General features: G+C 53.2%; 4 protein-coding genes across 7 annotated transcripts; 2 read left to right on the top strand and 2 right to left on the bottom strand.

The window, feature by feature from the left end:
• Positions 1-1,390: 1,390 nt before the first annotated feature.
• Positions 1,391-23,897, bottom strand: ODAD1 (outer dynein arm docking complex subunit 1). Its single transcript, XM_059045798.2, has 15 exons — positions 23,683-23,897; positions 23,232-23,324; positions 21,897-22,012; positions 21,541-21,730; positions 11,989-12,111; positions 11,526-11,639; positions 10,049-10,116; positions 6,636-6,823; positions 6,268-6,402; positions 5,379-5,461; positions 5,082-5,250; positions 3,127-3,290; positions 2,935-3,038; positions 2,527-2,605; positions 1,391-2,456 (listed from the first exon to the last, which is right to left on the bottom strand). Exons 1-15 carry the CDS (start codon positions 23,704-23,706, stop codon positions 1,926-1,928), a joined length of 2,181 nt encoding a protein of 726 aa, XP_058901781.2. The 5' UTR covers positions 23,707-23,897; the 3' UTR covers positions 1,391-1,925.
• Positions 23,898-27,242: 3,345 nt separating this feature from the next.
• EMP3 (epithelial membrane protein 3 (MAM blood group)) lies at positions 27,243-31,337 on the top strand. The gene is made up of 5 exons (XM_059045795.2): positions 27,243-27,562; positions 28,533-28,625; positions 28,868-28,970; positions 30,076-30,216; positions 31,062-31,337. Exons 2-5 carry the CDS (start codon positions 28,548-28,550, stop codon positions 31,229-31,231), a joined length of 492 nt encoding a protein of 163 aa, XP_058901778.1. The 5' UTR covers positions 27,243-27,562; positions 28,533-28,547; the 3' UTR covers positions 31,232-31,337.
• A 1,335-nt stretch (positions 31,338-32,672) lies between these two features.
• On the bottom strand, positions 32,673-50,249 carry TMEM143 (transmembrane protein 143). Of its 3 annotated transcripts, XM_059045758.2 has the most exons (8): positions 50,036-50,249; positions 49,429-49,669; positions 47,964-48,068; positions 42,162-42,356; positions 40,847-40,974; positions 39,465-39,744; positions 34,398-34,587; positions 32,673-33,778 (listed from the first exon to the last, which is right to left on the bottom strand). In XM_059045758.2, exons 1-8 carry the CDS (start codon positions 50,056-50,058, stop codon positions 33,567-33,569), a joined length of 1,374 nt encoding a protein of 457 aa, XP_058901741.1. In that variant the 5' UTR covers positions 50,059-50,249; the 3' UTR covers positions 32,673-33,566. The 3 variants fall into 3 exon arrangements, with proteins under 3 accessions (XP_058901741.1, XP_058901742.1, XP_058901740.1); XM_059045759.2 differs by lacking the exon at positions 42,162-42,356 and having other exon boundaries at positions 50,036-50,191; XM_059045757.2 differs by lacking the exon at positions 50,036-50,249 and having other exon boundaries at positions 49,429-49,776.
• Positions 50,250-50,501: 252 nt separating this feature from the next.
• On the top strand, positions 50,502-59,526 carry SYNGR4 (synaptogyrin 4). 2 transcript variants are annotated; one of them, XM_067018600.1, is made up of 5 exons: positions 50,502-50,542; positions 51,462-51,662; positions 57,346-57,583; positions 58,865-59,004; positions 59,247-59,526. In XM_067018600.1, exons 2-5 carry the CDS (start codon positions 51,570-51,572, stop codon positions 59,493-59,495), a joined length of 720 nt encoding a protein of 239 aa, XP_066874701.1. In that variant the 5' UTR covers positions 50,502-50,542; positions 51,462-51,569; the 3' UTR covers positions 59,496-59,526. The 2 variants fall into 2 exon arrangements, with proteins under 2 accessions (XP_066874701.1, XP_066874702.1); XM_067018601.1 differs by having other exon boundaries at positions 57,394-57,583; positions 59,247-59,495.
• Positions 59,527-60,948: the final 1,422 nt, after the last annotated feature.

The raw sequence follows: 60,948 nt of genomic DNA, 5'->3' as shown, positions 1-60,948 counted from the left end.
CCGGTGGCCGTGACTCTGCACCCCGCCAAGATGAGACTTCCCAGGTCCCAAAGGAGAAAGTGAGAATGACGGCCTAACTTCCAGAAGTCACATCCTAGGGAGTTGCCATTTCCATCGCCTTCCTGAAATACCCGTTTTTAAATTTCTTGTTCACTGTTATATCCCCAGAGCCTAGTACCCTGTATGGCACATAGTAAGTACTCAATAAATGTTTGTCAAATCAATGGGAAAAGAGATGGAGAGTCCCCTCTCCTGCAACTGTTAGGGAAGAGATGGGATTCTGCATCATATCATTAATTCAAAGGATCTGATTTGATACGGTGTGAAGGGGAGAACTTTTACAAAATTATTAACTTCGTACTGTGCACTAAAGAGACTGTGAAAATTAACAGTTCATTCCAACATCTCCTGTTCCTTATGAATATTTCTCAGAAGTGATTTCAACAAAAATGTTTTCTAGGATGCCCAAAACTGTACGAGCTGTGGTCAGGTCCAGTGACCGCTCCCTCCAGAAAAAGGCTTTCACCCTGCTGGGTTGTCTTGATCATTTGCTGGCCTGCTTTCAACATCCTGCCTGTAAACTGAATAAATACATGTAAGCTTTCTCATCAGATCACAAGATCGATAGCCCTTTCCCCCACGATGGGAAATTAAATCCCATGACTCTGATGGATTAATTATTTTACAAACAAAACTAGTGAGCCCGGGTTTGCACTAAATTAGCAAACGGTGCCAGGCCCACTGGTGACTGAGCTTCCGGGATGGCCGAGAGTCGAAGGTGACGATCCCGGCTCGCAGCCCCGACACGCACAGGCGAGAGTCACCTCCAATTTTGTCCAATTTTTTCAGTCCAATTTTGAAGGTTGTTTTGTGTTCTTAAAGCATTCTTATAAAGTCCGTGTGTTGAACTGCATTTGTGAGAACAAAATGAGCTCCAGATCCCTTATTTTTCTTTAATACTTCCTTTCTGTTGTCACTATTTATATTCTTTATATGTCTTGATTAAAGCTCATTAATCAACGATGTGGTGGGCAATTTGGGAGTTTTTTTCTTTCCTGTGCAATTTTGAGGTAGCAAGGTTGACATGCTGCTTTCAGCCCCTCTCTTGAGATATGAAGAATTCCAAAATATAAGTTTAAAAATTTTAAAGGTACACGCTGAGATCCTGGGGTTGCTTCTTACTGCAGCATAACCCAGCCTATCCTGACTGATACTGTTCCTGGTTCTCAGTAGAGCCTGAAATGTGCAAGTCTCAAAAAAAAAAAAAAAGTAAATGAATGAATGGCAGGGAATAGGGACAGGAGGGTCATACATTTTCTCCTGGGCCAAAGGTAGAGGAAACAGCCATGTCTTATGCTCACTCACTCACATATACGCTTGTAACCAGGCTGGGGTAAAAATCAGACTCTGACCTTTATTTCCTGGGGTCACAGCTCACGCGGACCCTGATGTCTTTGCCCCCATTCTTCCCCCACTGGTCAGTACTGGGGACTCTTGAGGAGGACAAGGAATGAGGAGCTGCAGAGACAGGGACATGAGATGCGAGGAGGGCCTGGGAGATGGAGGAGAGGAGAGGGACTTAGAGATGGGGAAGCCGAAACAGGAGGTGGGGGGGATAATCAGAGAGGTCAGAGCAGAGATGGGGAGACAAACACGGAGACAGGACAGAGACACACCGAACGGGAAGCCTAGAGGACAGAAGATTAAGGAGCCGAAGGGGAAGGGCAGGTGGGAAACAGGCGACAAATGAGGGGGAGCTGGTGGGAAGAGATGCAGAGACGCAGTGAGGGGGAGATGCAGACAGGCGTGCAGGCGGTTCATCCAGAGCTGGGTGAGAAGGATGGAGAGTCATAGGGGAAACTGAGAGGCAGAGACCCAGAGAAGGCCCTGCAAGGAGCCAGGGGCCGGGTGGGGGCTGGGTGCCCCTAGCAGTTGCTCTGGGAATCTTTGCTGGTGGTGGAGACCCGGCCGGTGCTAGAGGCAGGGCCAGTGCTTGAGACTCGGCCTCCGCTGGACTCGAGGCCTCCACTCGATTCTGACTCAGGGCCTTTGCTCTCCGGGCCCCCAAAGCTCTCGGGGCCTCTGCTGGACCCCAAGTATTCAGTGGACCCCAGGTAGCCGCTAGAGTTGGGGGATCTGACGATCACTTGGGCCACAGTCGAGCCCTGGCTGGACATAAGTCCCCCGGTGACTGCGCCGGTGGAGCCGAAGGTCGGGTGGCCTACGCTGGAGCTGGGGTCCCCAGAGGTGGCGCGGCCTCCGCTGGACGCCGGGCTGCCGCCGGTCCTGGGGCTCACGAGGGAGCCGGGGACAGCGCTGGGGCTCTCGGGCAGCAGGCGCAGGCCGGAGCTGGCCTGGGTGCTGGAGAGGGTCGCGCTCGGGGTGCTGTCCACCTTCTTGACGGGCTCGGCCAGCTCCTTCAGCTGTCTCCCCCTCGCCTGCTCCCGGGCCTCCAGCTGCGGGGGAGGCGAGTTAGGGCCCCGGAGGCGGCGGCGCTGCCCCGCACCCGCGGGCGCCCGTCCTCACCGACTGCACCACGCGGCTCAGCAGCTCCTCCTTGCTCAGCGGATAGTCGCAGCTGGCCTCAGAGCCTGGGGGTTCCTCACTAAAGTGCGCGGCCGACAGGAAGGGACTCTACTGTACCTCGACCTTCAGAAGGCCGACGGCGCCCCATCGCTAGGCCCTGAGACCCTCAGCCGTGCGCCGGGCTCTGAGCGCCCTTTCCCCTTCGCGCCCGCCCAGGGCCCCACCGAAGGTCCCTGGAGCCCTCACTCCTCCTGATTCCCCCCGAAGTGCCCACTTCATCTTCTACTCCGCCGCCCCCGAGCCCCACTCACCCTCCAGGCCCAGGGGCCCGCCCACACCTGAAAACCCGCCCTTCCCGTGTCTCCTCTGCCCCCGTGGAAGCTCCCTGACCCTTGCCCTGTGGCTCACAGATTGTCAGGGGGCTGAGGTGGGGCCACTTTCTTGGGAAGATTCTCGGGGCTCTGGCCCAGCACCAGGAGGGCAGCGTTAGGCGAGCTGGCAGAGAGGTTGTTCTGGAGGGTGGAGAAGCCAGTGGTCCGCTCAGGCCCGTCTCCAAGGCCCCGGCACCCTGTCCCCCCTCCGCACCGTCTGCACCCCGACCTGGGTTTCGAGGAAGGCCTGCACCGTCAGGAGCTCCACCAGCCGCTTCTCGATGAGGCCCAGGAAGAGGCCTATGTCCTGGTCTCTCATGTGGATCTTGACCCCTAGGAGGTCACTGATGGCCGTGCTATCACACTGGGCCCTGGTGAAGAGGCGCTGGATATCTGGGGTCAGAGGAGACAGGCCATCATGGATCCGGTGCCCATGGGGTGCCACCCTCTCCTCTCCTCAAGGTCCTGCTGCCCAAGCGAGGCTCGAGGATGCACAGGGACTTGCCCAAGTTCAGACAGCCAGGCGGGCAGAGGGCATCGCGGTGTGCCCGGCCACGGGGTTCCAGACGACAGAGGGCAAAAAGCGAGCGAAGTCCAAGGAAAACGTGACAAGGGCACCTCCATGCGGCCAGGCCTCTGCTCACGGCTCGGAATCGCCAGCTTCCACCCGACCCAGCGAGTCCGCGGCTTCTCCCACAGAAACACACACACGTGCTCCACGGGAGAAAGCGGAGGAAATTCACAGCAGCACCAAGGCTGTGACCCGCTCTCACAATTGGCCCGCTTGCATTTAGTTAACTGGTTATGGTGAATGAAATAAGATGCACCCATGACCTTGACAGAAATCTGCACCCAGCCTGTGGCATCCCCTACCACCCTCCCCTGCCTCCCCCACCTGAGCTCCAGGCTCATATACAGCTTCCTCCTGGGGTCCGTCTCCAAACAGTCCTCAGTACCACTCACACTGAGGTCAGGCTCATCCCCCAGAGCAGCTCCTCCTCCCAGGTTCCCCACTGCACCCTCACCGGGCCTGAGCCCCGTGTGCCTCAGCCCTCATCCCCCCGTCGCTCAGCCCGACGCCTCTGTGCTCCATCTCTCCCTCTCCATCCTCACCCCCTCCCTCCTATCCACCCCCCTCTCCTGCTCACAACCCTCCCATGGCTCCCCAGCACCCCCAGAAAAAAGCCTCAGCCTGGCGTCCGTTGCGGATCTGCCCCTCTTTAAACCTCACCCACGCCCTCTCTGCACGAAGAACCCGCCTTCCTTGGATGCACCGCGGAGCCTCAGCCCCGCCTGCTGGGAGCATCCCCTCTCTCCAGTTTTCTGGTTAAATACGCATCCTTCAAAGTCAGCCTCAAGCATCATGGCTCCCAGGAGACCTCCCCTGTGACCCCAGCAGAGCCAATGTCATGGGCACAGGGCCCCGTGCTGAGAAGGGCCCCACGTTTGGTCTGATGCTCTGCTATTGCCACTTGAAATTCTTGCCAGTTTTTAAACAAGGGGCCCCGCATTTTCATTCTGCACCGGGCGCCCCAAATCCTGGCCCCGCCCTCCACTCAGTTCAGGCATACTCTTGCTCCTGCAGGGCCCAAAGTGTCCTCCTTCCCAGCCCCCGGGTTGCAAGTACGCAGAGCCCGTGTCAGTCTCCTCCCCGCCCTCCCCCTGCCCGGTCCTCACCACCCAGCACAGGCCTTGTCACCGCAGGCCCCACAGCAGAGGGAAAGAGGGTCTGCCAGTACTTGAGCTCCGACTGCGCAGCACGGGGTGGCCCTCCTGCGCGCTCTCTCCCGCCACCGCCACCTCCCAGTCTCTCTCCATCCGTCATCCCGTCTAATTCTCATGCCGACCCTCCAGACTAGGCTCTGCTATTCCACTTCCGGAGGGGCTCCCACAGAGGAAACCACACAGCAAAGTTCACAAATGGTGGGGCTGGGATTCAAACCCAGGGCTGCCTGACTCTCATAGACTCCACACTGGAAGGATGAACGGATGATGGCTGCAGGATAGACGGCTGGAGGCAGGATGGATGATGGATGAGTGAATGGATGGTTGGATGGATACGGGACAGACGACGAGGGAGTGCACAAAGTGGTCCGCGGAACGTCTCCGCGTGGCGAGCCCGGGCAGGGCTCTCCGCCTGCTCATCGCATCCTTCCAGATGAAGGAGCCGGGGCGGGTGCTCACCGGTCTTGAGTTTCTCCAGCTGCCCGTGAAAGTTCTGGAAGCGGGCCTCCAGGTTCTCGGCCTCCGTGTGCACCTCGTCCACGCGCTGCTGCAACTTGGCTCGCTGCTGCTCCTGCCGCGAGCGGCGGTCCTCCTCGCTGCGGCGCCCGCTCACCAAGGCCTCCTGCATCTACAGGGGCAGGGGCGCGACGCTGGGCCCAGCTCCAGAGGGGGTGCCGATGCGGGTGGAGGAGGGGAGGGGGAGGGGAGGGGAGGGGAGGGGAGGGGAGGGGAGGGGAGGGGGCGGGTCTCACTCACCTCCTTGATCTCCTCCTGCAGATGCTCCAGCTCTGAGTTCTGCTCATTGATGAAATTGAACTCGGCGAAGTTCCGCTCCTCCACTGGGGGAGAGTCGGGAAAGGCAGGGTCCAGAGAGACAGAGACCCGCAAACAGAGAGACACACACAGAAGGGCAGAGAAAGAGATGTTGAGAAAGGCAACAAAGACACAGAGACAAAGAGAGACAGAGACGGAGAGATATAGGCAAAGAAACAGACACAGGGGACACACAGAGAAATACAGGGCAAGGCAGAGCGACAGAAAGAGATAGCGACCGAGAGGAAGTCACAGAAATGCCGAGAGAGACAGAGAAACAGAGAAGTGAGGGAGAGAAAACGGTAAAGGTGGGTAAAGAGAGAACATTAGACCCAGATAGAAAGACAGCAACAGGGACACGGAGACAGGCACACAGAGGTTGAGGGGAAGATTCCCAGGGTGGCCCGCAGGCCCAGGAAAGAGGGAGGCGGAGGAGGAGGGAACGGGGAAGGGGAGACGGATGCGGGAGGCGGGAAGGCCGACACTCCAGGGAAAGTGGACAGAAAGAAAAAGACGGAGATGCGCTCAGTGAGAACACAGAGACGCAGACGGGTGGAGACACACGGAGAAGGAAGGGGTCAGAAGGCGCGAGACAGGGGTGGGAGAGAGGTTGGGGAGAAAGGGCGGAGAGAGAGGGGCGGAGGCAGGGCGGACGGGAAGAGGCGAGTAGGGCGGAGCCTGATTCCTGGTCCCTCCAGCGCAGGTGGAGGAGTCCCCAGGGCCGAAGCGGACGCCCTCGGCGACCGAGACAGATTCCGGGGGGCTGGGCTCCGTGCTCCTGCCCCCCTCACCCCGCCCCTTCCATCCCCACTCCCTACCCCCAGGGACTCACACTCCAGGTATTTCTCCACCAGCAAGTCCGGGTCGCTCTCCCCGGTCAGCTGGGACAGTTTCTTCAGGGCGTCCTCGTAGCGCAGCACCAGCTTCTCCTGGGAGGTCTTCCGGAGACCTTCGGCCACCTCCCGGGCTGGGGGGTGAGGGGGCAGTGAGGTCGGCGTCCGGGGCAGCCACCAGGGCAGACGGAGGGGCCTGGCTGGGGACGCTGGTGGGGAGGGGGCAACAACTGCGCAGCCGCGCAGACCCCGCCCCTCCGGCCCCGCCCTCCGGCCGGCCCCGCCCCGCGGCGAGACCTGGAGCGAGCCGCTCCGCCCCTCCCCTGGCCCGGCCCGCTGCAGGCAGAGGTGGCGGCCCCGGCCTCACCCCGTTGCTCGCGCTTCTCCACGACGGCGGGATCCGTCTGCCGATCGCCGTTCTTGAGTTTGAGGAAGCGGTGCAGCTGCTCCAAGTGCGCGATCTGCCGCTGCAAGATCTGCACCTCCGTGTCGTTCTGGGCCAACTCCTTCTCTGCCCTCTCCCGCAGCATGCCTAACTTGGTCTTCGCCTCCTCCCTGGGAGGGGTGGGGGGTTAGACCCGGATCAGGGAGATTGGAGGTTGGATTTGGGTTCATCCTGGGGCCCAGGGAGGGGCGAGGTCAGCCTGGGGTTGGAGGGTGAATGGGGCAGGGTCAGCCTGGGGTCACAGGGATGGGTGAAGTCAGCCTGGGGTTGGAGGGTGAATGGGGCAGGGTCAGTCTTGAGTCACGGGGATGCGCGGGGTCATCCTGGGGTTGGGGGGTGTGGATGGGGTACAGTCAGCCCGGGGCCTCAGGGACGCGTGAGGTCAGCCTGGAGTCACAGGGAGGGGGCAGAATCAGGTTGCCGTTACCCTGTGGTCACAAAAGGCAGAAAACCGTCTAGGTTCCTAGAGGTGGGTCAGGAGGGGGTTACGGGGCGGAGTCAGGGAGGCCGCTCACTCACTGAAACTGCCCTGGCCTGCTTGGCCGAAGGTGGAGCTTTTAAGCTTTTAAACATAGTACAGCCAACTGTAAACTCAGTGCCCCAAGCCTGCTTCACAGGTCACAGGATCAAAGGTCAGAGGGTCGTTAGGTTGGGAGAACAGCAGGTCAGTCGCCTCAGGTCCCCCTGCCCGTGGACCATTCTAGCTCCGTTTTCCACACCTCTGCCAACCTTGGTTGCCTCGACTCAGGGCACTAGCTTCTTGCTCTGTTCAAGTTCCTCTGAGGCTTACTCAGGTCAAGGCTTACTCCTTGGTGGGAGTCCTCTCCTGGCACCCACCAGCCCTAGCCCCCGGCGACCCCTCTAGCAGCCCCTCAGGGATTAGGACTCACAGTTCTTTCTGTGCCTTGGGTTTCAGGCCAACAGAAGGGCCGGGAAGAGGGAACCCAACTTCCCAAGAGCCTGGCCTTGCAGGAGATGCTCTAAAGGAGCACGCCATAAGCCCCCACAGCAGCCCATGAGGTAGATACCATTATTGTTGCCATGTCACAGTAGAGGAAACTGAGGCTCAGAGAGGGGAAGTGACCTGCCCAGGTCAGCCAGCAAGGAAGCACTGGAGACACTGGCGGGTCTGACAGAAGTGTTGATCCTGACAGCTGCCCCCTGCTTTCTAACGGAAACCACCCTATCTTTGCACCCAGCTAGGCTGCCCACTGCAGTCAACTGGAGGAGTGTCGGCAGAGGCCAGATCCTGGTGATGCAAAGACAGGCCAGCAGGCCAGCACTTGTGGGACGTGGCAGAAAAGAGGAGCCGGGCCAGTCAGATTCTCTCCTCAGAATTTGAATTGGGAAACGCTAAGAAGGGGACAGCGGGAAGCCGAAGCTAAAAGGATGTATAGAGAGAAGCCACCAAAGGTCATGTTATGAAGGCCAAGTTAAGAAGAAGCCAGAGCTATGTGTGAACAGAAGCCATGAGTCAAGGCTCTGAAGAGGTCATGGAGGACCACAGGTAACAAATTACAGAGTCAGCCATAAAAAGGCATGACATACTGCGAGATGCTACAGCGTGGGTGAACCTTGAAAGCATTGCACTGAGTGCAAGCAACCAGCCACAGAAGGACACGTTGTATGATTCCATTTGCATGAAACAGAAAGGTAGATTTCTGGAAAGGCAGATGTATAGGTGAGGAGACTAGTGGTTGCCAGGGCGTTGGGGAAGAGAGAAAGAGAGAATAACTGCTTAAAGGTTACAGGTCTCCTTTGGGGGTGATGAAAACAGAAGTGGTGACCGCACAATATTATCAATGCACTAAATGCCACTGAACGGTACATTGTGAAATGGTGAATTTGGGGACTTCCCTGGTGGCGCAATGGTTAGGAATCCGCCAGCCAATGCAGGGGACACGGGTTCAAGCCCTGGTCCGGGAAGATCCTACACGCCGCGGAGCAACTAAGCCCGTGCGCCACATCTACTGAGCCTGCGCTCTAGAGCCCGCGCGGCACAGCTACGGAAGCCCGCGCGCCTAGAGCCCGTGCTCCGCAAAAAGAGAAGCCACAGCAGTGAGAAGCCCGCGCACCACCACGAAGAGTAGCCCCCCCCCTCGCCGCAACTAGAGAAAGCCCGCGCGCAGCGACAAAGACCCAACGCAGCCAAAAATAAATAAATATTTTAAAGGTGAACTTTAGGTGCATCTTAACTCAAAAGAAGGGAGGAAGAAGGAAAGAAAGACAGAGGAAGGGAAGGAAAAACAGAGAGGAAGAAGGAAGGAAAGAAGGAAGTGAGGGAGGGAGGAAGGGGAAGGGAAGAAAGAGAGAGAGAACGAACGAACGAAAGGAAGGAAGGAAGGAAGGAAGGAAGAAAGAAAGAGGAGGGACGGAAAGAAAGAAAGAAAGAAAAATCATAGAAACCATAAGGTAGATAGATTTGAACTATAACCGATGTCATGAGGGATCATGAACCATGATAAGCGGAAGTCATGTGGTAGAAACAAGACACTGAATAGAAGGTAAGAAGCCACTGGGATAAGAGAGAGAGCATGGGACCCATGAGAGCCCAGAGGCAGAGAGACGCGTCCGTTAGCAGAGCAGCTGGGGCTTCTAGACTCCATACAACATGATCCTTTATCTGAAGGTGGCTTGAGAGAATCTCTGTCCCTTTCAACCAATACTGACAAATATCAATCTAATTACAGCCATTCACTGATGCTTCCTACGTTCCTTGCCCCCTGCTATGTGCACTTACTTAAGTCTCTCTATTTTTAAAAAACTATGTGTTTATTTTTGCCTGCGTTGGGCCTTAGGTGCAGCACACGGGATTCTCTCTAGCTATGGTGCTCTGGGGCTTAGTTGCCCCGAGGCATGTGGGATCTTAGTTCCTCCACCAGAGATCAAAACCGCGTCCTCTGCATTGGGAGGCAGATTCTCAACTACTGGACCACCCGGGAAGTCCCTTAAGTCTCTGTATTTATTTATTTGGCCACGCCCTGTGGCTTGTGGGATCTCAGTGCCCGGACCAGGGATTGAACCTGGGCCATGGCAGTGAAAAGTGCAGAATCCTAACCATTGGACCGCCAGGGAATTCCCCTTAAGCCTTTCTACATCCCTATGTGCTACATGCCATTAACAGACTGGAGCTAAAGAGGTTAATTCATACACCCAAGGAGAGGGACATTGCCCGAGAAGCTGGGAAATCAGTGGAGTGGGGAGAAAGGGGCACCTTATTAAAAAAAAAAAAAAAGGATGTTCTGACGATCTATTTCTTGAGTTTGGAACCTTCCCACCACTTCCTTAAGAAAATGCATGGACTGAGTCATCTAGGATGCCTCCAGGGGCCCTACCTGATGGTGTAGGCAGAGGTGGAGGAGACCATTAGGGTCTTGACCGTGTCCCGCATGAGCTGGATCTCCTGCCAAGAGAACAAAACAGATACCACTTCTAACACCCTCATCTCTGGAGGGCCCTCCTTTAAGCCCCACATTTCCCCAATAAGAAGTGAGGCTCCTGGGCCTTAGAAACTTGGACCTTCCTAATTAGCGGCAATCGGTGAAAGGGATTTTAAACAGGTACCAAGTGAAAGGAAAGCCAGATTGATGAGCGGGAATGCAGTGAAACGTTGGACTTCCCTGGTGGCGCAGTGGTTAAGGATCCGCCTGCCAACGCAGGGAACGCAGGTTCGAGCCCTGGTCCAGGAAGATCTCACATGCTGCGGGGCAACTAAGCCCGTGTGCCACAAATACTGAGCCTGTGCTCTAGAGCCCGCGAGCCACAACTACTGAGACCGTGCGCCACAACTACTGAGCCTGTGCTCTAGAGCCCGCGAGCCACAACTACTGAGACCGTGCGCCACAACTACTGAGCCTGTGCTCTAGAGCCCACGAGCCACAGCTAGTGAGTCCGTGAGCCACAACTACTGAAGCCCGCACGGCCTAGAGCCCGTGCTCCACAACAAGAGAAGCCACCACAATGAGGAGCCTGCACGCTGCAACAAAGACCCAACACAGCCAGAAAAAGAAGGGCCAAGGGACTGTTCCAAATGAGTGATGCCAGGACAACCAAATGCAATGTGGGATCCTGGCCCAGAGCCTGGAGCAGGATAATTAAATTAGCTATAAAGGACATTGTTGGAACATCATAAACTTTAAATACGGACTGCTTAGAATTGTAACAATGTTCAGTGCCCTTGGGTAAGGGCACTTTGTTTATATGAGAAAATGGTCTTGTGCTTAGGAAATATACACTGAAGTTCTTAGGACCGTAATGTCTGCATCGTACTCTCAAATAGTTCGGCAGTTGTGATAATAAATTATTTTCAGTAAAACTAATTACACACACACAGAGACAGACAGAGAGAGAATAAATGTGGCAAATTATCAATCTTGGTGAAGGATATATAGCTCTTTGTATTATTCCTGCACCTTTTCTGCAAATTTGAAATTATTTCAAAGTAAAACTTAAAGAAAGAGAGAGGGAGAGAATAAAGGAAGGAAGGGGGTGGAAGGAGGGAGGGAGGAGTCTTCAAAGGACTTCCAAGGTTATTGAGAAACCCATGGAATTGGTCCTGCCTGCGCCTTGGCTGCCCTGGGTGATAACACTCAAAGTGACATCTCTGCTTTCTGCAAATCTCAATGGGGCTGCTTTCTTTGCTGGGGGCAGCCCGGAACCTTCTCAGGTCTCCATTCCCTCCGGACTATAGAAAACCTATGGCTCCGGGCGATTCTGTACTCGAGGCCGAGTGTTGGAGAAAGTAGGGTGACTCTGGCATCCTCCCCTCCACTCCAGCTGGGCCAAGGGGTCCTGGGCTTCAGGGCCACTGACCTTCTGCAGCTTGCGGTCCACATTCAGAGAGCGGTTCCTCTCGACCTGCAGGAGATCCAGCTCCTTCCTCAAGGCTGCATTCCGAACCAGCTGGATGTCAAAGCGACAGGTGGCCTGGGATGGGGGCGGGGGCGGGGGGGGGGGGAGACGATGCCAAGAGTCTGTCTGCCTCCGTCTTGCACTCTCAGCCGAGAAGCAGGCACTTATCAGGTAGGGGGCCCGTTCCCAATCTGGGGACTCTGAGAGCATGGCCACCCCCCCCCAAGACCCAAGCATCAGTCTCCTTTCCTGGGGTACCCTCCATCCCTCCAGGATCTTGTCTCCTAACCCCACTTAGGGAACCCACTATTTTAGGCCACTCTGCATCCAGGAATCTGGTCCACCATTTCTGAGACTTGACTTCCATGCTCAGTTCTTCCCCCAAGAGTTCAGGTCGGGAGACACCTAAGAGGCTGACCCTCACCCTGTTCAGCTGGTCTTCAAGGATCTTGATCCTTCGCTGGCTCTTGACCTTCTGATCCAGGATGCATCCCGGGGCCTTGACATCCTTACCATGGGCAAAGATCCGGCTCCCCCATTCCTGGATCTGGAAGAAAGAACACGGTGCCTATTTGTTGACTGAATGTGGGAGAGATTGAGGGACTGAGGGAGATGAGTGGGAGGGTAAGTGACTCAGCGTGGTTGACATCTGCGGTCCTTGTGGCCCCAGCCATCTGCTGTACCCCTCTTCTGAGGTCAGTACCCAGCCTTCCATGTGGATCTGACTTCCAACCATAACGAGCCGCCCTGCCGGCCACACGACCCAGGTCCAAACAATCCATTTAGAGATGGACGTGTGACCCAAGCTGAGCCAGCCTGAATCCTTTCCTGGTGTTCTGGGAGAACTGTGTGATCTGGATGGATGGGAAGCCACACACAGTAGACAAAGTGGAGACAAGAGCCTGAGAGTGAGACAGGCTGGGACCTGGGACCCTTTGCTGCAGTGCCTGCACCTGGACAAACGTCTCCTCGGTCAACAAAATACAAAGGAGCTCTAAGGGACTAAAAATAACTGCGGGCATGCGCAGTTAGGGCAAATTCTGGACAAGAATGTACAGAAAGATCAAAAAACCCAGCTGCCACTTCTTAAGAGTCAGGAGCAAAAACAGGGGGTCGGGAGCAAAAGCAAGGTACTATGCGCGCCCCCTGCGGTACACCACCAGAGGGGTGGGCAAACCACCTAAAGCCACTCCTCTGGCCCAACCCGTGGACACACCCCTACCGTCACCCCATCGAAGGAACAAGTTCACCCCACCCTTCGGGGAGCAAGCAAGGGAACCTGTTACTTGTTTTCGCTCCCTCATCCCAGCAAAGCCTTGCCTGAATTCCTGGTCTGGCCTCTTATCAATCTCTATTGATTAAAGGGTCCAGTCTTGGGAATTCCCTGGCGGTCCAGTGGTTAGGACTCGGTACTTTCACTGCCGTGGCCTGGGTTCAATCTTTGGTCGGGGAACTAAGATCCCGCAAGCCGCATGGCACGGCTTAAACAAAAAAGCAAACAGATAATATGCATTTTTAAAAATAAATAAATAAAAAATGAAGATTCCACTATTTGGCCACTGAAAAAGCTTGTTCAGTGTTAGGGGAAAAAAAAAAAAAAAAAAGAGTCCAAGGATCCAAGTCAATAACATAGGTAGTTCAAGAAATTCTTCCCAAGATTAGAAAACACTCTCCTTCAATTTTTAAAAGTATTCAAATTTTGCTCTTTGCATTTAAGTACCTAATCTAACTAGACTTGATGTTTTCAGGTGATGTGAGGTAGGAAATGTTTTTCTCAGCTTTGTTGAGGTATAAATGAGACACGATAAAACTGCACATATTTAAAGCAGACAATTTGGTAAGTTTGACATAATTGAAGGAGTGAATATACCAATCACCCCCAAAGTTTCCTCTTTGTCATTCCCCCTGCCACTTCCTTCCTGCAGCCCCCCACTCCCATGCAGTAACCCAGTGAGGCCAGTTTGCATTTTCTAGAGTTTTAGATTCATGGGATCACATAGTATATACTCTATTTTTGAGGGGAGGGGTTTGGCTTCTTTCACTCATAAAAATTATTTTGAGATTCATCCAAGTCTTTGGGTATATCAGTAGTCCATTCCTTTTTTTCTTTAAATTTATCTTATTTATTTATTTTTGGCCGCGTTGGGTCTTCGTTGCTGCACACGGGCTTTCTCTAGTTGTGGAGGGCAAGGGCTACTCTTCGTTGAGGTGCGCGGGCTTCTTATGGCGGTGGCTTCTCTTGTTGTGGATCAGGGGCTCTAGGCACGCAGGCTTCAGTAGTTGTGGTGCATGGGTTCAGTAGTTGTGGCTCGTGGGCTCTAGAATGCAGGCCCAGTAGTTGTGGTGCACGGGCTTAGTTGCTCCGCAGCATGTGAGATCTTCCTGGACGAGGGCTCAAACCCGTGTCCCCTCCCCTGGCAGGCGGATTCGTAACCACTACACCACCAGGGAAGCCCTAGCCCATTCCTTTTGATTGCTGAGTAGTATTCCACTGTATGGATGTACCACAATTTGTTTATCCATTCCCCTGCTGGTGGATATTTGGGTTGTTTCTGTTTTGAATTTTACAAATAAAACTGTTATGAACATTCACATACAATTTGCTGTAGGAACATGTGCTTTCTTTTTCCTAGGGTAAATACTTAGGAGTGGAAATGGCTGAATCATATGGTAGGTGGACGTTTAGTTCTTTAGAAACTGCCAAACTATTTTCCAAAACGGTTGTCCCACTTACGTTCCCACCAGCAGGGTGTTTCTCCACATCCTTACCAACAGTTGGTAAGGTCGGTCTTTTACATTTTAGCCATTCTAATAAGTGTGTAGAAGTAGCTTGTGATTTTTTTTTTTTGTGTGGTATGCGGGCCCCTCACTGCTGTGGCCTCTCCCGTTGCGGAGCACAGGCTCCGGACGCGCAGGCTCAGCGGCCACGGCTCACGGGCCCAGCCGCTCCGCGGCACGTGGGATCTTCCCGGACCGGGGCACGAACCCGCGTGCCCTGCATCGGCAGGCGGACTCTCAACCACTGTGCCACCAGGGAAGCCCGTAGCTTGTGATTTTAATTTGCATTCCCCTAATGACTAATATTTCTACGTGCTTGCTTCCACCTTATATATATTTGATGAAGTGTGTGTTCAAGTCTTTTCGCCCATTTTTCCTGTTAGGTCGTCTGTTTTCTTAGTGAGTTTAAAACTACTTAATATATTCTGGATATAAGTTCTTTGTCAGGTACAGGCTTTGCAAGTATTTTCTCCCCATGTAGGACTTGTCTTTTCATTCGCTGAACAGAACCTTTTAAGGAGGAGAAGTTTTATAATTTTATGAAATCCAATTTATCAATTTTTCCTTTTATGGATCATGCTTTCGGTGTTGCATCTAAGAAATCTTTGCCTAACCCAAGCTCACAAAGATTTTCTCCTACACTTCTTTCTAGAAGTTTTATAGTTTTAGGTTTTACATTTACGTCTATGATGGGTAACATCTTTTTTTCCTTAAAAAATGTTATTGTGCACAGAAAAGTGCATAGATCACATATGTACAGTTTACTATATATTTTTAAAATGAACATCCTTGAACCACCGCCCAGATCAAGAACTAGAATACTGACAGCACTGCAGTCTAATCATTACCGTCTTCCCCTCGACAGAGGTACCACGCTCCTATCTGTGTTAGTTCCTACTGCTGCTGTAACAAAATACCACAAATTTACTGCCTTAAAACAAAACAAATTTATTATCTTACAGTTCTGGAGATCAGAAGTTGGAAATCAGTCTTATTGGGTTAAAAATCAAGGTGTCAGCTGGGCTGTATTTCTCCTGGAGGCTCCAGGGGAGAATTCACTCCTTGACTTTTCCAGTTTCTAGAGGTTGGATTCCTTGGCTTATGGCCACTCCAACCTCTGCTTCTGTTGTTACATCTCTTCTCTCCATAATCACATTGTCTCCTCTGACTCTGACCTTCCTGTCTCTCTCTTATAAGGACCCTTGTGAGTAAATTGGGCCCATTCAGATAATCCAGGATAACCTACCCAACTCAAAATCTGCAATCACATCTGCAAAGTCTCTTGCCATGTAAACTAACATAGTCACGGGGTCCAGAGATGATGACATGGACATCTTCGGTTGCTTCCTTCAAATGTTTGTGAGATTCATCCACAAACATTTAATTGTAATATTTTATTGTTGTATACTATGTCATTATAAGAATATACTACATGGGACTTCCATGGTGGTCCAGTGGGTAGGACTCCGGGCTCCTAATGCGGGGGCCCAGGTTCGATCCCTGGTGAGGGAACTAGATCCCGCATGCATGCCGCAACTAAGAGTCCACATGCCACGACTAAGAGTCTAAATGCTGCAAGTAAGAAGTCCGCATGCCACAACTAAAAAAAGATCCTGCATGCCGCAACTAAGACCCGGCTCAGCGAAAATAAATAAATAAATAAGTAAATATGTTTTAAAAAGAGAATATACTACAATTTATTTATTCATTCAAATATTGATAAACATTTGGGTTATTTCCAATTTGGAGCTAGATGATATGAATAATGCATCTATTAACATTGTTTTCATGAGTCCTGGTTCCAGGGTATAGACTCAGAAGTGGAATTGTTGGGGGGGAGGAAGGCTTACTGACAAATCTATTGGGAAATGACTTTGGTTTACTTCCTTCTAACACCGTCTCCATGGAAACATACTGGGTTAATGTAAATACGGAATGCCAGCTGTGTTCCCAGGCAACAATGCTGATTACAAAAATGGCCCCTCATTGGTGAACTATATCAGACTGGAAGGATTGTGAGTGGACGCATAGACCCCAAAGGCCTACATGACCACGACTGAATAGAAAACTGGTTTCTCTGTGGGGTGTTTCTTACAATGGAATACGTTCCGGGTGGGGTCTTAGAAGCTGCCCTGATGATCTGTTACAAGAGGTGGCTCACGTTGTATCTAAAACTTCCCCATGCCAGGGCGGGCAACACCCACCCATACAGTATCATCCAACTGAAAATGCTGAGAAGCAGCCCCTGGATGCTCATGGAAGATGTACTGGATGCTGTTGTGCAAAGATGCTGTTGTTTCTTGTCCTCTTTCCTTCTACAGAGTTAAGTGAACCTGGTGCCAAGTGACAGCCTATTGGATCCTGTGAGTGTGACGGTCAGGTAGAGCCCAAGACTGCTTCTGGTGACCATCCATGTGGAGTGGATGCAACCCCAGATCGCAGGGTATGTCTCTCTTCAAATTTAATAGACAATGGAGGAAAAAAACTTTTCAGGATACTCATGACAATTTAGACTCCCACCAACTGGTGGGGTCTTAGCAACCAACACTTCATAAGAGTTCCCACTGTTCCTTCTTTCCCCAGCACTTGGTATTTTTGGACACTAATTTTTGAAAATCTGGTGAGTGTGTAATGATATCTCCTTATAGCTTTCATTTGCCTTTCTCTGAATACTGATGAGTGATAATTCTTACATTCATTGGACATCTGAATTTCTTATTTGGTGATGTGCCCACTCAAGTCCTTCGACTGTTTTTATTTCTTTAATTTTTATTTTTTAAAATTAATTTATTTATTTTTGGCTGCATTGGGTCTTTGTTGCTGCACTTTCTCTAGTTGCGGTGAGCAGGGGTCACTCTTCGTTGCAGAACACAGGCTCTAGGTGGGTGGGCTTCAGTAGCTGTGGCACGCAGGTTTCAGTAGTTGTGGCTCGTGGGCTTAGTTGCTCTGCAGCATGTGGGATCTTCCTGGAGCAGGGCTCAAAGCCGTGTCCCCTGCATTGGTAGGAGGATTCTTAACCACTGTGCCACCAGGGAAGCCCTCCTTTGACAGTTTTTCAATTGAGCTGACTCTTTAATAATTTGTAAGAGATCCTTATATGTCCTTGACGCTAGGTTCTTTGTCAGCTATGTCTTACAAAACCTTCAATTCTGTGACTTAGTTTGCACACTCTTTATGGTTCTTTTGATGAACAGGAGTTACTAATTTTAAAGTCATGGAATGTATCAATCTTTTCCTTTAAAAGTAGAGATTTCTGTAACTTAAGAAATGTTCTTCACTTTCACACATCTAGACCTTTGATCCATCTGGAATTAGTTTTGGGGACAGTGAGAGCTAAGTGTCTGGTTTCAACTTACAATATGGATATCCGATTTTCACAGCACCATTATTAGAATCCTCCTTTTCCCATTTCTTGAAGTCAAGTATCAAGTGTCCACATATGCATAGGTCTCATCCCAGTCTCTCTATTCTGCCCCATTATCCCACTTGATTAGCCCTGCATCAATTATAAGAGATTTATTTATTTACGTCGTATCGTGCTGCATGTGGGATCTTAGTTCCCCAACCAGGGATTGAACCCATGCCCCCTGCATTGGGAGCATGGAGTCTTAACCACTGGACCACCAGGGAAGTCCCATAAGACCTTTATAATAAATCTTGATAACCAATAGAGCAAATGCTTCCACATTGTTCTTCTTTTAAGTAAATTTTAGTCATCTTGTTCATTGCACTTCTCTATAAACCTTAGAATCTCTTTGTCAATTCCCTCCATTAAAAATAAAAACTTTTAAGGGGCTTCCCTGGTGGCGCAGTGGTTGAGAGTCCGCCTGCTGATGTGGGGGACGTGGGTTCGTGCCCTGGTCTGGGAAGATCCCACATGCCACGGAGTGGTTAGGCCCGTGAGCCATGGCCGCTGAGCCTGCGCATCTGGAGCCTGTGCTCTGCAATGGGAGAGGCCACAGCAGTGAGAGGCCCGCATACCACAAAAAATAAATTAATTAAAAAAATAAAATAAAAACTTTTAGTGTTTTTGTAGGGATTACATTGATTCTATAAGTCAATTTGGAGATCTGACATTTTACAACACTAACTCTTCCAATCCATGAATATGGTATATTTCTACATTTATTAAATTCTTCTTTAATATCCCTCAATAAACTTTTACAATTTACTCTATCGAGGTCTTGCACACTTTTGTTAGATTTCTTCCTAGGTACTTCTTTTGGCTATTATAAATTTGTCTTTTCTTCTTCTTTTTTCTAATAGTTATTGCTAACACAGGGAAATATTAATTTTGTATCCAGCCACATTGTTAAAATACCTTGTTAAGAGTAAGTTAGCTTTAGATTCTTTTTGATTGTTTATGTACACAAATATATCATCTACAAATACTGACAATTTCATTTTTTCCTTTCCAATCTTTAAATTGTTTTTTCTTTTCCTGGCAATATTGCGCTGGATAGGGCCTCCAGTACAACGTTAAATAGAAGTTGTGCTAGCTGACATCCTTATATTGTTACTGATCTCAAGGAGAATTTTTTTTCCATGTTTCACTATCAAATATGATGTTTGCTGTAGGTGTTTTTTAGTTGCCCTTTATCAAACTTGGGAAATTTCCTTTTATGCTTGGCTTTCTAAGAGTTTTCAACATGAATGGATGCTGAATTTTATCAAAAAAATTTTATGGGCTTCCCTGGTGGCGCAGTGGTTGAGAGCCCGCCTGCCGATGCAGGGGACACGGGTTCGTGCCCCGGTCCAGGAAGATCCCACATGCCGCGGAGCGGCTGCGTCCGTGAGCCATGGCCGCTGAGCCTGCGCGTCCGGAGCCTGTGCTCCGCAACGGGAGAGAGGCCACGACAGTGAGAGGCCCGCGTACCGCAAAAAAAAAAAAAAAAAAAAAATATTATATCTACATAGATTTTTGCTATGAACTGGTACAAATCCAAGGTCTGTCAGTCATCAGTCTCCGATGTGATAGGTTCGGAAAATGAGACTAAGCATTTTGAAACTCTTCTTGGGTGCTGTTGAATTCATGTGGCAAGTCACACAAGACACAAGCCTTACAAAAGTATCAGTCAGTAACGGATGGGAAGTTTTAAAAGTTGATCCTTCAACACATATAGTTTGGCTAACTCTACATTTTTCTTTGCCAGAAAATGTGCATTCTGCTTTCTCATTCTTCAATGATATTTTCACTGGGCATAGAATTCTAAGTTGACAGCTTTGTCTCTTAGTACGTTGAAGTTATAATGACACTTATAATCTGACTTCCAATGTTTCTTTTGAGAAATCAGTTGTCAGTCTAACTGTGGCTCCTTTAAAAGTAATGCCTTTTAAAAATTTTCTGGCTGCTTGTATATTTTGGAAATTTCCATATGTCCTGCATAAGCGTGGCTTTTTTATTCATCCTGTTTTGGACTCTAAGGCATCCTTGAATCTGTGGATTCATTCTTTCATTGGTTCTGGAAAGTTCTCAGATATTAGCCTGTCACACATTACCTCTGTCCCGTTCTCTTTCTGTTCTTCTGAAACTTTTATTAGACAACTGTTAAACCTTCTCACTAGATCTGCAATTGTCTTGACCACCCTTCCACGTTTCTCATCTTTTTGTCTCTCTGTGCGAGATTCTGGGTGATTTATTTGGAACAAATTCTTTCTTCAGTTTTTTGGGGGTTTTCTTTGGCTGCGTTGGGTCTTCGTTGCTGCGCGCGGGCTTCCTCTAGTTGTAGCGAGTGGGGGCTACTCTTCGTTGCGGTGCGCGGGCTTCTCACTGCAGTGGCTCCTCTTGCTGAGGAGCATGGGCTCTAGCGTACAGGCTTCAGTAGTTGCAGCATGCGGGCTCAGTAGTCGTGGCGCACGGACTTAGTTGCTCTGTGGCATGTGGGATCTTCCCAGACCAGGGCTTGAACCCATGTCCCCTGCATTGGCAGGTGGATTCTTAATCACTGAGCCACCAGGGAAGTCCCTTTCTTTGGCTTTTATTTGGCTTATTGTCTATCTCCCCAGTAGAATGTAAACTACATGAGAGCAGACTCCTGTCTGTTTTGTACACTATTGTGTCTTCAACATCTAGAACAGCACCTGGCACTTAGTAGGCACTCAACAAATATTTGTTGAATGAATGACTATCACCAGACAACTACATCCTTTCTTGAGCTCATGTGGAACTTTACAGAGCTCTATTCAGAGGACCCATCTGACCTACAATTCTCCATAATCAAGTTTCTTAGGGCAAAGGAATCCATGGAGTCAAGATAATAGGATCATCCCGGTTGGACCTGTCTCTGGTAAGTTCCCGTGAAAGACTAAGGAAAGCCAGCTTAGGCAGCCAACACGCACTAAGCCACTGTACAACCATGAAACAGCCAAAATGTTGAGGTGTGTAAATCAGACAGAATTCAGCTTCCAAAAGGCAGCTCAGGGTGATATTGAGAGCTGAACAAATGGACTGATTGAAAGTCAAATGTAATAAAACTATAGAACATGTAGTAGACAGAAAAATGCCCCTCACCCTCCTGCCCAGATGTCCACATCCAGATCCCTGGAACTTGTGAATATGTCACTTGAAATGGCAAAAAGGACTGTATCTGTGTGTTTATGAACTGTGTCACAGTGAGTCGTGGTCCTAAAAACGGAAAAGAACACTGGCCTAGAAAAGTCACATTGTTTCCAGGGCCAAATAACAAGGTCTTGAAGCAAATAGGATGAAAAATCTATCTAGGGAATTCCCTGGCGGTCCAGTGGTTAGAACTCCGTGCTTCCACTGCAGGGGGCACGGGTTCGATCCCTGGTCAGGAAACTAAGGTCCCGCATGCCACATGGCACGGCCTGGGAAAAAAAAAAAAAATCTGTCTAGACTCTGTTGAATTACGTACATCCTCTTTTTGCAGATGAAGAAACTACGGCCCAGAGAGGCGAAGACTTGCCCATGGTCACACAGCGCTGATGTGCCAGGACCAGGATTCTAATGCAGGTTTCACTGACTCCAGAAGGTGAATCTTTCCCCCTTAACCACCTTTTTTGAAGGTGTGGGGCTGAGCTAAGCACTAAATACTCATATTCTTACTGGAGCCTGAACACAACTCCCCCAGGGAGATGCTTTCAATAACCCCATTTTTCAGATGAGGAAGGTAAGGCTCAAAGAGGTTATGACACATGCTCCTAAGTAAGATGCACCATGTCTGGTCTCAGAACCCACCTGCCTGTCCAGGGCTCTGGTCTGCTCCTGCAGCTCCTTGACCTCAGCCTGTGCCTGGACCTGGCACTTGAGCAGGTGATCCATATTTTCCAGCCTCTTGCTGTCCTGCAGCCGCTTGGCCTGGCTCTGGGCAATGCTGATCTGGACCTGCAGTTTGTCCCGCACCCCCTCCAGGCGCTGGATCTCCTCACTGCCCAGGCAGGGAAGTGGAGGGGAAGCCAGAAAGGGGCAGAGCTCGGCCTCACTAAAGTCCAGACACACTGGGCCTTCCCTCCCCCATCAGCCCCAGGAGGAGGCCAGCACCCACCTCCTCAACAGCCCCACCCCAGCTCCAGGGACCCAGGTGCTTGGCTCACAGTTGCTTGTTGATGCGCTGGTGGACTTCCTTTCTGTAGGTCCGCCTTTCACCCTCCATCACTTTGCATTGCCGCTGCAGTCTGCTCAGGTCCCAGTCCACTGAGGTGCGACCAGGCTGGGGAGGGAGTCCATAGGAATCCAGGTTCCAGCCCCTCCCTCCCCAGCACCTAGGAATTCTGACTCCCTGAGGGTCCCACAAACTGCAACTGAACTGCAGACCCAGCTCCCAACACCACTCTAGGGCTGCACCTCAGTTCCTGTTTCCCTCAAGCTTCCTCGTCCCTTCATACTTCCTGTACCCCAAGCCGACCTTCGCATTTTTCCCCTAAACCCACTCCTACCCGGGGCTTGGGCACACATGTTTCCCCACTAGAGGGCACTCCTGGGAGGCCTCACAGTCCTCAGGGACCAGAAGCAGGACCTGGAACCTGGGAAAGCTGAGGACAGGTGGCAAGACCCCCCCCCCCTCCGGGGCACCATTGCTGTTCCCTCCCTCCCCTTCAGCCCACTGCCCAGCCTTCCTCAGCCCCACCTCCGGCCTCCTCGCTCTCAGCCCATCCCCCTGGCCCAGGCCTCATCCTCCCCTTTCTGGACCATCACCCCATCACCCCAGCCTCCTCCCTAACCTCCTGGCCTCCCCTCACAGCTCCAGAGGGTCTTTCTACACCTAGAGCTGTCACAGGCCTCCCTGGCCCTCCAGCATCACCAGGACAAAGTCCCGGCTCTTCACCCTGGTGTTCGAGGGCCCACAAACCCGACCCTACCCACCTCTCCGGTCTCGTCCACTAGCTCCCCATCTCTCACGGCCCAGTGGTTCTCAACCAGGAGCAATTGTGCCCCCTTAAAGACATATGGCCATGTCTAAAGACATTTTTGATTGTCATGGTGCGGGGGCAGGTTGGGGCGTGCTACTGGCATGAAGTGGGTAGAGGCCAGGGTTGCACCGAGCATCCTCCAACACACAGGACAGTCCCCCCGATAGCAAGGAATGATCTGACATCTGACCCCAAGGGTCAACAGTGTGGAGACTGAGAAACCTTGCTCTGGTCATATGCTGTTCTCGCTGCGGAAACACTCTTCCCTTCCTTCTCCTGTTGGCAATTCCCGAGAGAAGCTCTGGGCCCCGCTGGAACTGCAGCAAGTCTTCCCGCCGTTCCACTCCCCAGGCTTGGCCCGCCCATCTGCCCGGCTCCACCTCCATTCTGGAGCCTGTGCGTTTCCCCACTAGAGGGCGCTCTTGAAGGCCCTCCCTGTCCCCAGTGCACTGCTGCACAGGACTTGAAACACGGGAAAACCGGGAAAAGAATGGATGAAGTAAAGAATGTATGAATTACCCGTTCCCTCCTGGCAGGCCTCGCTTTCATCCTCGGAACGAGCGCTCCCAGCACAGAGTCCCAAAGGCATCTTGGCCAAAGACGTTGGGGCTCCTGTAGGGGTGGCACAGGACCCCTTCAGACCGCGAGCAGGAGAGGGCTAGGAGGAGGGCGGGCGATGAACAGCGACGGACTAGGAATTGGAAGAGAGTGACCCCAGAACTAGCTCTGGCCTTTCTTTGAGTCTCAATTCCTCCAGTGGGTTGGAGTGGGACATCTCTAGGCTCTCTTCCCATGCCCCTCCCGACCTCCCACCTCTCACATTCTCTGTCTGGCGTCGCGGCTCTGACTCTGGCGGGGGGTCTTCTAGGCTCTCGGTATCTCCGAGGCGGGGCTGTTTGGGGAGGGGGCACAGAAGAGGGGGAAATCCCTCCAACCCCGTCGGCTGAGGGGAGCGAGGCCTGGTCCCTACCTGCTGCGCTGGAGTGCCTGACATGTCTTGGATGCTCCAAGCTCACTGTTGTGGTCTGGTTACTGGGGAGATGAGGGGCCAATGAGGCCTGAGGACAGCAGCCAGGGAGGGACCAAGGCCACCGAAGAAAGCCGTGGGAGGGGAGACTGGGGAGGAGAGGCCGAGGAGGCCGTGAGGAGACCTGCGGGGAGGTCGGGTGCTATGAGCAGATGAGTTAGGGGAGCCCTGCGAGGGGCGGGGCTAGAGGACTGCGATGGGCGCGGCTTCGGGGTCCTGCCAGGGGCGGGACCTGTGAGGGCGGGACTGTAGCCCTTGCCAGGGGCGGAGCTGTAGAGGACTATGAAGGGAGGGACTGAAAAGGCTTCTGAGGAGAGGGACTGTGTGGGCCTGAGGGGCAAGGCTTCAGGGGAGGGCAGAGCTGCCGGGGCCGGAGAGGGTTCGGGCTGGCGAGCCTCGGCAGGGAGTCAGAAACCCGTCCAGGCCTGGGCTTCAGAGCCTTGAGAGGGGAGGGGCAAGGATACCTGTAGAGGGCGAGACTGAGGGCCTTGTGAGGGGTGGGGCTTCGAGGGCTGAAAGGGGCGTGGCTAGAAGAAAACGGGAGGGGTCTGGTGGGAGGGCGCCGGAAGAACGCGGATTCCCAAGACTTGTGTGGGGGATGGCGGGGGGACGACTAACCGGGAGGCACTTAGGCTCAGAGAGCCTGGGGAGGGAGGTCGAGATGGTCTGTTTGGGGAGCACAGGGTTGTGAGGGCTGGGCTGTGTGTGTTTCCAGGAGGGAGAGGCAGTAGCTAAAAGAGCCTGTGGAGGCAGGGCTGGGCGGGAAACGTCTGAAAGGCTTTGGAACTGGGCCAAAGTTCTTCGGGATGGGGCGTGAGAGATGCGTGTCTTAAGCTGATTAAGACCACGTTATTTTGAGGATTCATCATCAGGCACACGGTGCCGATGCCGGGAATTGTGAGGGGGGAGGAGCGCTCACTGCCGCCTCAGGTCCTCGAAGCGGCTGACTACGCATGCGCGGCCAACGGCCGCGGGAGAGGCAGCCAAAAACCCACAGCCGCCTTAGAGGTCCGCGCACAGAGAGGAGGAAGTGGGCGGGGCCTAGGACGCTCTGTGCCGCCTCTGCTTTCCGGCCACGCCCCCATGGCGGCGTCCCTAGCCCCGCAGGGCACGCCCCGTTGACGGCAAGCTGTTGACCCCTTGACGGCAGGCGGCTGGCCCCGTGGGCCTCTACTGAGCGGGCTGGCAGTACGCACCGCTCCCTGCAGGCTGGGTGTGCCCGATGCCTGCGGTTTCCTGTGGGAGGAAGCGGCCCGCGGGCGCTCAGCTTTGGAGGCCCAGTAGGGGGAGATTCCCACACCGCCCTCGGGTCCCCTGATTCTCCCCCTTTTATAGGGCCCTAGCATGGGGGACCCCCTGCCCCGAACACCCCCGGGGTACCCAACTCTGGCTCTGATTCCACTCTAGGAGCTTGATTCAGAGTCCTAGCCTCCTGTTCCCCCCCTCAAATTCCGTCTCCCTAGACCCTAGTTCCCAGACTCCTCCCAGGACCCTTGCCTCCTTGAAGAGCATACGATCTCCAGTCCCTCATTTTCCCCCCAGTGACCCAGGCTTTCTAACTTACCTGGGGAACTGATTTCAGATCTCCAGTCTCTTGTCCTTCTCAAAGATGTAAACTGGAACTACTTTATTCTCCACCCCCAGGGACCTTCATTTTGTACTCCCAACTTTGTAGTCTTGGGACCCAATGGACCCAAGATTTTGCCCCTTCCCCAAACCCTAGAGACCTTGATCTTGGGTCTCCCAGTACTGAATCCACTCAGGGCCCCAATGTCTGGTATGACAAGCACATATAACAGTGCTTATTTGGTGCCGGGCACTCCTCTAAGAACTGCTCCATGATGTGTTTACTATTATTATCTCGATTTTACAGATAAAGAAACTGCGGCATAAAGAGATTAGTAACTTGCCCCAAATCACAGCTAATGAGTAAAGCAGTTTCAATTTGAAGCCAGCCAGCGTATCTCTATGGAGTCTGTGCTATAGTGATACCCAGCTTCCAGGTCTCCCAAGTACCCACCCAGTCACTGAACTGCCCTTCCCTCATCTCCTCAGGGAGCCCAGATGACCAGCCATTCTCCCTCCCTCTAGCTCTGGCCCAACCAGATACCCAGACATCCCATCGTCCAGTTCCCTTCCCTTGTAGGGACCCAGGATTTCAGTTCTCCAGCTCTTAATTCCATATTCCGGACATCTGGTTCCCTGTCCCTCACTTTTCACTAAGCACCCAACCCTGTCAAGGGTTGGTACATAGTGGTGATCACCCCCCACCCTAATTCAGTAACCCAAGGATTAAATAACAATGATAACAATAATAGTTGACATTAAGTCCCAGGTACTGCACTTCTGTTTAAAACCCTCCAATGGTTTCCAACTGCACTTAGAATAAAATCCAAACTCCTCCTCTAGGCTTCAAGGGCCCTCTTTGGTTTCCCTTCCTACCACTCTCTCTCGTTCCCTATGTTCTGGCCACACTGGCCCTTCTGTCTGCTTCTCAAACAACCTGAACTTGTTCTCAAAGGCCTGTGCATGTCCTCTCCCTGCCCCGCATTCAGATGACTCCCGTCTGCGAGTCTCAGCTCAGATGTCACCTCCTCAGAGAGGCCTGGCCAGATCGCCCTTTTAAAGTAGCCTCCCATCATTAGCAAGTGTCACTCTATTTTATTTCCTTCAAAGACTTTATCACTATCTGAAATCTATCTTCTTCACTGATGTTTTGTCTTTATCGTCCCTCTCCCTCAACTAGAAGGGAAACTCCATAAGAACAGCAGGGCTCCCATCTGTTTTCTTCATTGTTAACTCCTGGTTCATAATAGATGTCCAATGAAAGTTTGATGAGGAAAGGAATAAACATGTTAGGTGTGTTAGTGTACTGGTATTACCTTATTCGTTTAGAGTAAGTATCAGAATTGTTATTATCAGTATTAGCATATTATTGTCAGTATTATGAGTAGTATTGTACCCACCTCATAGATTAGGAAACTGAGGCTCAGAGAGTTGAAATAATTGGTCAAGTTCCCCCGGGCAGGAAACGGTAGCCCTGGGTTCTTAACTTCCACCTCCTGCCCCCTTCCGGAGTTCCACACTTCCCATTTCCTACCTCCTGACCCCCACCGTAGCGCCAACGCCACCAGCCCTCAGCTCACTCCACGCTGCAGGAATCTGGCCTCGTCCCCCAGTCTCCCATCCCTCTGAGGATTCATTCCTAAACCCCATCAAGGAAAGCAGACATCAGTCCCAGGACCAGTCCCAGAGCAGAGGCCTGAGAATCAAATCCTCCCACCCCTGATGCTTGCCCCACCTGAGGGCCCCAGCTCTTTTCCCTTCCTGCCAAGGATGCATCATCTCAACCGCAGGAGGGAGCCCCAGAAGATGCCTGTCTGGGGGCAGTGGGTGGGGGCCCCGAGAAGGAGGAACCCGAGTGCCTGGGCCCTCCCTCTGGCTGTAGACCTCAGCTGGGTGTGGTGAGGGTGGGTATAAAAGGGTCAGTATATATTGAGAGGAGCAGAGAAAGAGAAACCAGGAGAGTGAGGAGAGAGAGGAGGAAGGAGGTATAGACAGTGAGGACAGGACAGAGAGAGACAAGAGGTAGAAGGAGAGAGAAAGGGAGAGAGGGAGAAAGAGAGGGAGAGGGGGAGAGAGAGAGAGTTCCGGGATTGGAGGGGAGAAGGAGGGAGAGAGCAAGAGGGGAGAGAGACGGAGGGAGGGAGAAAGGCGGTGAGAGGCGGGGGCCTCGACAGGGTGGAAGGAGGGAGGAGAAGGGCGGGGCACGGAGGCCCAAGCGAGGGACCAGATTCAACTCTGACTTTTTCCGCCGCGCTCGGTAAGTCTCCAATCCGTTATTCAGACTGGGATTTCTTTCTTTACCTGAGTGTGCAGCAGTTTGGAAAGGAGACCCCCAGCTTGGGAGAAGCTTGGAAATCCTTGTAATTTAAGAAGTGATCTCTTCGCACTTGGGGTGGAGACTTAGGAAAGGGTGGAGCCCCGCAAAGTTTGAGGGTTCCCAACAGAGCCTGCCGTTATTTTCCTGTGGCTGTCCACTCCCCACGAGGACCCTGAGGTCAGGGCTTTTCGTGAGAACAAGCAGAGTCTGGGGACCCTTCAGCCACCTCCCCCCACCCCTCTCCCACCCTTTCTGGACACTTGAAGGGTCATGGGAAGCTGGCTCCTTCTCCTCAGGCCTCTCCCCACTCCCAACACGGATCTTGTCCACTTTCCCTACAAGATGTCCAGTAGATACTAGTCTGGCAGCAGGGTGGGGTGGGGACCTCACGGGCATAGCCAGGGGCTGGGGTTTCCCTGGTGTTTGGGAGGCAAGGGGGCGAGATGAGTCACCGGGTCCCCCTTCCTCCCCCCACCCCAGGAGAGGAGTGGGATGACTCAAGGATGTCTGTTTCTGGGGGCACACCCCAGCTTCTGATGAATCTGAACAGGTGGCAATATGAATTTTCATAACCTGGCCCATATGTGCCCAGGGACAAGGCTCTGAGGAGATGGGGGCCACATTGCTAGTCCTACTCATTCCCGGACCCGAGAGTCCATCCTTGGCCCCCTGCAGGCCCTGGGGAATTCAGGAGTCCGGGCCCCGGGCCCCCAGCCCTCTCCTCCTTCAGACCCAGGAGTCTGGACCCCAGGCTCCTCCTCCTTCAGACCGGGAGTCCAGGGCTCCTAGTCCCCTTTTCCATTAGACCTGGGAGTCTGGACTCAGCCCCCTTCTCCACCAGAATTCAGACATGTCCCCCCGCCCCTGTGCCAACCTCTTGACGTGATGGTCTCCTGACGTCCCCACCCAGGCTTCCAGGGCAGCCATGTCACTCCTCCTGCTGGTGGTCTCTGCCCTTCACATCCTCATTCTCATCCTGCTTTTCGTGGCCACTTTGGACAAGGTAAGCCTACTTGGAGTAGGAGCCTCCTGCTCCCCTGCAGACTCCGCCACGCCCCTCCACTAAAGTCACTCTGGCCCCGCCCCCTTTCCCTAGCACTCACCCTTCTGAGCTCTGCCCCCACCCTACATGCCTCCCCCCAGCCCCACTTTCCTACTAAATCCATGCTTTCCCATGGCACTTTGCCCTTTTCCTAACCCTTCCTAGTCTCCCTAACTTTGTCCTTGTTCCTCTGTCCATCCCAGTCCTGGTGGACCCTCCCCGGGAAGGAGTCCCTGAATCTCTGGTATGACTGCACATGGAACAGTGACAACAAAACGTGGGCCTGCAGTAATGTCAGCGAGAATGGTGAGGGGTGAGGGGCGTTGGAAACCGGTCTGCAAAAGGGGGGGTAACCCCAAGTCTCCTCCCAGGACCAAGGATTGGGAAGCCCCCAAGGTTTGAGTGGGTGGGTCTGGGTCCCCATGCTGAGTGACCGAAGCTGATGTATGATGACCCATCTATCTGGATGGTAGAGGGAAGTATGTTCATAGTCTAAAGAGGATGGGCTAAAAGCCCCACTCCCTATGATTCAGAAGGAATGGAGGCCACATGCTATAGGTTTAAAGAAAGGGGGGAAAGCTCCCAAGAGAAGATATGATTATGTTTCCAAAGTTCTAAGGAGACAGGTGTTCTGAAGGGGTGGCTGGAACCAATCTGTCCAAGTTCCAATGGGGTGGACCACATTAAGTTTCTAAAGAGGTGAGGCTGGGGCTTCCCTGGTGGCGCAGTGGTTGAGAGTCCGCCTGCCGATGCAGGGGACACGGGTTCGTGCCCCGGTCCGGGAGGATCCCACATGCCGCGGAGCGGCTGGGCCCGTGGGCCATGGCCGCTGAGCCTGCGCGTCCGGAGCCTGTGCTCCGCAACGGGAGAGGCCACAACAGTGAGGCCCGCATACCACAAAAAAAAAAAAAAAAAAAAAAAAAAAGAGGTGAGGCTGAATCCTTCTAAGGTTCTAAAGGAGTGGGGCCAGGTGCATCTGAGTTCTAAAGGGGCGGAGCTGCATCCATAGAAATTTCAAAGTCAAGGTGAAAGATTAAATGCTTTTTGCCTAAGAGCAAAAAGAATTTCTACTCTCACTACTTCTATACAACATTGTAATGGAGGTAGCCAAAGCAACAAGGCAAGAAAAAGAAATAAAAGGCATAAAGATGGGAAAGGAAGAAGTAAAAATGCTTGATTCCCAGTGAACATCTTTATATAGAAAATCCTGAAGAATCTGCAAACAGCTTCCAGAACTGATAAGGGAATTTCGTAAAGTTACAGGAATTGAGGTCAATATAAGTGATACTACTAAGTATCTAAGGTTGTATGTCTCTAAATGGAAGAAGGGTTGGTGGGGGCAATGACGAGCAAGCAGATGGAGCTGGAACTCTGGACCTGCTGTGACTTCCACCTCTGTCTCCTATTGCAGGCTGGCTGAAGGCGGTACAAGTCCTCATGGTGCTTTCCCTCATCCTCTGCTGTCTGTCCTTCATCCTGTTCATGTTCCAGCTCTACACCATGCGGCGAGGAGGGCTCTTCTATGCCACTGGCCTCTGCCAGCTTTGCACTAGTGAGCACTGTTCCCTGGGAATTGAAGGGAAGGGAGGAGGCCTGTGAGGATATGTGTGTGGGGTTGGGGGGAGCTGAGAATGGACATCTGATGAATGAAAACATTCTCGACAACCCAAAGACCACCTGAGCTTCCTCCCTTGGCTACCTCTCTGCCCCAGGGACTTAGGGGAGTTGTAGTTTTCAGTGACTTGGTGGTTTGTGGTGTGCAGCTCTGAGTTATGGGGGAACTGGCACTTAGGGCTTCAAGGAGCCAGGGCTGGGGAAGGGGGTGTGGACAAATAATTTAGATCCCAGGGATGAAGGGGGGCCAGCAGGGATAGGGAGCTAATTAATACCCCAGGAGGGAACTCTGAATCATAATAGTAGTGGTCTTATAATGTCAGCCAGCTGCTGTTTCTTGTGGACCTACTATGTATCAGACACTTCAGGGAGTTTTATGTACTTTTCAGTTTTTTGACTTTAGGTGCAAAGGACTAAGTTAATCATAGTCATCAGTTTTGGGGAACATTATCTTTCTAGGTTCCCTCTTGTTCTATTAATTCACTACATGTGCACTTGGCTTGTAGAAAGGTGCTCAGAAGTATTCCTTGAATGGATGGATGAGTAGGTATTTTCGTCCCATTTAATGGATGAGTAAGGGGGGCCCGAAAAAATTAACTAAATTGCCCAAGGCCAGTCTGCAGTGGCCCCGAGGCACGGCGCTGGGGGGAGCGAACCACAACTCCCAGCAGGCAGCGGTGCTGCGCACTCGCCCTCCCGCGGCTTCTTTGGCCCGTGGGTTGTTGGGAAATGTAGTCTTCTTGTGTGGGTCCTGCGTGACGCGTGGTTCCCATCTCCTCACAGGCGTGGCGGTGTTTACCGGGGCGCTGATCTACGCCATTCATGCCGAGGAGATCCTGGAGGAGCGCCCATCAGGGGGCAGCTTCGGTTACTGCTTCGCCCTGGCCTGGGTGGCTTTCCCCCTCGCCCTGGCCAGCGGCATCATCTACATCCACTTGCGGAAGCGGGAGTGAGGGCCACGCGTCCCCTTGGCTCCCCAGCCGGCTCCCGGCCCCTCCCTCTCCCCCCGAAGCCCCCACCCCGCCTCCAGAAAATAAAACCATTTAACCGCTCGTTCTACCTTGGCCTCCTTCCTTCCTTCTTCTGGGACCCAGGCTGCTCGTGCCCGATCTTTCCTGAATGGGGACAGCCCCCATCAGCGGCAGCTTGGCCTTCAGAACGTCTAGCTCCAGGCCCCCATCTCTCTCTAACTTGGGATACAGGAGCCCGCGGTCCCAGCAGCCCTTCGTCCCCTTCTACAGACCCGAGGCCCCCGGGCCCTCCGGTCTCAAAACTCAGGATTCCTCCCGAGACTAGACCTTCAGGCACTTCTAGGTAAGAACCAGGAATCTGTGTTTCCAGTCCTCTTTCCTTGGCCAAGGGTCTCTCTCTCTCTCAACCAGCGAGGCTGTGTGTCTTGTTCTAGATTGCTGTTAGACAGACTGCGACATGGGACCCTTTGCTACCTCGCTTGCACCTGGACAAACATTTCCTCCAGCTACAAAATACAAAGAAACTATAAGGGACTAACTGCGTGCGTGTACACTTGGGGCAAATTCTGGACAACAAGATACTAAGAGACCAAAAAGCCCAACTGCCACTTCTGAAGAACCAGGAGCAAAAGCAGGGTACTGCGCTCGCCCCCTGCACACACCACCGAAGGGGTGGGCAAGCCACCTAAGCCACTCCTCTGGCCCAACCCCTGGACACACCCCTACCCTGACCCCATAGAAGGGACTAGCTCACCCCACTTCAAGGGAAATTGTTGTTTGTTCTCGCTCCCCCCTGCTGCAGCAGGGACCCCAATAAAGCCTTGCCTGAATTTCTTATCTGGCCTCTGATCAATTTCTATTGATTAAGGAGGCCAAGAACCCTGGTTGGTAACAGTTGGTCTCTTTTTTTTCTCCCTCTGACCCTTCCTCTGAGAAGACACTTTCCTATTTCCCTCTTGGAACCCAACCCGTCTTCTTCCCCCACCCTCTCCAAATGCCACCTCTAATCCATATGACACCTTAGTAAAGATTAGATGACACCCCCCCTTCTCCAGGCTTACTCAACCCCACATCAAGACACATGTGAGATGGGGAGAGGGGAGAAGCTGGCTTTTACACCAACCCATCCCCTGGCTGTGTGTCTTTGTGCGGTGAACTATCTGCCCTATCTTCCGTGTTCAGAAGATTCAGTTTTTTGGGGAACCAGGGCTCTGCTCAGGAGTCAGGTCCTCCCTAAGATCCTCTTCTGTGACCCACAGCCAGTCTATTTCACCAACTCCAAGCCCAGTCTCTCTCTAGGACGACAGCTTTCTTTGCCCAGGACCCACCCAAAATGCATTCCCCCAAGACCCAGAGTCTCTTCTTTCCAGGAATCCAATGACTTCCTTCTCTCCAACCCCTGCGGCTATCCAACTCATCCAGATTTATGAAACATGATTTATTCCTTTGGGAGAGGGGACAGGGGAGAAATGGACAGACCAGTAAATATTGCACAGGCCACTGGCGGAGGCAAGATCCAGGCGGAGGTAGTTTCTGTAAAAAGGGTGAGGGGCCTGGGCAGGGAAGCTGCCTGAGTTTTATTGTCAGGGCCCGAGTGGCCGTGCGCCTTGGGGTGAGGACAGTTTCTGGTTCCTCCTGGCCCGGCTTTCTGCCTGGCACAAGGCTCCCAACCCCTTCAGCCTGGACCAGCTGATCGACAGTTGACCAAATGGCCTGTCTTATAAGCAGCTGCAATTGATAGAAAGATCAGGTCTCCTCTAAAAATTCTGATTGGTTGCTTCCATGCAGGGACAACTGGCTGCCCAAGGTTGGTTGTGGCCAACAGCTGTCACTGGCGGTTTGCCAGAAAACCGGGCTAAAAGGCTCTCATTGGACGTGGGCTGGAGCTCCGCCTCGGTGAACACGATGGGCGGTTTGCCCGGTACAGGCTAAAAAGACAGTGACATATAGCCTCGGGGGGGGGGGGGGGCACAGTTTAACAACTGCGCCTGGTGGTTTGTAGCGTTGCGCAGCTGTGATTGGCTGGCACCACGTTTAAATGTTTGCGGGGGTGGGATGGGGGGGGCGGGGGACCAAGATGGAACAGAAGCAGAGCCAAAAATCTTTGATTGGCTGTTCATCCGAAGAGGGGACCTAGCAACAGCAGGCTGCCTTGATGCGCGACTTTGTTTAAGAAAACAGAGTAACGTTAAGTAGTAATGAGTAACTGGAAGTTGTGGAGTGGTGAAGCATCGTAGCCATGATTGACGGCTTGCCGAGGAGGCGGAGCTTAGTTCCCAACCAGCTGGCTGGGCGGGGCGGGACAGAGAGGTTTCGATTAGGGGTCGTCAGTGCTAGGTGGTGCGGCCTTGGGGGAAGTGATAGTAGCCAACGGGTCTAGTTTGGGGAAACCCGGGGGCGGGTACATCCCGACGCTGGGGGTCAGGGCTTGCAGGTGGGCCAGGGCCCGAGTCCCGTTGAAGGCCACGTCACAGCCTGACTGCGCTAGAAGCCAGTTCTCCACCTCCGACTGGAGCCACTGGGAGGTCTCTGCAGAGGGAGAGGCAGGTGTTGTGAGGAGGTCAGACAGACCCGGAAGGTCCGAGAGCGGGCAGCAGGGAGGCTGCAGCACAACGGATAAGAGGGGCCTGGGTTTAGGAGAAGCCTAGGGGAGTGGGACAAAGCCTAGGAAGCTCAACTTTGGGGCTCTCATCTGGGGACAAGCCAGGGACTCTTGCTCAGGGCGCTTACACAGGTAACGGATAAGGGTGTCTTGTAGGAAGTGTGTGGGTTCACGTATAGGAAGAAGCGGGCGGGGAGTGGGGAGCATGCCACAACGGGAGCCTGATCCAAGACTCCTGTCGAGGTTGAGGTTAGGAGAGGGAGGTCACCCCAGGGAAGGGCAGCAGCTGGGTCAGGGGTCCCGACTGCTGAATGGGGTTCACCATAACGAGCCGGGACTGTGAAGTGGGCATCGAGGGGATGGTGTCTCACTGGGGCAGGGCCACTTGGGACTAACGGTAGTCTCAACCCGGTAGGGGCAGGGTGGAGTTTGTTCCCGGTGGGGCCACGTCTGAGCCAGGCAGCGTTGGGATGGGGCGGGGCCTCGAGGGGGCGGGGCTGTAAAGGGGGCGGGACAGGGTGGGACCACCTGCACTCGCAGTCCTACCTTCCGGCTCGCCCCGCGCCCCCCGGGGCCGCCGGGCCAGGAAGCTGTGCGCCAGCAGCGCCTCCTTGGTGTGCTCGTCCTGCGCGCGCAGGGCCAGGGCGCTGAGCAGCTCCGAGTTGTTGGACGTGCTGCGGTAGTAGAGCATGTGCGCCAGCTCCAGCGCCTGCACGCTGCGCCGCTGTCCGAACATCTGCAGGACAGACGAGATCCGGGAGGGTCAGGGCCGTGCTGGGGCTCCACACCCCCATCCAAACACACACACACACACACACACACACACACACAGAGCACGCACCCTCACCCATATACACACCCCTGGGTCACTTACGCTGGTACAGCCCTTCCCGAGGGCTCCAGGGACCTCCCCAGACCTCTTCTGTTCAGGACCCGAGGACTGGGGCCTGGGTATTTGTATGTTTAACCCACATGCTCTTGCCCCTGGTTTGCTCATCTGAGCCACGTATTAATGGATGTGTTTGAGGATTTCTGGACCATAGGAGTTTTAGTCTGGGCACTTTTTATTACAATGATTTTTTTTTTTTAATCCTTATCGTCTAGACACATACTGAAGTGTTCCCAGATGACGCGTGTAGGATCTGTTTCAAAATAATCCAGTGGTCAGGGAGGCGGTCTTTAGGTGAAACCTGATTGACTGTTGCTAACTGTTGACGCTGGTGCTGGCTACAAGGGAGCTTATTATACTATTCTATTTCTGCGTCTGTTTGAACTTTTCCATAATTAAAAAAAAAAAAGGTTTTAAATGTTAAATTGTCAAAGAGAAGTGTTAAAGGACAACAAATACTTGATGAGCTGTTTTCGGAGAAGAAGGGAGGGAGGGCCAGGTCTGGGGCCCAGCTGGCTATTGGCTGCCCCCCTTCCCCACCTTTGGCCCCGCCTCACCTGGACCCCCTTCCCCATCCTTGTTGTCCCTAAGGAGGGAGATGAGAGCCCACCAGTGCCCTCTGGGGCTCACACTCAGAACCTCCACCCAGATTTCTCTTCTCATCCACCAAATGAGTTCAAGGCTGCTGGGTCCTGCAGCCCACAGGCCTGCATGCCAGTCCCATCTCTGCCCCCCTCCAGCCGTGAGGCTGTGGCTAAGACCTAAGTCCTCGGGTAGCTGTGTCTGTGAACCAAGGCAGGTGACAGGAGGTGCTCCGGAAGTTAATAAAGCACCTGGCACAAAGGCTAGCCAGTCACAAGCATTTAAACATTAGCCACACATACTCGTCCACACCCCTTGCTGGATGCCCGTCCTTGAAACACAAGTATCTTCTGCCCATAGAGTGTCGCCCAGGTTACTCGGAGGCCTAAGGTGAAACGCCTCTGAAATGAACACAGCCCTGCAAAATCGCTGAAACGGCCAGCACCGTTGGTTTATGTCCCCGCATTGGAACAAATCTCCATTTCTTCGGTTGGAGGCAAGATGCGGGAATTGTGTGCGTTCGGGACCGTCTGGTATGAAAGACACGTTGGGTTGTGTGCCTGTTTCTGCCAAGCTTGTGGAGTAGAATTCTCGCAGGTTAGGTGAGCAGGTCGTGCCCCTGCCCGGCACGCAGACGAGGCCAGACCTCTCCCTGGAGAGGGCTCACCACCGGCCACCCGGATGTCCCCTTCAACGCGGCCCGCGCTCAGTGTGGTGGCTCCTCTCACCCAGCTCCTCGCGCAGCTTCCTCCTCCCCTGGGCTCCCTGTCTGGGGTGGCCCCACCATCTACCCCGTCACAGGCCAGACCTCTGGCACCATCCTCGCCTCCTCCTCCTCGCCAGCCTGTCAGGATCTGGCTCCATCCTCCTGCCTTGACTCTCTCTGCCGGGGCCCCTCCCCTCCAGCCCACTTACTGCATAGCCCCAGCCTCCTCCCTGGCTCCCTCCTCAGTCTTCCCCACTCCAGTCTGTCTCCGCACAGCCCCAGAACTGACCCCGCTCCTCCCCTGCTCACAGCCCTCCCACGGCTCCCTCGTGCCCTCAGAGAGTCCAAACTCCATGGCCTGGCCCCTGAGGATTTCTCCCTCTCACCTCCTGCTTCTCCCCTCTGAGCGCAGCCCGCGTTGAATTAGTCAATTTACCCCGAGCATCGCCCTGGGCACACCCTGCTCTCTCAGGCTTCTGGGCCTTGCAAGAGGCCAAGCTAGCTCTAGCCGTTCTTGGGAGACACTCACTGCCTCATTGTCAAGGTTCAGGATGGTCTTTGCTTCCCACAGATGAGCAGATACATCCTCGGGTACCTCCGTCAGGCACGTGGCTGTCTGTCCGTGTGCCCCGCACCTCTCCCTCCAGGGCAGGCCCGGCCCGGGGGCACCTCTGGGATGCCAGCTCAATAACCCTTCTCAGGCTGCCTCACGGGCCTCCCCTGGGCTGGGCTGAGGGGGCCCCCAGCGAACCAGAGTACAGCAGGAGCCTTCTCAGCCCAGGAGGTCTGGGAGGGCTTTCTGGAGCCTCTGAGCTGAGGGTAAGGGCTGAGGCAGGGTTGGTCAGCCCAATGACAGGGATAGGACGTTTCAGGAGGAGAAACAGCATGTGCCAAGGGAGAGAAGCAAAGAGAAGCGGGGGGAGGAGCTACAAGTATATTTTGGTAGAGCTGAAGCTTAGAATTGTGTCAGATGAGGCCGGGGAAGCAGGGCCTCCGATGCCAAGTTGTGAGCAAGGGAGAAGCAGGGCCAGCCCCGGGGCCAATGGGGATGGGCTGGAGGGGACCAGTGGGGGGGTGGGGCTAGGAAGAAGGTCTGAGCTGGAGCCAGGATAGAGGAGAGGAGATGGGCACAGAGACTTGGAGTGGGGGGGCAGGAAGGACGGGCTGAGGACCGACGGGTTGGGGGGCGGGGCCAGGGCGACTTCCAGGGGTCTAGCCGGTGACTGGGGGGACAATGGGGTCACCCACAGATGGAGAACTAGGAGGAGGAGCAGGTGTGGGAGAGATGCTGCCCTCCACCTGGCCAACTTGGCTGCTTCAGGCTGAGCACAGAGCACCCCGATCTAGGAGATGATGGGGAGCTGCCTGTGGAAACCACGGAAGTGGATGAGATCTTTCGTGGGCGGGGGGGGGGGGTGGAAGGAGAAAGAGGGACGTGTATCCTGCGGCAAAATCAGCCTCCCAGGTGTTTGATCTGAGCATCTGTCCCAAGACGGGGAACTCGGGAGGACAGGGGGGTTTAGGGGAACATGGATGCTGTGTGGGCAGCTGGATAGAGGCCGGGGAGGCCCACATTTAAGGCATGGAGGGAGTTCCCTGGTGGTCTAGTGGCTAGGATTCGGTGCTTTCGGTGCCATGGCCCGGGCTGAATCCCTGCTTGAGGAACTGAGATCCCACAAGCCAAATTAAAAAATAAATGAATAAATAAATGATAAAGCTAAGGCGTGGGGACTCAGCCTGGGGCATGGGAAAACGTCTAAGGGATGCAGTAAATTAACTAGTGAACTGGGTTTTAAACTGGGTGCTTCAGAGCCCAAGAGGCTCAGGACCCTCCATCCCCACGGGCCACTGAGAGGTAGCATGGATGGTCCTCCCTGGGCTAGAACTATGTATGTCCTCCCCAGAGCAGCTCGGCACCCTCCCCTCTGTTGTCCGTGGCTGCCACACGCCCTCTATGCCTACAACACTTCCATAGCCCCCTGCCCTGAGGATGAAGTCCAGGGCCCCTGCCTTAGCATTCAAGGCCCTCACCACTCCCTCTGGGGCCTCGCTTCACCGCGCTGCACCCAAGACTCCATCACTGTGAGATTCCCCCCAAGCTATGCTCACCCAGCCCCCTGAAAGGCTCCATCCCCACCTTTCAGAGCTTCCCTCCAATCCCACCTGACCCTCGGTTCTAGATAGGAAGTGCACCCCCATACCCCTGCAACCCTCTCAGCCAGCACAGTCTGGTTATTATCTGTGGGATTTATTAACCAGGCTTCCTACCAGCCCATTGGGATGGCTGAAAACAGCTTGAAAACCAATGAACCAGCAAGTGAATGATCGGGCACAACAGACACTTCATGCCAGCCCACATTCCTGGGGCCAGTGCCAACCCTGGGGGGAATGAGTAAAAGGCAGCCCCTCGAGGCCACCTCAGCCTCGAGACAGAGCTCGCGGCTCAGCAAGCAAAGCACAAGTTGGATTCCAGCCCCCAACTGTCCCTTTGGCCACGCATCCTTGGATGGTGAACAACCTGTGCAACTGGACGAGGCTGCCCTGCACTCACTTGTAGCGGAATCAGGAAGGGAGCTTGTTAATAATACAGGCCCCGTTCCCAGAGTTTCCAATTCAGTCCATATGGGCTAGAACACAGGAGGCTGCATTTATAAAATAGCTCCCCTGGTGATAGTGACACCTGGCCAGGATGGGGAAGCCCAGACTCAGGAGACAAGAGCCCAGTCAGTAATAATAGTAGTAATAATGGTAATGGCGAACTCTCATATAATACCTTCTGTACTATGTGCCAGGCTCTGTTTTCTGCACTGTATGCATATTAATTCATTGACTCCTCACAACAACCCCCACTGTCATCTCCACTTTAAAGAGGCACAGAGAGGTTAAGCAGCTTGTTCAAGGTCACACAGCTAGGGACTTCCCTGGAGGTTCAGTGGATAGGACTCCACGCTTCCACTGCAGGGGAATGGGTTCGATCCCTGGTCAGGGAACTAAGATCCCACACGCCACCAAAAAAAAAAAAAAAAAAAAAAAAGGTCACACAGCTAGAACACGGTAGAACTAGATTCAAACCCAGGCAGTCTGGTTCTAAAACACACACCCTTCCCACGTCACTAAGCGTGCAGTGAGTGGCTGTGAACACTTGTGCCCCACTAGCCACATGCCAGCCCTGCATCCAGTGTTCCTCACAGATTCACTCATTTCCTCTTCACAACAGCCCTACCAGGCAGGTCTTGCTATTGTACCCATTTTCCAGATGAGGAAATTGAGGCACAGAGAGATCAAGAAACCTGCCCAAGGTCGTGTTGAGTAAATAAGGAAAGGAAAGGAAGCACAGCACGAAGCAGGAATGACCCACAAAAAGAGAAACAAAACGATAGGGTGGCCCGACCTGGCTGAACAGCGAGGAGCGGGCTTGGCGGGGTGGGCCGCTTACCTTGGAGGCCCGCAGGCCCATGAAGGCAGTGAAGAGCAGCAGCAGCAGGGAGGTGGCCATCTTGAGGTCGGAGAGCACCACCATGCCCACATTGACGAAGAACACCACACCCGAGACGACCAACGTGAAATTGAGCAGGGCCCGCTGTAGGGTGGGCGTGCGCACCTTCAGCTCGGGCAGCAGCTGCTCCAGGCCCTCCAACGGCATGTCCTTGAAGCTCTTCAGCACCATGTGCCCCCGCTTCGTTCGGGCTGCTAGCACCACCCGCTTAAAGTATCTCCTGATGGCCAGAGATGGAGGGGCAAGGATGGTCAGGACCACCCCAGGGAGCCCCACTCCAACCCTAGGACCCTCTCTCTGGCTCTGTAGTCACATCATCATCATCATCATCATCATTTTAAAAGCTAATTAACAATGGTGGGAGGAAAGTCAGACATAAGTGTCCAACAATAAGGGATCAGTGACATGGATACAATCCCTTATTATCGGACACATAGGTTGCTTCTGCTTTTAAGAACTTGATTAACGAGAGCTAAGATTCTTTAGTTAATTACCTTTTAAATTATTTGTTAATTGAAGTATAGTTGATTTACAATATTGTTAGTTTCCTGTGTACAGGGAAGTGATTCAGTTACACACGTATATATGTATATACCTCTATTCTTTTTTTAAATTTTCCGTCACAGTTTATTACTTTAGTTAATTTTCAAATTCAAATTCTATATATGTTTCAGAGTATCTGCTAGTTGCCAGGGAGTGCTATTTAGCTCTGGAGATACAACACTGCCTTTGTGGAGCTGCCTTTGTGGAGCTTAGAGTCCAGCATGAGAGACAGATAATTAAACACAGAGTCTGCAAGTATAAGTATGTCCTTGGAATAGATTCCTGGAAGTGGAATTACTGGTTTAAGGGAATATAAGAGACTTTCTGTCTTTGGTTTTTGTTGGGTTTTGTTTTTGGATTCGTGACCGTATTTGATACACTGATTTCCAGAAGGATTGGGTGATTGACAGGTCCACTGGCCGACTGTGAGAAGGTCTGGCTCTCCTGACCCTACTCTGTATTTGAATATCTGTTAAAAACATAATGCTCATCAGAATCCTGGCGGTACCACTTTTTCAGAATATGGTCTTCCCTCTCTGAGCCTCAGTTTTCCTCATTTGGAAAATGGAGAAAAATGTCCTTACCCTTTCTCTTCCCCTGGGAATTGTTGTTCTTACTTCTCCTTGGAAAGAAAAGGCAGTATTTGATTCACCTCTCCCCCTTTCTTGACTTCCCACCCGGGTCCCAGACACCCAAATCCAGACACTGACCTGTCAGTCCCCTCTCGACTCTAACCTTGCTCCCTCTCGCTGCAGCTAGGGAACCAAGGGCCGCCTCACCTCTCTGCAGGGGGCGACTTGAAGAAGCCACGCTTGGAGCCCACGCTGGACTTACAGGGCATCTGCCCGACTCGCTGGCCCAGGGCCCAGAACTGCATGTAGATATACTGGTCCAAATTTATCGTCACCTGCCAAGGGGGAAGGAAACAGGGGCAGCTGAGCATAAGCTGGGGTGTGAGTGCGGGATACTCGAATTAGATGCCCCTGCCCCCGATGATCCCCTGCCCCCCACTTCCCAGGCTCATCATCACCCAGTGTGTAGGCAGAACAGCCATGTATGGTTGTTCATGTTGTATACTGCACATGGGCACACCACCCAAGATGGTGCCATTCACATCACAGTCATCTTTATTACCGTATTTCCTAGAATCTAAGATGCCACTGATTTTAAGATACTCTATAATTTATTATTTTATGAAGCAACTAAAAGGGAAAATATATTGCCAATTGAACTATTTCACACTACCCCTTGTAAGTCACATTCCAATTTCAGAGACAGTAAAGTATGACTTCGGAAAAAAAGCACATCTTAAAAATCACTAAAATGTGGAAATCTGGAAGATTTTGGTATTTTTATTATAATTTTGTAGACTTTATTTTTTCTTTTGGCCGCACCACATGGCTTATGGGATCGTCTTAGTTTCCTGACCAGGGGTGGAAGCTGCACCCCAGCAGTGAAAGTGCTGACTCCTAACCACTGGACTGCCAGGGAATTCCCTAATTTTGTTGACTTTAATGTGAGTATTTTGTACTGATATTATTTATTATAGTCAGCCCTTTGTATCCGTGAGTTTCACATCATTGATTCAACCAACTACGGCATGGAGAAAAAAATTTTTTAATTCCAGAAAGCAAAACTGGAATTTGCTGTGTACCACCAACTACTTTACACAGCATTTACATTGTATTAGGTATTATAAGTAATCAGAGATGACAAAGTATGAAGGAGGATGTGCATATATATATGCAAATACTATGCCATTTTACATAAGGGACTTGAGCATCCAGGGATTTTGATATCCACAGGGGTCCTGGAACCAATCCCCCCATACCAAAGGACAGCTGTATTGGTTTTCTGGCAGATGGTGATAAAGTCTCTAGTCCTAAGAAGACCTGTATCTTATGATACTTTTCCAACAGATGGCAGTGAAGTGACCTGAGAAAGAGGTGCCTTTTTCTAATTCACCAAAGGTGCCACAAGGGCTAGTGCCCTGTGTTCAGGACTACAACTCCCAGCAGCCTCGGCTTCCCAAAGGCTCCACCCCCTACCCCAAGGCATCCTGGGAGTTTTGGTTCTCCTCTGGAAGACAAGCACCTTGACCTTATCCTGAGGGTGATGGACCACCAGAGCATAAGCCAGGGTGTCCTCTGAGAGCGGGGAGAAGTTGGCCTGGGCCAGCAGGGGGTCCAGGGCCCGAAGCACCTCCTGTTCATTGGACAGACGCTGGGGGTCTGTAAGTGAAGGCTGGTCAAGGTTCTCCCTGTCAGGGTTGATGGGGTCATACAAGGTCTGAGGAGAGAGTCAGAGAGAAGGAAAATGAGCTAGGTCACTGCATGAGGGATTGTGGCTACACATAAGGATGTTCCTGGCCCCATCCTTTAAATGATGGGGTATCCCATGGCTTGATTCTAGGCCCTCTTCCCTTCTCTTCCCTCAAGCTCGCTCTAAGTCGCCTTGCCATCCCCATGCCCTTCAACACCACCTCTGTGCAGATAACTACCTAACCCACATCTCCATTTCGGACCTCTCCTCCACGTTCCAGACCTAATACCCATTTCCAGTGCATGAGCTCTGTCCTCCCCTTCTGCCACAGTAATAGAGGTGAAGGCGGCCATGGGGCTGCCCAGATAGACTACATTTCCCATCTTCCTCTGAGAGGCTAGGTGTGGCTAGGAGAATTCATCAATAGAATGTGAGGAGAAGTGACAGGTATACCTTCTCCCTCACTTCTTGCCCCCCCACCGCACTTTCCACTCTTTCCTTGTTCTACCAGCTTAGAATGCTCTTCTGCCTACAGCCCAGTTCTGAGCCCACAGAGACGAAGACAGAGCCCTAAGGGGATGGCAGAACGACAAGATGGAAGGAACCTGGGTCCCGGCATCATCTCATGTGGAACAGAGCTGCCCATCCACCCTGGCCCACTTACCACAAGGCTGTTAAGTGGGAGAGAAAGAACCCTCCACCTCCTTTAAACTATTGCCTTATGGAGTCTGCTTGTTACAGCAGCTAAGCCTTTATAGAAACTAATACAAACTCTCCACTTGACGTTTCTTTAGGGATGTCACAGTTGCCTCAAATCCAACATCAAGCCCACAAAATAACATCCTCTAATCCCTATCTTCCAACAAAATAACCATTCGAGATGTCCCCCCCCAAAGGTACCAGACCTAAATTGTACCATTGTAGATGTTGCAGACCTAGACATTTATCATCTTTTCATAAGGAAATAAAGGGTATAGAACAGCACCATCCAATAGAACTTCCTGCAATGATGGAAACATCTCCACGTGCACCATCCAATAGCTTGTAGCTGGCCACAGATGGCCACTGGGCACTTGAAACGTGGTGGATGTAATTGTGCCATGGGATTTTAAATTGTTATTTAATTTCAATTATTTCAAATTTACACAGCCACGTGTAGATAGCAACTATCATATTAGACAGCCCCAGGCTAGGGTAAGGGGTGCTTTCTTCTAATTTGCACACAGACCCTGGTACAGACATCAAAGTCAGTGTGGACATCCACTCACACAGACCCTCACCCTCACAGTCTGAATTCATCCCTGCACAGTGGGGACAGCGTCTGACTCACGACCGTCCCCACCACCCCCCTCTCAAGCCCTCTATGTCCCACACTGGGGTCCTGAAACTCCTCCCCAAACCTGCTCCCTCCCCAATTCCCCCCCCACTCCACCCCATGGCGCCCCCCCATCTTCTCCATCTTAGAAGAGCATCCTTCCAGGTGCTCAGGCCCAAAGCCTTGGGTCATCCTGGACTCCTCTCTTTCTCCAGCCCATCAGCAAATCCTGATGGCACCACATTCAGAATATTGATAGATCCAGAATCTGACCACTTCTCACCCCCTGGACTGCTGTGGTGGCCTCAGGGCGGGACTCCCAGCTCCCAGCTCCCATCCTCACCCCCCAGTCTGTTCCCGGTACGGCCACCAGAGGGCGCCTGTTGTCATCTAAATCTGCTCACGCCTATTCTCTGCACAGAACCCTCCCCTCACTGTGTCCCACAAGGCCCTGCAGGATCTGGCCCCGGGTCCCCTCTTTGACTTCATCTTCAGCCCTGTCCCCCTTGCGCACTCAGCTCTAGCCCCACCAGCCACCTTGCTGTTCCTCCTTACACACCATGCACACCCCTGCCACAGGGCCTTTGCACTTACCGTTCCCACAGATCTCCATATGGCTCACTCTGGCCTCCTTCAGGTCGCTGCTCAAATGTCGCCCCCTCACTGAGGCCTTCCCTGACTACCCTACCTAAAATTGCAAAAATACCTCTGATTTCTTTTTCTTCTTAATTAGGGTTACCAGATTTAGCCAAAAAGAAATAAAATGCAGGACATCAAGTTAAATTGGATTTTCAGATCAACAACAAATAATTTTTTTAGTTTAAGTATGTCCTATGCAATATATAAGGATTATATTAGATGGACATAATTATACTTAAAAAAAAAACTATTCATAGCTTATCTAAAATTCAAATTTAACTGGGTATAGAAGGTTGAATAGTGTCCCCTAAATATTCATGTCCCCTTGGAACCTCAGAATACGACCTTGGGCTTCCCTGGTGGCGCAGTGGTTGAGAATCCGCCTGCCCATGCAGGGGACACGGGTTTGAGCCTTGGTCTGGGAAGATCCCACACGCCACGGAGCAACTAATCCCGTGTGCTACAAATACTGAGCCTGTGCTCCAGAGCCCACAAGCCACAACCTGAGCCTGCATGCCACAACTACTGAAGCCCACGTGCCTAGAGCCCGTGCTCCATAACAAGAGAAGCCACAGCAATGAGAAGCTCACGCACCGCAATGAAGAGTAGCCACCGCTCGCCACAGCTGGAGATAGCCCACGTGTAGCAACAAAGACCAAATGCAGCCAAAAATAAAAAAATAAAAATAAAATAAATTTTTTTAAAAAAAGAATATGACCTCATTTGGAAATAGGGTCTTTGCAGGTATAATTAAGGTAAGGATCAAAGTGAGATCATACTGGATTAGGGTGGGCCTTAAATCCAATGAAGAGTGTCCTTATAAGAGACGGAAAAGGACACACAGAGAAGGCAATGTGAAGATGGAGACAGAGATTGGAGTGATGTGTCCACAAGCCAAGGATTGCCGGCACCCACCAGAAGCTGGGAGAGAAGCATAGGATGGTTCCCTTCCTCCAAGCCTCCAGAAGAAACCCACCCTGCCAACAACTTGATTTTGGACTTCCAGCCTCCTGAGCTCTGAGAGAATAAATCTCTTGTTTTACGCCACCCAGTAGATGGTAATTTGCTATGGCAGCAGTAGGAAATGAGTAAACTGGGTGTTCTGTACTTTATCTGGTACCCCTATCCATGGTACTTAGCACCTTTTAACATATTTTACTTCTTTACCTTGTCAAGGGTCTGTCTCCCTCACTAGAACATGGCGCCATGAGGCAGATACACACCTCTCAGGCTCACCGCTGTGTCCTGGGGGCTGGAACCATTCGGGGGACACGGTAGGTGCTCAGTAAATATCTAGTGAGTCAGTTCAATGAACAAAATGCGTAGGAGGTAGGAGGAGCAGAGAGAGGTCACCTAACAAGGTCACCCGCAGGCCTAGTGAACGACAAAGATGGCGCCTGAACTGGGGCTCTTCTTGTTCTTTGCCTGGTTCCTCAACGGACTTAAGTCACCAGCAAATGGTCACCCAGTGTGTCTCACTCACCTTTGGTGCTTCTACCCAACCCTCTCAGTGTCTCCGTTTAAAATCTGCTGCCTCAGTGAGAATTTCACTGTATATTCTTTCTGTTTCAATATATTTAAATGTTTATATAATAATATATTTTTAAATAACTTTAAAAAGTGCCCCCACAGAAGAGCTTGGAGGCCAGGAGACAGGGGTGCAAATCCTAGCCCTGCCACTTGGGACCTGTATGATCTCGGGCACATCTGGGCCCTCTTGGAGCTTCAGTTTCTGCTTCTGCAGATGGGGCTGATGGCAGCTGCTCCTTGGTCCTGCAGGAAGGAGTTGATGAGCCTGGCACAGAGGGGCCGATGTTGCCCCTCATCGAAGCAAAGAGGAGAGCTTTGGGGGGCAGGAGTGGTAAAGGGTTAACTCGGCAGGCCTGGGTTGTCCAAACCCTGCACATTCCAAAGAACTGGTGGGCTCCTGGGAGGGAACCTCTAAGCCCTTGGACTATCCTGCCTGATGAGAGTATCTTGGTTTACCAGGGGCTTGGGCCACACCCGATAGTCTATGCTATCAGTGTGATTCATGGTGGGGCCACGAAGTAGCAGTGTGACCTCTGGAGGGGCTGGAGACTAAGTAACTAAGATCAGCCACGTAGGCGGTCAGCCACTCCTGCCTGACCAACCACCATTAAAAACCCTGCACACCAAGGCTCAGGTGAGCTTCCCTGGTGGGTGATACCCTGCGTGTGTTGTCATGCGTCACTGATGAGAGAATTAAGCACTGTTCCTCTGGCTCTGCTGGGAGAGGACAACGGGAAGCTCTCACCTGGTCTCTCCTGGACCCCGTCCCCTTGCCTTTTTCCTCTGTGATTTTGTCTGTTCTCCTTTTGCTGTAATAAACTAGTACTGGGAGCATAACAGCATTTCTGAGCTCTGTGAGCCCCTCATGAAAATCAGTGAATTTGAGGGTGGTCTTGGAGACACCCAACACAAGATCCTGGAGGAGGAGGAGGAGGAGGATGTTGAGAATTTGGCTTCCACCATTTCCTGGAGCTTCACTTCCCTCTGACTGCTCCTTGTCCAGCCCCCTCACTGGTTCCAGTTCCCCTTCCCGACCTCAGGACTGGCACTGACTCCTCAGGACTAATCCCCCTGGTGGTTGCATGTAGGACCATCTAGATACTTATTCCTTAGCCCAGCCCCTTCCCTTGACCTCCAGCCTGTGGGCATTCAAGTCCCTCTCTCTCTACCGGGCTGTCCAATAGGCAGCTCAAATTTCTGAGTCCAAAACTGAGCTCTCAGTCTTCCCCACAGACCTGTCTCCTGCCCCCCAGTCTGTCTTCCACGTCTCAGTAAGTGGCAGCTGCATCCTTCGGGAGGAGCAGGCCCGAACCGCTGGAGGCCCCCTTGACTCCTCTCTCTCTCAAGGCCCCACCCACACAGCCGAATGCTGATGCCTTCGGACCATTACCAGTGTCCGACCACTTTTCACCACTTCCACTGCTATTACCCTTGTGGGAGCTGCCATTATCTCTCACTTGGACAAACATAATAGACTCTTTAATAGATCTCCCTGCCTCTGACCGTCTGTTCCCTACATGGCAGCCAGAAGGATCCTACTGACACCCGAATCAGCTGATGACCCTCCTCTGCTCCGAGCCCACCTGCGGCGGCTCGCAGCTCACTTAGCATAAAAGCCAATTCCTCTGCATAGCCCACAAGGCCAGGCACAATTTTCCCCCACGTCCTCTCTGCTCTCATCTCCCGCCCTCTCTCCCTCCAGCCAGTGGTCCCATTGCCATTCCCCCAACACTCCAGGCCCTCTGTCACCTCAGGGCCTTTGCACTTGCTGTTCGCTCTGCCTGGAATGTCCTTCCCCAGACACCCATCAGGCTCGCTGCATCGCTTCACTCAGGTCTTAGCTCACCTGTCACCTCCTCAGAGAAGGCTTCCTTGACCACCCTGTCTAAAACAGGTGCCCTTCTCGTCCCTCTCTATTCCACCTTCAGTAGCACTTACAACTCCTGGGTATCATATTTTACAATTATTGATTTATCATCTCCCCAGTTGGAATGTCACCTCCTCAAGGGCACGGCTTCATCTGTTCTGCTCACTGCTGCACTGCCAGTGCTTAGGACAGGGCCAGGCTCCAAGTAAGTGCTCAGAGAACTTTTGCTTAATGAATGGATAAGCAAACAAGGATGACACGGCCAGAGGGACCCTGTCCTCACCTGCAGCTGGGCCAGGATGTGATGGTAGTGGAACAAGGTACAAAAGTTCACGTGGGTCACGAAGTCCTCCAAAGCCGCCTTCTCTGCAGGACTGGAATGGAACTCCTGTTACCTCGGGAAGCAAAACTTCTCTTTAGGCCTCTCCCTACTTCCTCGTGGGGAGGAATTCCTTCCTGGGCAGCCCAGACAGACAATCAGAGCTCTGGGCTCTTTAAAATTTGGGTGTTTTTTTAGAAGGGACAAGGGTTGATCAATTTCACTGGCCAAGAAACTGAGGTAGCTCCAGAGAGTGAAAAACAGATGACTTGAAGAGCTAGATGTTCAAGTTTCCGCTTTGACACTTCCTGGCCAGAAGTCACTCCTGATTTGTGTGCCAGGCACTGTTTGCTGGCATGACATCATCCTCTAGAGGATGCAAGGAGGTTGATGGAATTATAACCCTCATTATTCAGAGGGGACACTTAGATTCAGAGAAGTCACTTGCTGAGGGCTACACTGTCTGTATAAAGAAAAGCTGAGACTCCAATCCAGGCCTATCTGACTCCAGAGCACACATATTTAACCACTTTTTTATGCTTCCTATCTCGGTGACCGGGGTGAATGTCATCACTTCTCTGAGCCTGTTTCCTTATCGGCAACAGAGGATCATACCCTCTTTCTCAAAAAAGCAATGGTGAGAATGTGATGTGATTATCTGTGTCCATATATATACATGTGTGTTTATGTGTTTGTATATATACTTTTGTGTATGGATAAAGCCCAGCACAGGACTTAGTCCATATAGGTGTTTAATCAATAATTATTAAATGAATGAATGATAATACAGAATAATCACAAGTATGATGGCAATAGCGGGGTTAAGCTGTTAGGGTCGAGCAAGTGCCTACTTGCCTCACCCTTGTCCCCACCCTGCTGTGGAGTCAGACCACTTTGGTTCAAATCTGGGCCACCAGTCATGACCTTGGGTGGGTCATTGCCCTTTTCCTGATTCAGTTACCTCATTTGTAAAATGGGAATGATGGTGGTACCTCTCTTATTGGGTTGTTCAATAATTCAATAATATGTGGGAAATGTTTAGCACAGTGCCATATAATAAGAGCGCTGTGTGATATCATTATAATTATAGCTTCGTGGGTATAATAATTATTATTAGGCAGTAGTAATAGTAATGATGAGGATGATTATTATACCCATTTTGTAGAGGGAAAAACCATGCCCCAGTGACTGCTTGTTCCAGCCCCAAGAACAAGCTAGAGTCTGGGACTGCTGCTGCATCTATCTGCATCTCAAAGGTCAGTCCCCCGCATTCCAACTCACCCCACGCCCACCTGGGCCTAGAAAGGGAACAGGAACTACAATTCCCAGGGGGCGCCAAGGCATCCCTCTATAGCATGAAGGGCTGTACCGCCGCTACGCCTGCCGGGATTCGTAGTTCCCAGGCTCTTGGACCCGGGACGGGCGGTACCTTTATCAGGAGGTGGAGCAGCTGCTCTTTGGAGAACGGGATGAACCGCTCGCGGTACTGCTGGGCCCAGTCGCGGGGCTCCGTGGGGTTCCACATCTTGCGGTACTCCCCCATCTTGGACGCCAGCGATGACAGGGCCCGGGGGTGGCCGAGGAGCGCGGGCAACAGGGGCCGTACTCGGACCCTGGATCCCCAGACCCCTCGGGTCACATGCAGCATGGCCAGACCCTTTCCCCGCAACCTAAACGAGGGAAATGGGCATAAGTCAAAGGTCATCTGGGGGTAAAGGCGCCCTCTCCACCTCCGTGTCCCAACTTCCAGGGGCCGTTTCTACCCCAGGAAGGGCGCAGAGCCCATCCGCCCGCCTCGTAGGCCCTCCTGTCCGTCCCCTCCCGCACTGCTCAGTTGGCCTGAGTCCTAGGCAGGGGTCAGAGGTCTTCAAGTCCTGGAGCGTATTGCGGGCCCAGAAGCCCTGTGGTGGCACAACTAGTCTCTGCGGGGTCTGGGCGGCAGGTGGATCTTAAGCGCATAGGATATGCTCGGAAGGCTACAAAGGGGTGCAGGGCCGCCCACCCCTGGCCAGGCAATCCTTCACCATTTCCCTCACCTTAGCCAACGTTCGACTGTCATTGAGCCTCCTGCGCATGTGCAGAAAACCGTCCTGGTCCTTCGAGGTTCGGCTTCAGGCCGCAGTAAGACGCATGCGCAATGCCTGGGTCATTGAGCGGGGTCCATTTCCTTCTTCTAACGCCCTCTGTCGACTGCGCACGCGCAATCTGCTTGCCTTGCTCCCCAACTCGCTTTCCTTGGACTCGGCGCATGCGCTGCAGAAGTATCTCCTTGTCCAAGAGCTTCAAAGGGAAAGGGGCGGGGCGGACGCCACACTCCCGGGACTTCTGGGACGGTGCAGGGCTTCCGCGCGCGCAGCCCGCCAACGGCGGGCGGCCCAACGTCCGCTGAGGCCACGCCCCTGCTCCTGTCAGCTGCAGAGTAGGCGGGGAAAGATAGGGGGCGTGGCTTTGGTGCAGCCAATCAGCTCCAGCAGAGAAGCGAAAAGGCGGGAAAAAGAGGAGCCGAAAGAAGGCTGAAGTGGTGCCAGGACCAGGAGGGGAAGGTGGGCGGAAGGAAGAGCGGGCCTCCAGGGGACGTTGACCCGGCCTCCAGAGTAGGGGTGACCCTTTGTCAGGCAGCATCACCCCCAAGTGTCACCACCCCTATTCCACGTCCTTAAAGGGAAGACCCCGATTCTCTGAAGGTAGCTTAGTGCGGGGGGCACGGCCTCCTCATTCTGAGGGGACAGCTGAGTTCTGAGCCCATGTTACCTACACATCTGAGGTCCAGACCCCCGACTTGAGGAAATGCACTTTTATGAAGATGGCCTTGAACTCTAGGGGGAGGCCTTGATTCTAAGGCAATCACCCGCAATCACGAGGACAGCCTAAAATCTACCCTGAGCTGCTTGGGGTCTCCACTACGGGTGCTGTCACCCCAAAGCCTGAAAGGGATCCCCCTGTTTCAGACCTCCCCGGGGTTCTGATCGCCATTCCAGCACCCCTAGTCCCTTGAAAATCCCATTAACACAGTCCTTAAAATGGGTCCTCTGGCTCCTGTGTCAGGGCATCACCCCAGTATCCTGCCTGCTCCCCGCTCCTTCTCCCTGGCCTGGCATCTCCCCACCCTGCACCTCCACCTCTGGGGCCCTCCTCAGCCTGCATTCCTGACTCCTGGGACCCCAGCAGCTCCCTCACCCTGTGCCCCTACCTCTGGAATTCTCAGAAGCCCCCTCCCCCGGCACCCCAGTTCATGGGACCCTCAGCCACCCTCTCACCCTGCGCCCCCATCTCTAGGACCCCTACCCCAGCATCTCCTTCACCCATGCACCGACTCCTAAGAACCCTCACCCTATATAACCCCATCCTGGGACTACAAGGACCCTCCCATCCCCTGCCCCCTACTCCTGGGACCCCTGGCAGCCCCTTTACCCCGCACCTTGGACTCTAACCATCCCCCCAACATCCATTCTTATCTTGCAGCAGCTGAGCCCCGGGGTGGGCCTGGCGCCTCTGGACGGCAGTGCCCAGCAGGCAGCGCCCAGCATCCCTGCTGTAGCCTCTCAGGGCCTAAGCAGCAGAACAGCAGGCATGCTCATCCCAGAAAGCCTCCAGGACCTGGCCAACAGTGAAGCCGTGCAGTTTCTCAAGAGGCCAAAGACGATCGCGCGGATCTTTGCAGCGGTGAGGCCCTCCTGTGGCCCGGCTGCCCCGTGGGTGACAGGAAACAGGTGTCCCACCTCCCAGACCCAGTGCAGAGAGAGTGGGGGGGGGAAAGAAGGGGTCAGATGGGGAAAATGAAGCCAAAGAGAGCTCATAATGGAAGTCACCCTTTACTGAGCGTCTAACTGTAGGCCCTGCGCTATTCTGAGCACTTATTAACTCTCCTGGGAAGAAACAACCCTGCAAAGTGGGTGCTATGGAGCCCCATTTTTGAGAGAAGAAAACTGAGGATCAGAGAAAGTTAAATAATTTTTTTTTAAGGCTGTGCTGTCCAATTTGGTAACCACAAGCCACATGTGGCTATTCTAATCTAAACTAAATAAAATAAAATATTCAGGGAATTCCCTGGCAGTCCAGTGGTTAGGACTCCACACTTCCACTGCTGCAGGCGGCCCGGGTTCGATCCCTGGTGGAGAAACTAAGATCCCACAAGCTGCATGGTATGGCCAAAAAAAAAAAAAGAATTCATTCCTCAGTCACATTGGCCACATTTCAGCCTGGCGGCTCTCATATTGGACAGTAAGGATCTAGAACATTTCCATCATGGTGGAAGGTTCCATTGGACAGCATTGGCTAAGGTCACGCAGTAAGAGGCAGGGAATCAGACTGGGGTCTGTGAGATGCCAGAGCCCATTCATTTCCACCTCTCAGACAAGGGACCAGGAGAGGAGCAGGGGCTGGGGCCTCTGGGGGGAAAGATGCACAGAGGTAGGAAGAGAATAAGAATATGTAATGTAGACCTAAGATGCCAGAGGGTATGCCAGGCACGGTGCCAAGCAAGGGATTTACCTGCATTCGTTCCGTCATTACCGCATTCTCAAAGAGTCAAGACACCTGGGGTCAGATCCTCATTCGCCCCCGACTTTGCTGTGTGACCTTGACCCGATCACTGCTCCTCTCTGGGCCTCAGTGCTTGAGGAGTTAAAGCTACGACTGTGGGCTTTACACTGTGTAGCCTCCACAGCACTCCTCTGACAGAGTTGGGAACCGAGGCCCAGGGAGATGATGAGATTTGCTCGGGGTCAGGCGAGTAGGTGGGATGCCCGGGATTGAATGCAGGGTCCTATTCCAGAAGGATCGATCCGGCCTGACTGAGAATCCTGGTTCGGCCACATGGTCTCCATGTAGAGCGACATCCTCCCCTGCTTGCCTGGGTTGCTCCTGGCGTAGTTATCAGCGGCACCTCCTTGGATTCTCAAAAGTGCCCCGTTTTATTTGATAACTTCCCTGGTCACCCCAGGTCTGTGTGACCTTGAGCAAGTGACTGGATTTGTCTGAACCTCCACACCCTCCTATGTATAGTCCTTCCCGCTCACCAGGAAAGACCGTGTGTGAAAATGAAATCAAGGCCCCTAAGCTGATTAGCGTGCGCCTGGCAAGTAGCCATCTTTCCTTCGATAACGATTATTCCTGGGACCAACTTGTGCTCGAGGAGAGAGGGATGGGTTTGGGGGGGCATAGGGTGGTGGGGACTCGTGTCCATCCGAAAAACGCATTCCACATCCCAGTTCCAAGCCCCTCGCTGGCCTTTGCTCTTGCACCCCTCACCACGACCCTGTGACGTGAGCATCATTACACCTGTTGGACCCAAGGGGAAACTGAGGCTCACAGAGGTTGAGCGACTTGCCCAAGGACGTCACCCAGCTGGAGAGCCAGGCAGAAGGATGCACGGGCTTGGCTTCCGATGCTTCAGGAGGAGGAGGGGAGGATGGCGAGGGAGCAGGGGGTGAGGAAGGGCTGGGGGGAAGGGCCTCCGACTGTGCCAGACGTTTCGGTCACGGACCTTGCCTGCCACCTCCCTCCTCCCTTCCGCCCGCCCTCTCCTCCTTCCCCCCTGGCCCAGCTCCTCGGCAGGGAGTCTCAGGGCAGCTGGTCCTCCTGTCCTTCGTCGTTCTCACGGCTGCCCGCCAGCTGGTGCCATAACTAATGAATCCTTGCTCCCTCCCTGGGGACAGGCCAGGAGGGGTGTGGAAGGAGGTCGGCCTCGGGCTTCAGAGGCTTAGGGTCCCTCCGGCCCAGCCAAGCCCCATTCTTGCGTGTGCAAGGTTTTTGGGGTCAGTGGACAGACAGCCCGCGGGCCTGGAAGTCAGGGGGGCTGGATTCCAACCCCCTCCCCCCATGACTAACCTTGAGAGGACGCTTCCCCTCTCTGGCCAGTCACGAGAATTACCGTCAGGGCCAGGCGTCCGCGTCTTTGCGGCACAGAGACAGACTGGGAAACTGAGGCTCCAAGAGGTGAGCAGTTTGCCCAAGGCCAGCCACACAGCTGCGGGAGTCAGACGCGGCTGGCTCTTCCCACTGCACAGTCACGGCTTTCGATTTATCACCGTGAAAGGGCGATGGATTAGTAACCGCGACCACGCGGGGCCCCCGGGGCTGCAGGGAGGGGGCGCAGGTAAAATGAATCCGGGCTCAAAAATGATCAATGGGCCTTCCCGTCCTTGACCTGGCTCTGTCTCGGACCAGCAGGGCAAGACGCTCCCCTTCCGTGGACTCAGTGCTGCAGCCCTGGAACGGAACGGATGTGAATACCCTCCCTTAATGCTAAAGTGCTGGATAAAAAGAGGGACTAGTCATTATTATTATTATTATTTGTTCTTTTTATTCGGAGAAGGCAATTAAGGCAAAGGAGAAAGGAGAATGGACAGAGGCTGACGAGTTTAGGGGTCCATCCTCTGCCTCTCCCGTCCCCACTCTGAAGGGCAGGGCAGGAGCAAAACAGAAGAGCCAAAGTCATTCACTCTTTCAACACATTTGCAGAGGTCCAGTCTGGTGCTGGGTGCTGGGTGTAGAGAGAAGGGGCCCACATGCACCCTGTCCAGGAGGAGTTCAAATTCGAATGAATTACCTTCCTCTTGTCTCCTCCCTCCCTCCTGTCCCCAACACTACCGCTTCCAATCAATCACCAAGTCCAGTGTTGCGTCCTAAATATCACCGGCTTCCCCAGAGCCCTGGCCTCAGCCTTTCTGCCTGAGCCCTCCCATCCATCATGACCAGGGAGGTTTTCTCTAACTCCCTGTCTGACGCTGGCCATCCTCTGTTCAGAACCCTTCCATGCATAAAATTAAGTCCAAGCTAGAAAATTAATTTTTGCCAGGGCTCCCAAGTCCAGGCCCCTCGGTGTGGTGTTCAAGGCCTCAGAGGGTCTGGTCCCCGCCTGTGTTTCCAGCCTCACCTCACACCAGATCCCTCAGATGAGATTTGTCTCCAACCCCTGCAGGAGCTTCACTCTGCAGCATCTGGCTTTTGCACACATGGTTTGGCCTGCCTGGAATGCCCTTCCTCCTGTCTGCCTGCAAAACTCCTCCTTCTTTTTCTTTTTTTTTTTTAAGTTTTATTGGAGTATAGTTGATTATAGTTGATGTTGTGTTAGTTTCAGGCGTACAGCAAAATGAATCAGTTACACCTATACATACATCCACTCTTTTTTAGATTCTTTTCCCATATAGGCCATTACCGTCTATTGAGTAGAGTTCCCTGTGCTATACGGTAGGTCCTTATTATCTATTTTATATATAGTAGTGTGTATATGCCAATCCCAAACTCCGAATTTATCTCTCCCCAAAATTCCCCATTCTTTAAGGTACAGTTCAGATCTCACCTTACTTCTTCCTAAATCCGGCCTCCTGACTTCAGTTCCTGCTCAAACCTTGACTCTCTCCCTGAGCGTAGGCCCCAGCCTCCCGTCCACCTCTGCATGGCCCCACAGGGGTCTTCACACACCCGGAGCTGACCCTGCTCCTCCCCTGCTCTCAGCCATTCCATGGCTCCCTACTGACCCCCAGACAAGATCCCACTCCGTAGCCTTTCTCACCCTGCAGCGTTCCTTGTACAGGCCTCACCGCATCCAGAAAGGCCTCCTGGACCAGCTCCCACCCCCCCATCACATACACACACCGGCTCTTTCCCTGCCACAGCGCATTGTGACCATCCGGGACAAATCACTGGGCTTCAGATCGTCACTGAATCTCATTGATGGGAACCCCTGCCCTCAGGGCTGTGGTCCGGCCCGTGGCAGCATACACAGCGGGGGTTAAAGCAGATTCAGGAGCCAGACAACTTGGGGTCAAATCCGGGCACTGCCTCTCACTAGCTGACTGACTTTGGGCCACTCTTCACCCTCTCTGTGCCTCAGCTCCATGATCTAAAAAAAACAAGGGTGTTAATAGTGCCCACATCCCAGGGTGGTTGTAAGGATGACACAGGCTGGTGCTTGTGGAGTACATCGGTGGTTTCATAAATGAACAGGGTTGGATGGACAGTGACACCCCGGTGTGCCGTGTGCCGCATGTGCACAGACAAAGGTCACAGGGCTAGCGTATCGGTGAGGCTGCGTTTGCTTTTTTATTTTTTTAATTTATTTATTTTATTTATTTATTTTTGGCTGTGTTGGGTCTCCGTTGCTGTGCGCGAAGACCTAGTTTCTCTAGTTCTGGAGAGCAGGGGCTACTCTTCGTTGCGGTCGCGGGCTTCTCATCGCAGCATCTTCTCTCGTTGCGGAGCACGGGCTCTAGAGCGCAGGCTCAGTAGCTGTGGCGCACGGGCTTAGTTGCTCCACGGCATGTGGGATCTTCCCGGACCAGGGCTCGAACCTGTGTCCCCTGCATTGGCAGGCGGATTCTTAACCACTGTGCCACCAGGGAAGCCCTGAGTTTGCTTTTTTTTTTTCTTTTTTGGCTGCACCATGTGGCATGTGGGATCTTAGTTCCCCAACCAGGGATCGAACCCGTGCCCCCTGCAGTGGAAGTGCGGAGTCACCACTGGACTGCCAGGGAAGTCCCAGGTTGTATTTGCTTTAAAAAAAAAAAAAAAAGCCTTGGGAGTTCCCTGATTGCCTAGTGGTTAGAATTCAGCTCTTTCACTGCCGTGGCCCAGGTTTGATCCCTGGTCGGGGAACTGAGATCCCACAAGCTGTGTGGCGTGGCCAAAATATATTTTTAAAGAAAAAAGCCTTGAAGCAAAAGGTGAATGTTTGTTAGGTACTGAGTGTTTATTACACTTCTCTCTGTACGTTTCTGTGTCTTTGGAATACTTCACAAATTCCTTTTTTAAAATGGAGAGGAATTAGTGGAGCCGGGAGAGAGGAGGAAGAAGTGGTGGCCCGAGGGAAAGACTTGGAGGCAGAGAGAACCAACAGGATAGCAGACACTTATTGCCCTCTCTTCCCGTATCCCGGGCACGGTGCATTTCATATTGGTACTTGGGTTTGGGGGCAGAAGGCGAGCGTGAGCGAGGCAGGGGCGAGTGGGGGGGAGATGAGGGGCTGGGACTCTGTCCTGGGTTGCTAGGGAGCCAGGGGGGTGCAGGGCTGGGGGCTGGGAGGGGCAGGGTGTGGAGAGAGCCCCTGGGGGCCGTGTGGGGAGACTTGGAGGCAGGGAGGCCAGGGAAGAGGCTGGGGCAAGGGCCCAGCGGGGAGGACGAGGCCTGAGCCGGGATGGAGGCGAGGGGCCGGGGGGCAGCAGGAGGATGGCTCTGGGAAGCTCTGAGGATGTGACCAGGGGGAGGGGTCGCAACCACCGGGAGGGTGTACGGCAGGGCCCCCACGCCCAGTGACGGGGACCCCCCCGCCCCGGGAGGCTGAGCCGGTCTGGGGAGACGCTGAGCTCTGCTCCGGCCCCTGGGAACCCCCGTCCCGCACCCACAGGTCTTCTCCCTCATCGTCTTCTCCTCCCTGCTGACTGACGGCTACCAGAACAAGACCAACTCTTCGCAGCTCCACTGCGTCCTCAACGGCAACAACGCGGGCTGCAGCTTCGCCGTGGGAGCCGGCCTCCTGGCCTTCCTCAGCTGCCTGGCCTTCCTCGCCCTGGACGCCCATGAGGGCCGCGTCGCCAGCAGCCGCTTCAAGAGGGCCTTCCAGCTCCTGGACTTCATCCTGGCCGGTGAGCCCCCCGGGCACTGCCCTTGACCACCCAGCCGGCCCCGACCGTCCTCCACAGGTGACCCAAAGCTTTGTCCCTCACTTCTCAAAGCTCTTCTGCACCCGCTGCTTCCTGCCGGGGAATCATTGCCCATCCCTTAGACTCAGGGTAAGGGTCATCTCTTCTGACCCCCAGACTAATTCTAGAAGCCTCTCTCCTGCCCAGCTTTTTCCTCACATTCACCTCCTTTCTGCACAACCTTTCTTGAAAAGCCACCGGTGGCAGTGGCCTGAGTAGGGTGCAGAGCACAGAGGCAGACAGACCCAGGTTTGAAATCTCACCCCTGGCGCCTCCTCAGTGTGGGGGGTTTTCTCCCCTCTCTGAGCTTCTGTAGAAGCTGGGATGAAAACTCCCACCTTCAGGGTTTTTCTGAGGATGAAACTGGAGAAAGGACTCCTGCAGTGATGCTGATATTTCCCGGGCGTGTCCCATGTGTCAGGCGCCGCTTCAAGGGGTCCCCATGCCTGTCTCATTTCTTCCTCAGAACCACCCAAGGAGGGGGGTCCTGTTCAGATTCCTATTTCACAGAGGAAACTGAGGCTTGAGGAGGCTGTGCAATGGCTGCCGAGTGGCAGATCCAGGCTTCCAAGCCAGGCCTGGCCTCCTAACCAATGCCGAGCGCCCTAGATAGAGCCCAGCACACAGTAAGCGCCAAATAAATGCTCATTCCTTTTCCTCAGGCCCCAGGCTCCTTCCTCTCCTTTTCTGCACCTGCCCAGTTCCAGCAACTTAGGGCTGGGAGGGCCCCGAAAGGTCACCGAGTCCAGTGCTGTCCAAGAGAAGGTTCTGTGAGGACGGGAATGTTCTGGGCCTGGACTCGCCAACACGGGAGTGGCCACCGAGCACTTGAAGTGTGGCCAGTGCCACCAAGGGGTGGAATTTTTTTAAATTCTATTTTAATCGATTGGATTTTTTTTTTCTTTTTTTTTTTTTTTCCGGTACGCGGGCCTCTCACTGTTGCGGCGGCCTCTCCCGCTGCGGAGCACAGGCTCCGGACGCGCAGGCTCAGCGGCCACGGCTCACGGGCCTCGATTGGAATTTTTGATTGAGTGAAACATAAAAAGCCGCAAGTGGCGGCGAACCCCATAGTGGACGGCACAGCCCACTCCAGGGGGTGATTTGCGGCCGGCTGGGAGGGAGAGGCCGCAGCAAGACCCGAGGCCCCAGCCCCAGCCGCCCTTCCTGAGCCCTCTCTCCCCACCTCACGTCCCCCCACCCCTCTTCTCTCCTTCGACCCCCCAGTCCTCTGGGCAGGCATTTGGTCCGTGGGATTCTGCTTCCTGGCCAACCAGTGGCGGCGTTCACCACCCAGACAATTCCTCCTGGGGAGCAGTAGCGCCAAGGCCGCCGTCACCTTCGCTTTCTTCTCCATCCTCGTCTGGGTAAGGAGCCTCCTCCCTGCAGTGCGGGTTGGTGTGAGCTAAGAGGGCTAGAGCCTTCCACCCAGCTCCCCAGAACCTCCGCAAGCCCCTTTTGTGACTTTGGGCAGAGAGGGCCGAAGGCGCCCCTTCCTCCCAGCACACGCAGCCCAGCCGTGGGCGTCATGCAGCCAGCTGTGGCACAGCTCCCGCCCGAGGCCACCCCCACCCAAGCCAGCCTCCAGCTCGCCCTCCTCTGCCCACAGATACTCCAGGCCTACCTGGCCCTCCAGGACCTCCGAAATGATGCTCCACTCTCCTACAAGCGCTCCCTGGACGAAGGCGGCGTGGTGCTGACCTCCCTGGCGTCCGCCGCCAGCCCTGTCAACACGCCCACCACCGGTCCCCACAGGCTGAGCTACACCGGCTCTGCTCTGTTCCCCCATCTGACCACTCCGAAGGCCCCCCGCCTCACTATGATGCCCGACACCTACACAGCTCATCCACACCAGTAAAGAGAGACTCCTCCCTCTAGAAGGGTTTCTGAAAACTGCCCTCTGTCCTTCTCATATGTGTTTCTCTCCGGTCCCTCGAGTGGCCAGGGGAGGGGGGAAATCCTATGGGGTCTCCTCAGGAGTCTCTGTAGCGGGTCCCATTTCCATCCCACCTCCTGCACTCTCCCTCTGGGCGCCACCTTGATAGCTAGGGGCGACGACGGAAGTGAAACTCTTTTTTCAGGCCTGTGACACAGCGAGCCCTTTACTCCTTGCACTGGCCACGGGAGTGAGGCCCGAGGTGCCCCACTGTACAGCCGAGGAAGCTCAAGGTCAGAGACAAGATGTTTCCGCCCGTGGAGAGGGCTCTAAGGAGAACCAGGGCCAACGCTGGGACCGGCCCTGTCTCCGAGGCCCACATCCTTTAACTCATCCCAGATGACAAGGGACCCACTCAGACCCATGCCGTGGGAGGAGTGGTTAAAGGAACAGGGGATGGTAAGTCCATGACTGAGATCGGGAGAGATCCTTATCTTCAAATATTTGAAGGCTTGTCTTAGGGAACCCCAGAACTAATCGGGGACTCGTGCTTGGGCCACAGAACGCTCCTGCCTGCAGGGACCCAGCAGGTAACTCCCGTGGGTGAAGTACCCATGAAGCAAGTGGTGGGTTAGGGGCCGAGTCTGGGAAGGGGCAGCCTTCACTCAGCACCCAGCGTTCAGTACCACAGCCCGGGGGTATCCAGAGCAGCGCTGTCCAGGACTTTCCCAGTGGTCTGGCGGTTAGGACTCCATGCTTCCACTGCAGGGGGCACAGGTTCGATCCCTGGCTGGGGAACTAAGATCCCACATGCCACGATGCAGCCAAAAAAAAAAAAAAAAAAGATAGAGCAGCGCTGTCCAGTGGAAACAAAGTGTGAGCCATGAGGGGCAGCATTTAAACTTCTCAGCTGACCACGTGAAGAAAAGTAGAATGAAACAAGTGAAATGAATTTTCATATATTTTATTTAACCCAGTATATCCAAAATAGGATCATTTCAACATGTCATCAGTATAAAAAATTACTCGCCAGGTAGCTTACATTCTACTGCACTAAGTTCTTGAAATCCTTCGCCTATTTTACAAGGACAGCACATCTCAATTTGGGGTCGCCACATTTCAAGTGCCAATGGTCGCCGTACTGGATAGGGCCGCTCTAGAACCTTCTAGTTTTTCTAGAACAACCGGACATCCATTTCTTTTTGTGTGGAATGAGTTGGCAAGGAATACAGAAAAAAAAAAAAAGCTTAATGTTATGCTGGCCAAACCAAACACACCCACACAGGGGCCACAGTGGCTGCAGAGCGTTCGTTTACAAACTGGGAAAAGCAACGTGAGTTGTGGGGAGGCAAATGTGGGCTCCGTGGTCCCCTTTCTTGGGTTTCCTGTGTGGCAGTGCTCAGTGCTCAGGGTGCAGAAAGAAGTAGGCCGTGGT

Source organism: Kogia breviceps, chromosome 18 (genome assembly GCF_026419965.1).
Source record: "Kogia breviceps isolate mKogBre1 chromosome 18, mKogBre1 haplotype 1, whole genome shotgun sequence".
Taxonomy (NCBI): domain Eukaryota; kingdom Metazoa; phylum Chordata; class Mammalia; order Artiodactyla; family Physeteridae; genus Kogia; species Kogia breviceps.
This window is presented reverse-complemented; position numbering and strand designations above follow the sequence as displayed.

What these genes read in the sequence shown, in the direction of transcription:
- SYNGR4 (XM_067018600.1), top strand. Translation starts at nt 51,570, where the DNA reads ATGCTCATCCCAGAAAGCCTCCAGGACCTGGCCAACAGTGAAGCCGTG. An exon ending in TCGCGCGGATCTTTGCAGCG is followed by an intron (nt 51,663 to 57,345) that starts GTGAGGCCCTCC and finishes CCGCACCCACAG; the next exon opens with GTCTTCTCCCTCATCGTCTT. An exon ending in TCTTCTCCATCCTCGTCTGG is followed by an intron (nt 59,005 to 59,246) that starts GTAAGGAGCCTC and finishes CTCTGCCCACAG; the next exon opens with ATACTCCAGGCCTACCTGGC.
- EMP3 (XM_059045795.2), top strand. Translation starts at nt 28,548, where the DNA reads ATGTCACTCCTCCTGCTGGTGGTCTCTGCCCTTCACATCCTCATTCTC. An exon ending in TCGTGGCCACTTTGGACAAG is followed by an intron (nt 28,626 to 28,867) that starts GTAAGCCTACTT and finishes TGTCCATCCCAG; the next exon opens with TCCTGGTGGACCCTCCCCGG. An exon ending in CCTCTGCCAGCTTTGCACTA is followed by an intron (nt 30,217 to 31,061) that starts GTGAGCACTGTT and finishes ATCTCCTCACAG; the next exon opens with GCGTGGCGGTGTTTACCGGG.
- TMEM143 (XM_059045757.2), bottom strand. Translation starts at nt 49,704, where the DNA reads ATGACCTTTGACTTATGCCCATTTCCCTCGTTTAGGTTGCGGGGAAAG. An exon ending in ACATCCTGGCCCAGCTGCAG is followed by an intron (nt 42,357 to 47,963) that starts GTGAGGACAGGG and finishes CTCTCTCCTCAG; the next exon opens with ACCTTGTATGACCCCATCAA. An exon ending in TGGGCCTGCGGGCCTCCAAG is followed by an intron (nt 34,588 to 39,464) that starts GTAAGCGGCCCA and finishes TCTGTCCTGCAG; the next exon opens with ATGTTCGGACAGCGGCGCAG.
- ODAD1 (XM_059045798.2), bottom strand. Translation starts at nt 23,706, where the DNA reads ATGTCAGGCACTCCAGCGCAGCAG. An exon ending in TGGACCGCAAGCTGCAGAAG is followed by an intron (nt 10,117 to 11,525) that starts GTCAGTGGCCCT and finishes TTCTCTTGGCAG; the next exon opens with GAGATCCAGCTCATGCGGGA. An exon ending in AGGCCTTCCTCGAAACCCAG is followed by an intron (nt 3,039 to 3,126) that starts GTCGGGGTGCAG and finishes TCCACCCTCCAG; the next exon opens with AACAACCTCTCTGCCAGCTC.